This window comes from Miscanthus floridulus, chromosome 2 (assembly GCF_019320115.1).
Source record: "Miscanthus floridulus cultivar M001 chromosome 2, ASM1932011v1, whole genome shotgun sequence".
Lineage (NCBI taxonomy): Eukaryota > Viridiplantae > Streptophyta > Magnoliopsida > Poales > Poaceae > Miscanthus > Miscanthus floridulus.
In genome coordinates this window covers 127,552,270-127,624,358 of record NC_089581.1, presented here as the reverse complement: position 1 = coordinate 127,624,358, position 72,089 = coordinate 127,552,270, and the positions used below count along the sequence as shown (strand labels likewise).

Genomic DNA, 72,089 nt, shown 5'->3' with positions numbered 1-72,089 from the left:
TGAAGAGTCTTTGAGCAAGGATATTCCACCGTATTCATACATATGGCACATGGGCAGCACATAAAACCGTTGCGTTTGTTTGCCTCGGCCGCACGTAACAAAGAATGCACGCCGTCAATGAACTCTTGGGAGTGGCGATCAGCATTGTACATCCAATGCCAGCTTATCTGCATTACATGACATAAATACCATATTAAAACCTAGATCATAATTAATTATTTATACAACATGCGTGCCACCACAAAAGGTACAAATTTATGAAAGCATCGCTACAATGTAGACAATCCCAGCTACTACTAAAAGAACTAAAGCTAAAATACATTTCAGGAGCACAAGGATTTCACGACCAATCTCAACTAAAACAGACAGATCCCTCGATTGTGCAACATCTTTGGGCTTCTTTGGCTGGATCACTGCCTCATTAGCCGCCGTATCTGCCTGTTGTGCAAGATATTTTTGCACGAGTTCAACATACTCTTCCTCCCAGTAGAAGCCTGAACATCGTCCACTGCCATCCCACTGAAATTAAAACAAAAAATTAGAACTTTAATCACAACCATCATGAAAATAGGAATAAACTAACCATAATCATTAAATACGATAAAATAACTCACATTGCGATCCGGACACTTGTAGAAGATACGATCCTTGTTGGGACCCTCCTTCTTCACTCGGTACTCCATCACAATCTTTGTCTCATCACGACACTTGCCGCATGGAATGAGAGGGAGGCCCGGCCTAAGTCGCTTTGGAAACCCATGAGAGGCTGAGGACCCAAAAGCAGTTGCCATCTACTCTCTAAACTCATTTTTTAATACACTATAAATTTCTCATTTTATAAACAAATAAAATTAAGAAACTATAAAATTATCTATATCTCTAAACAATGATATTTTTAATGGTTATTGTGTTCTCGTCTTTTACTGCGGCAGGCAAGTAATTCACATGATATTTCCACAAATTAACAGAAGAATGGGAGTGTACACACATAACAATCGATTATCGTTTATATTTATATATATACTATGTTTGGGTACGGTGATTGATAGACTACTGCGATGATATTGGGACGTGTGAATAAATAACCATCCGTACTAGTTGACCTTGCTTACGTGATCATCTCGGCGAGCATTTCTCCACCGGACAGCACCGTACTTGGCCACGGAAGAGCTCCAATTCTACGAGGAAGGGAACACGGTCTTCCACGACCGTTGCCGCTCTCCCTCGTAGAATCAAAGCTCCTCCTTGACGTCCGTTACCGCTCGGCAGAGAACATGCTCGCCGAAATGAACACGGTCCGCTAGTTCAACTAGTACGGATTTTCTATAATTTTCTAAGTTTTTCATTTCATAAAAAGTTAAAATAAAAAGTACGGTGATTGACAGACTACTGCGACGATATCGGGACATGTGAATAAATAACCATCCGTACTAGTTGAACTTGCTTACGTGATCATCTCGGTGAGCATTTCTCCACCGGACGGCACCGTACTTGGTCAAGGAAGAGCTCCGATTCTACGAGGAAGGGAACACGATCTTCCACGACCATTGTCGCTCTTCCTCGTAGAATCAAAGCTCCTCCTTGATGTCCGTTACCGCTCGACAGAGAACATGCTCGCCGAGCTGAACATGGTCCGCAAGTTCAACCAGTACGGATTTTCTATAATTTTCTAACTATTTTCTAAGTTTTTCATTTCATAAAAAGTTAAAATAAAAAGTATGGTGATTGACAGACTACTGCGATAATATTGGGACATATGAATAAATAACAATCCATACTAGTTGAACTTGCTTACGTGATCATCTCGGCGAGCATTTCTCCACCGGACGGCACCGTACTTGCCATGGAAGAGCTCCGATTCTATGAGGAAGGGAACACGGTCTTCCACGACCGTTGCCGCTCTCCCTCGTAGAATCAAAGCTCCTCCTTGACGTCCGTTACCGCTCGGCAGAGAACATGGTCACCGAGATGAACACGGTCCGCAAGTTCAACTAGCTACTTTAACCTTCTTTCATGTAAATATGCAAGCTTGAAGTGATTTTGAGCTCAAATTGCTTACAAATGAAAAAAACCACAATAAAGAACCATATATATAGTGAACAAAATGAGATAAGACAATGGTGAAAAATGAGAGTATGAGATTGGTAACCTTTACAACTGAAGAATCGATGGAGAAATCAAAGAAATCGACGGAGGAATCGAAGAATGGATGGAGGAACAATGGAGGGAGGGAGGAAACAAGAACACTACTGCAGTGAGCTTCAAAATGTGCTGAGCTCGGGCTCAGGGAGGAAGGAGATGGCCGGGATATAAAGGAGGGACCTTTAGTCCCGGTTGGTGGCTCCAACCGGGACTAAAGGTAACTTTCCAACCCCGGGCGCAGCCACGGCCCGGGAGTAGACCTTTACTCCCAGTTGGAGCCACCAACCAGGAGTAAAAGTATACCTTTAGTCCCGGTTGGTGGCTCCAACCGGGACTAATGGTCCCTGCCACCTCTGTCTGGCGTAGCAGCCGTTGGGCAGGGACCTTTAGTCCCGGTTGGAGCCACCAATCGGGACTAAAGGTATCTCTAGTCCCGGGCGCAAAAAAAATCCTTGACTAGAGCCCATTTTGGCCGAGGATCAAATGTCTATTCTCTACTAGCTGTGACCTGTTAGTATCTTCATGATTAGTATATGGATTCAGAAGAAGGCATGATGAGCGGTGGGAGATTGGATACGTGGTCAACAAACTTTAACTGAAATTAGCAAGTCCCAGTGTTGGAGTTCGCCATGAAGGGAGGCTATGTATCCAGAAGTAACGTACCAGGATTTTGCAGGTGGATCACGATGGAAACTTGAAAAGGTGCTGATTTTTTGGATGTGCAACAGCAACAAGCGGAGGTGTCTTGGACTCTCAATAGGGACGTGCAGGATGCGATTTTTATTATTATATCCTTTTTCTAGGTCTAGGAGCAATGTTGGTTTAGGAGGAGTCTTACATCTTCACGGATGATGGAGGGCTTATATACAACGATGTCTAGATCAAACGGTTATTATAGCGGGAGAGCTCTCTCAAAAAACTCACTCTTTTATAGTGTGATGATGATGATGATGATGATATGTGATAATGCTGAACATAATTGCTAAACGGTATGTGTGTGTTTGATATTTGGCATTGTTATTATGAACACATACGAAGGATTACGGTTGGGATGTTGCTTTCGTTTTAATTGAATGCATGCCATAATGTTTGTTATTTTGCCATGATGTATTCTAAGTTTGGTATAGCCATTATGAGTTTCTTGGGAGTTCTTACTAATGACGCCCCTTTTTCAGATATGTGAACTACTTTTCAGGTCTCATGTCAGTAATGTCGCTAGCAGAGGTATATTTGACCATGATTCTCAATTTGATTTTGTAATTAGTCCATGTCTTGTGATGGTGATGTAAGGTTAATGGCACTAATGCATTCATGTGCAAGTAGTGAACTGCTTTTGCATGCATTCTTGCTTTAGTGCTTGATGCTCTTTTCAGATGTTTGTCTTTCGTTTATTTGCTTGTGCTAATATATGAAGATTGAAAATCTCATTGACACAGTTTGGAAGCAAAAATGTTTGTGCTATTATCAGGTCCTACTGAAAGTGTATTTTCATAACCATGGATAGCTATAGAAACATGTTTTTTTTTCAAATAGTTGCACTATTATATGAATGCCTAGCCCCACTATCGTGCTCATTGTCTAACTATGCCGAGTGGGCACTCGATAAACAATTTATCGACAAAGACCTCTTTGCCGAGTGCATTTTATCGAGCACTCGGCAAAGCTTCTGTCGAGTGCTAATCTGACACTCGACAAAGAAAAGTCACCGTGACGGTGAGCGCCACTGTGACGGTGAGCGCCACCGAGATGGCGGCTTTACCGAGTGTCAAGGTCAAGCACTCGGCAAAGGTCACCGCTTTGCCGAGTGCCGTTGACTCAGACACTCGGCAAAGGTGGCCGCTTTGCCGAGTGCCACCGGCAACACACTCGGCAAACAGGCGACCTTTGCCGAGTGCCTTTCCTGTGGCACTCGGCAAATCTGTGATGTTTGCCGAGTGCAATGGCCTTTGCACTCGGCAAAGCATGTTCCCAGGTAGTCACTTTGCCGAGTGTCATGGCCATTGAACTCGGCAAAGTGACTGAAAACAACCTTTTATTTGTTTTTTACATCCCATCCAAATAAATAGAAGATATATATAACAAACATCACCAACATCACATATATATCATCAACAGCACATATATATCACCAACACCACATATATATGACAAACGTCACATATATATCACAAACGTCACATGTCTCACAATATATCACAAATAAGTTAGGAGAAAAAGTTTGGAATACCAGGTATTGTATGAGGACTGCAGAAAAAGTTTGGAGGTCAAAAGTGAAAAAAATATGATTTGCCGAGTGTCAAAAAATGACACTCGGCAAATCAGCGCTTTGCCAAGTGTTAGGAGAAGACACTCGGCAAAGGGTTAACGGCGGCTATCAGCCGTTAACGGCGGCAGCCCTTTGCCGAGTGTTCTAGTTTGCCAAGTGCCCGACACTCGGCAAACCTTGTCTTTACCGAGTGCTCGGCACTCGGCAAACTACCTATTTGCCGAGTGCCAGTTGTTTGCCGAGTACTTTCTCTCTGGCACTCGGCAAAGTCTAGGACACTCGGCAAAGAAGCCATCTTCGGTAGTGACTATAGATAATATGTATTTATGATTCATGTGCATTCCTTCTAAAATATCCTATCCTATCCATATATATAGCTACAAAAAAGGCTCTGTTAAGATAACTGCGCTGTGTGTCAATGCCTAGCCGTGCTATCCTACTCAAGGCCTAGCTCTAGATAATTCTTGGATCTCAAATGTTCAGTGGATCAAACAAATGAATATGCCTATTCGACGATAATAGTCTATTACTCTGCTCGTGGTATCTTGCAGAACCTAAGACATTGGACGTGTTCACCCTGTTCGGCTGGTTGGGGCTAGGCTGGAAGTGGCTAGAGTGGGCCAATCATTTTAGCCCAGACCAGCTGGTATATATACTAGCTAGGCCGCCGTTGGTCTCCCTCTCCCTCTCCCATTCACTCACGCCACCCTAGGGTTCCTCCTTACCAGCCACCTCCTGCAAACACCGGCATCGCCCCCTCCCCTCCGATCTCACGCAGCGGCCGCCCAAAACCTCACGCCATCCCATTGGAGCTCCCCCATCCACCATAGCCAAGCTCAGCCCCTCCTATCGGACCTCCCACAGTCGCCACAGCCAAGGTCGGCCCCTCCCATCGAACCTCCCGCATCTTCCACCTCACCCATTGCACCTCCTGCATTCACCGCCTCCAACTCCGACAGTCAGCCTCAGTCGTTTCCCCAACCACACTCACCCTTTAGATCCACCCATCTCTGAATCCGTCCTCGACGTCGTGCTCCTCCAACTAGCTCCGCCTGTTTATCGGTCACCGCCAGGGTTGTGGCCGCCAAGGTCATCGTCGTCTCCACCGCCACAACCGGTAAGACTTCTAGATCTGTGTGCATTTCCTTTGTGAAATGGTCTGCTCGAGGATGGAGTATGGGGTTACGATGGAGATTCACATTTAGGTCTAGGGATTTTACAAAGTTATAGTTCTGGTACATTTATTTATCTTTTCATTGGATTGTAGAACACTAATTCAAATTGTGTTTTGAGAACTATTAAACTCGGCTATGTATGCATGCAGTCCAGTAGGAAATCATCAGGGTGACCTTATGACTTACATTAACTATAGTAATAAGCACCATTACTATTAACTAATCTAGATAGTAATATATACATTCTAATGAGGCTGTACGGTAGCAACATGATTAGTGTCATGCTTGGCCTATCTATGGTTTACAAAGCATTTTCAGTTAGATAGTTAATATGGTGCCTTTGATCAGACAAGTTAGAATACATATAATCATGTTTTCTAAATATTAGGTCTCGTCATTTGAGGTTAATCCTTGTACGGAAGAATATGTGTGTAAAAATATTGTTTTTATTCAGTGCTATGAAGCCGTGCACTTGTGTTGCCTCTGTATCACATGTTCATACATTTCATAACTTACTTTGTCGTATTCCTTCGTTGTAGCAACCTTTGTGCAGTACCATCTGCGCACCGCTCCCTACGCTGGCACTATCATCCTCGCCATCCTACTCGCCTACTGCACGACCGTGGTACATCCTACGTCCATGGTCATCCAATCGTCCATTCAAGGTGAGTTCAACTCCGACCCATTCTCGTTGGAATTAGTTTTTGTGTGAGCACGTACGTTTCTGCTTGCTACTCAATCCATGGTCCTACTATACACAACCGATGCGTACATTGCTACCATTCAACAGATGCATGCTCCATGTGCAAACTGGAAAACAACGCATGCCAAACTGCTGCTCGACATCTATCAAAATGAGAAGAACCAATACAACTGGTGTAAACAGGGTCCAAGTAAGGAAGGGTGGAGGAATGTGTACCAGGGTTGTAGGAATGCGGGGCTATCATACGACGAGAAGTAGATCCATAACAAATTCACTAACATGAAAAAGAATTTCCTCAACTAGCAAACCCTATAGAACAAAACAGGCCTCGGGCAAGACCCAACCACAGGCATAGTTGTGGCCGAGGACTTGGCACCCAACCACACTGAAGGAGGCAGCCACAAAGCGGTAATGCCTCTTCCCTTTCCTTTGTCATTATGCACTAATCCCAACATGTGGTCTTATTTGTCCTTTTCCCCTAATCTCAACATATGGTTACCATTATGCAAGAACCGAGTGTAGATGCAGGAAACTTTGGAGACCTCCCCCCCCCCCCCACGCCCACTTCGATGAACTATGGGCCCTTTTCAGGGATCATCACCGAGAGAGGGGAACATTCAATGCTGCGAGTGGTGTTCAAGATGTAACATGCACTCCCCCTAGGACACCCTTCGTACTATTTGGCCATTCCAGTGCTGGAGCCTCCTCCAAAGGGCCATGACAGACAATGAAGTCAATAGCCCAAAGAAAGCAAAGAGGTTGAAGGAAGTTGGAGAGTCCTTGGCTGACATATCTGACAACATCAGGGCTAGGAGTGCAAAGCCCACTGAGGCAGAGGAGATGGCTGAGGTCATGCAAATGCTATGTGATGACGGTGTCTCCCAAAAGTCAGAGCTGTTCCTTATGGCATGTGACCTTTTCTAGAAGAGGGGGTGTTGTGAATAGTACAAGAACATCGATGACAGAGAAGATCGTCACACTTACATCACCTGGACCTGGAAGAATGGCAGAAATGCTGGCAGCAAATAGCGTCCCCGATAAGCAGTCGCGTGTTTGAGTGAAGCCTACCTAGTTTGCTTTCATACACCATTTGTTTTAGTTGTCACTATGTAACGAGCCTTCTGTTGGGCACATTTTTGTTTTCATTTGACCTCGTGTATGTCGGACATGGTTTGAGTACCTGTGCTGAATGTTTGATGTGGTTTCAATCTAATCTATCTATGCATTAGTGTGGCTTTATAATGTATAACTATTGTAACTAACTTGTTCCATTTGTTGGTTTGTAGGTTGTTGTAACGGCTGGGCATCATCGTGAGAACTGGTCAGCGGTGTTGTAAGATTAGTACTTCTATTCGTAAACTGGAAACTTCAGGATGATGACTATTTGTTTGCAGGACTATGCAATTAATATGAAGTTGTTTTGTATCAGGGGACCAATTGCAAGGAGATTGAAGAGACATGTCGCGCAGTGACAGCGCTAGTGAACATTCAAGTGATTCCAGTGCTAGTTACTGGGAGGATGTGAGATATGCTACGATTGTTGACAGATACGTAGTCACTATAGTAGCTGATGTCCCGATACCACCTCCTTGCTTCAGTTGGCAAGAGTTGAACAACAGTCAGTGGGTACGCAAGGTTCTTTCTTACCCAAAAAGGAGCGGTCTAAATTTTCGTATGGAACCTACTACTTTTTTTGAACTGCACGAAATGCTAATTAGCAACCATAGCCTATGAGACTATGGGGACTTTGATACATAGGAGGCTTTAGGGATGTTTCTTTGGGCACTAGCAAAACAAGTCGGACAGCGGGAAATGGGAGAACGGTTTAAAAGGGGTCTTGGGATGGTTAGCGAGAGGTTTGGTCAAGTGTTGTAATGTGTCGCTAACTTTGCAGATGTGATTTGTACACCTAGGCACATAGACATGTCAAAAGTGCATGATAGGCCACACAAGTACACACCTTTCTTTGACGGCGCAATAGGCGCTATCGATGGGACACACATTAGGGTTCGTGTTGATAGGGTGTTCTATCATGATTACATAAATAGGCATAGTTGGCCTAGCCAAAATGTGGTCGCAGTTTGTGACTTTGATGGGTGGGTTACATTTCTTGGTGTTGGCATGGCGAGGGCAGTGCATGATATGAGGGTCCTTAGGGAAGCTTGGATGAAACCTAGGTTCCCACACCCACCGCCAGGTTAGTTGCATTTACTGTTATAAAATTGAACTCGATGTTATCATGGTAATACATATGTTTGATGTGCTGATAAGTTGAAGGGGTTGTCATGTGCAGGTAGGTACTATCTGGTGGACTCAGGGTATGTAGGTGAACATGGTTATTTGGGGCCACACAAAAGGCATAGGTACCATTTGAAAGAGTTTGACGATAGGCCGGCTCAAGGTCCTAACGAGGTGTTCAATTTTCACCATGCTAGTTTGCGTAATGTGGTGGAAAGATTATTTGGGGTGGTCAAAGCTAGGTGGCACATGTTGAAAGGAGTGCCACACTATCCTAGGGAGAAGCAGGATAACATTATTAAGGCAGGTCTTGCCCTTCATAACTACTTGAAAAAAGATGAAGTAACTAAGCCACTCCATCCACTAAGCCCACTATCAATGCAGTGGCTTGCTGCAAGTGCAAATGATTCCATGGACAATGTGAGGATGTGGATTACCCATGGACTGACACATTTGGGGTACAGGTAAGCCAATGGTGCCAGTGGCAAGTTGATGATTACGCGTGCAAATGGACATGAATTTGACAATTGTCACTTTGTAGGTGATGGCTGGAGGTGGACGTTGGGGTGGAAGGGGACTGATGGCTATCATGACGAGTAGACGACGGCGAGCGGAGTAGTGCATGCGTAAGTGATTATTGTGTTTGTACCATGCTGTTGCTGGTGATTATGTGTCTAAGGAGGGTATAAATTTTGTGTAGTAGCACTGAGGTCATTGGAACAACTACATGTGTTGTATAATGCTCTAGTAATCCATGTGTACTAGAGTACTGTGTTGCACAAATGTACTAGAGTACATTGTCTATCTTGCTGATGAACAGTACCAAGCCTGGTAGTTGTTAATGGACAACTTTGTATTTGTATGAAATGTATGCCTTGTAAATGGTGGGTTCAGTTTACTATTTATTGGCACCAAATGTGTAGTGATACCTAGGTTGTTAGCGCCAGATTTTGAATGAGACTATTGAATTCAAATTAGCCATGATCCAACCAGCCTAATAGGGATCAGCCCACTCCAGCCCCAACCAGCCGAACAGGGTGGTTATGTGTGAATCCTACATCAAGGATGTCAAGGTATTATTTCTCTTGCATAGCCATTTTGCTTTGCTTGTCCTCTTCATATGCCTGTTGAAATTGGGAAAGTTTTTTTTGGTCAAAACTAAGATGTTAGTACTCCCTCCGTTCTAAATTATAAGTTGCTTTGACTTTTTTGGTACATCTATTTTACTATGCATCTAGATAAATAATATATCTAGATACATAGCAAAATGGATAATCCAAAAAAGTCAAAACAACTTATAATTTGGAATGGAGGGAGTATTATTTAGACTCTTGATTGTTAATTTAGTTTCCCACTTTCAGTTCTCCACTAAAATCTACTACAATTCAATTGATAGCTCAAAGCCTCAAATAGGTCATATTGATTCCTTTATTTCATGGGGTATGGTAAGAAAGGATTGTGGTTGATTGTGCTACTGAATATTAATCACCTTATATTTAGTTGCTTCTTGTCATAGTTCATTTCCCCCAGACCCCAATGAATGTTATTGCATGTTGTATATAATTCCACAAGATGGATGAAAAAACATGTGAATTCCTTGACACATGGGCACACTAGTAGAGAAACGACTTTTGATCCACTTCGAAATTTGACTTTAGTCTCGGTATTTTTCGCTCCCGGGACTAGAGAGACATTTAGTCCCGGTTTGTAGCTCCAACCGGGACTAAAGGTCCCTACCCAACGGCTACTGCGACTAGCTTTTGCTGTAGGGGACCTTTAGTCCCAGTTGGAGCTACCAACCAGGACTAAAGGTTAACTTTTACTCCCTATTGGTCTCTCCAACCGAGAGTAAAAGTCTACTCCCGGCTAGAGGCTCCGTCCAGGACTAGAAAGGGACCTTTAGTCCTAGTTGGTGTCTCCAACCGGGACTAAAGGTCCCCTCCTATATACCACTTCTTCCTCCCCGAGCCCGAGCCACTTCGACCTCAGTGTTCTTGCTTCATCGTTGACCTCTCTTCTACCTCATCACCGGTAGTCACAAGATTTCGTCGATTGCTCCATCGATTCTTCGGTTCTAAAGGTTACCAACTTTATACTCTCATGTTTCATCAGTAGCATATCTCATTTTGTGGACTAGATATATGTGGTTTTTTATGATGGATTTTTTTTATTTGTAAGCCATTTAAGCTCAAAATCACTTTAAAGTTTGCATATTTGGATGAAGGAAGGTTAAAGTAGTTATTCAAAACTAGTATTCAGCTTTCATTTCTAGCATGCATAGCACACTTCATGGTTTAGAGATATAGAGAATTTTAGAGTTTTTTTAATTTTATTTGTTTATAAAATGGGAAATTTATATTATATTAAAAATGAGTATAGAGAGTAGATGGCAACTGCTTCTGGGTCCTCGGCCTCTCATCGGGTTCCAAAGCGATTGAGACCGGACCTCCCTCTCATTGCATGCGGCAAGTGTGAGGAAAAGATTGTGATGGAGTACCGGGTGAGGAAGGAGTGTCCCAACAAGGGCCGTATCTTCTACAACTGTCCGGATCGCAATGTGAGTTATTTTGTCGCATTTGATGATTATGGTTAATTTATACTTATTTTCATGATGATTATGATTAAAGTTCTAATTTTTTTTGTTTTAATTTCAGTGGGATGGCATTGGATGTTCAGGCTGGTACTGGGAGGAAGAGTATATTGAACACGTGCAAAACTCTCTTGCATAGGCGGCTACGGCGGCTGATGAGGCAGTGATCCTGTGGAAGAAGCCCATAGATGTTGAATAAACGCATGGTCTGTCTGTTTTAGTTGGGATTGGTCACAAAATCCTTATGCTACTGAAGTGCATTTTAGCTTTAGTTTTTTTAGTGGTAGTTGGGATTGTCTACATTGTAGCGAGACTTTCATAAATTAATACCTTGTGTGGTGGCATGCATGTCATATAATTAACTAATTATGTTCTAGGTTTTAATATGGTATGTATGTCATGTAATATAGATGAGCCGTCATTGGATGTACAATGCTGATCGCCGCTCCCAAGAGTTCATTGAGGGCGTGCATTCTTTCTTCTGTGTGGCTGAGGCAAACAAACGCGATGGTTTCATGTGCTGCCCATGTGCCATATGTAAGAATTTGAAGGAATATGCTAGCTCAAGGAGTCTTCATTCACACTTGTTGAAGTCGGGTTTCATGCCAAACTATATTTGTTGGACGAAGCACGGAGAAACCAGGGTTGTAATGGAAGAAGGTGAAGAAGAACAATGGGATGATGATGACATAATTGCTGAATATGGTGCCTTCAATGATACTGCAATGGGGGAAGCTAAAGAAGAGGTAGGGGCAGAAGATGAGCCCACTGATAATCTTGGTCAGGCCATTCGTGATGCACAAAGAGAATACAAAAGTGAAAAGGAGAAGATCAAGTTCGAGCGCATGATAGAGGATCACAAGAAATTGCTATACCCAACTTGTGATGCGAGGCAGAAAAAGTTGGGTACCACACTAGAATTGCTGCAATGGAAGGCAAAGAATGGTGTATCTGACAAGGGATTTGGGGAGTTACTAAAAATCCAAAAGAAGATGCTTCTGAAGGATAACGAATTGCCCGCCACTATGTATGAAGCAAAATAGGTAGTCTGCCCCTTGGGATTAGAAATCTAGAAGATACATGCATGTCTTAATGACTGCATCCTCTACCGTGGTGAGGAGTACGAGAAGTTAGATGCATGCCTGGTATGTCATGCATCGCGGTATAAGATCAGGCGAGATGACCCTAGTGATGTTGAGGGTGAACATCCCACGAAAAAATCCCTGCCAAGATTATGTGGTATGCTCCTATAATACCATGCTTGAAATGTCTATTCAGAAACAAAGACCATGCAAAGTTGTTGCGATGGCACAAAGAAGACCGTAAAGTAGACAATATGTTGAGACACCCTGCCGATGGGTCCTAGTGGAGAGCAATCGATAGAGAATTCCTAGAGTTTACAAATGATGCAAGAAACTTAAGGTTTGCTTTAAGTATGGATGGTATGAATCCTTTCGGGGACTAGAGCAGTAGTCATAGCACTTGGCCTGTTACTCTATGTATCTACAACCTTCCTCCCTGGTTATGCCTAAAGCATAAGTTTATTATGATGCCAGTGCTCATCCAAGGCCCAAGGCAACCTGGCAACGACATTGATGTGTACCTGAGGCCACTAGTTGAAGAACTTCTACTTTTGTGGAATAGACTAGGTGTATGTGTGTGGGATGAGCACAAACAGGAGCACTTTGACCTATGAGCATTGTTGTTCATAACAATCAATGATTGGCCTGCTCTAAGTAATCTTTTAGGACAATCAAACAAGGGATATAATGCATGCACGCACTGTTTCGATGACATTAAAGGTATATTCTTGAAAAAATGTCAAAAGGTCGTGTACCTTGGCCATCATCGATTTCTTCCTATGAATCACCCCTAAGAAAGAAAGGCAAGCATTTTAAAGGTAAGGCAGACCACCAGACCAAGCCGGGAAACCAAACTAGTGAGGATGCACTCAATATGGTCAAGGATGTGAAAGTAGTATTTGGAAAGGCACATGACAGTGAACCTGTTTCGAACGACACCAACGATCACGCACCCATGTGGAAGAAGTCCATATTTTGGGAGCTACCCTATTGGCAAGTCCTAGAGGTCCATAGCGCGATCGACGTGTTGCACCTGATGAAGAATCTTTGTGTGAACCTGCTAGGCTTCATGGGTGTGTATGGGAAGCCAAAGGACACACTTGAAGCACAACAGGACCTGCGGTGTTTGAAAGAATGAGACAACCTGCATCCAGAGAAGACATATGATGGATGCCATTACTTAAGTCCTACCAGCTACACTCTTAGCAAAGAAGAGAAGGAAAGCATGTTTGAATGCCTAGCAAGCATCAAGGTACCATCTGGATTCTTCTCAAATATAAAGGGTATAATAAATGTGCCAGAGAAGAAATTCCTAAACTTAAACTCCCATGACTGCCACGTGCTCATGACGCAATTGCTTCCAGTTGCATTAAGAGGAATTCTACCTCCAAATGTACATATAGCCACCATAAAGCTATGTGCATTCCTCAATGCAATTTCTCATAAGGCAATCGATCCAATTGATCTAGCTAAACTACAAAATGATGTGGTTCAATGTCTTGTCAGCTTTGAGTTGGTGTTCCCCCTTCCTTCTTTAATATCATGACACACCTCCTAGTTCACCTGGTCAAGGAGATTAGCATTCTCAGTCCTATGTTCCTGCACAACATGTTCTCCTTTGAGAGGTTCATGGGAGTCCTAAAGAAATAGGTTCACAACCGTGCTCGGCCAGAAGGAAGCATCGCCAAGGGCTATGGAACAGAGGTGGTCATTGAGTTTTGTGTTGACTTTATTCCTGACCTTGACCCGATTGGTGTTCCTGAATTGCGACACGAGGGGAGACTAAGTGGAAAGGGGACACTAGGGAAGAAACCATATATTGGTATGCAGGACAATTATTTTAATAAAGCACACTACACAGTTCTGCAAAACTCCTCCTTGGTGGATCCGTATATCAAGACACATAAAGAGTTGCTCTGATCTGAGTTTTCAGGGAAGTCTGAAGCTTGGATTATGCGTCAGCATATGGAAACTTTCAGCGACTGGTTGCAAAAAGAATGACAAGGTGATCAGAGTATTGATGAGCAACTGTATTTGTTGGCTAGGTAGCCATCGTGGCATATCCTCACATACAAAGGGTACGAGATAAATGGGAATACATTTTACACAGTAGCCCAAGATAAAAGGAGCACCAACCAAAACAGTGGTGTCCGCATAGATGTCACCGACCCTAATGGAAATAAGCAAACATATTATGGCCGCATAGAGGAGATATGGGAACTAAACTATGCACCTACTTTTAAGGTACCTTTGTTCAAGTGCCAATGGGTAAAGGCAACTGGAGGCGGGGTAGCAGTCGACAACCAGTATGGAATGACAACCGTGGACCTCAACAATATTGGGTACAAAGATGAACCGTTCGTCCTTGCCAAGGATGTGAATCAGGTGTTCTATGTCAAGGACATTCTACAAAACTGAAGAGAGGGAAAAACAACAACGACCTAATCAATGAGCCAAAGCGCCACATAGTTCTTTCAGGGAAAAGAAACATCATCGGAATTGAAGACAAGTCAGACATATCAGAAGATTATGAAAAGGATGACCGAATTCCACCCTTCACAGTGAACAAAGACCCAAGCATCCAGCTAAATGATGAGGACACTCTATGGTTACGACGCGATCATAACCAAGGGATATACGTTAAGAAGAAGATCATTGTTGTATTAGACCTATTATGTAATAATTGTGACTTCAGATTTTTCTGTCGTGTATTCATATTTTCTACGATTTAAATGAATTTTCTTCTTGACGGTGGATTTCCTATGGAGAATGTGTGATGAAAAAACAAATGATCAACGTCAATAAGATGTGAAAACTAATTTCCTGTCAAAAAGCAGTAGTTTTAATGATTTTAATTAAGTAGTACATTTTTGCATGGTGAAAATTATGATTATTATTTACACTATGTTAAATATTTATACGGTAAAACAAAAGAGTTTAGGTTACAGATTTTCTTATGTACAATAATGCAAAACTAGGTCCAGGAATTCTTTTTGTAATTTTTTTGCTAATATTTTATTTACTAGGCAATTAACAATTCTCTGCATATTTATATAAAAGAAATATATAAAAAAGGAAAAACTTCTAGAAACTGGCAGGAAGCCAAACTACAGCCCACCTTTACTCCTAGGTGGATCAACCACCCAAGACTAAAGATGGGCTGTGTTTTCGCGGCCTGCCAAAATTCCCTTTACTCTCGGGCTGTGGCTGCACCCAGGACTAAAGGTCAGACTTTTAGTCCTAGTTCTAACCATCACCCGGAACTAAAGGACCTTTAGTCCCGGTCTGTGGCTTCACCTAACCATCACCTGGAACTAAAGGACCTTTAGTCCTAGGCTGTGGATTCACCCGGGACTAAAGGTCCCCCTATATACCGCCTCCTCTCTTTCCCTCTCCATCATCTCTTGTTCTTCGCCAAGAGCCACCGCGCCGCCACTGCTCCTCATCACCTCCAACACCACCTCCACACACGCGCACCTCTCTCACTGTCTCCACCGGTGGCCCGGCTCATGCCTCTCCCGTCCGAGCGCGACATGCAGATCCAAATCCACCACCGTCGTCCTCGCCCTCACCCAGATTTGATCTGGAACCACCTTCGTCGTCATCGTGTCATATTCACCACCATCATCTATCCTCGTCCTCATTATCGCTAGCTCCACGTGCCTACCTCTAGCACTACCTCGTCACGCGCGCGCTTCGTCCCTAGCCCGCACGGGCGTGCCTCCTCTCTCTCGCTAGCCGCTTGTCCCTTGTCCTTGCCGAAGTGCCTCGTCCTCGTCATCACCACCTTATCATTCGCTCATTGTCCCCGGCTCCACGCGCACGCGTGCATCGCCGCGTGCTCATCATCTCCCTCGCTGGAGTGCGTCTTCCGCGTCTCATCATCTCTAATCGATGATCCAGCACTGCCTCGTCTCCGTGCCATCCCCACTGGATTTGTGAGACATATGTATAGCTACCTTTCCCTTTATATTATTTGTTCTTGATCTAAATTTTGGTCTGCTCATGTATATAGCCTGTTGTGTAGTCACTTTGGAGTTTGGACTGTTTGCGCCTGGAGATCTATTCAACAATAGGGTCATCTGTATGCATTGGACAGCTCTTAGGCAGCAACATATTCTCATAATACATATACAGTTGAATTTGCTTGTCGAGGAAAGAATTTACCAATTGATCTAGTTGATGTGCACATGCTTAGCGGTTCTTTCAATTTGTGCAATACAAATTTGGGCTGCCCTTTACTTTTCTTTTTTTCTCGAATACACAAGCAATGCGTATCATTGTATTAGGTAGAAAGAGTTTGAGCAATACAAGCTATTCCATGGCCGCGTTACTTTTCAACTTCTGAAATAGTTATAGAGAATAGGTTGACCAGATCATGTAGTGAGGTGCAATGTGATCCCATTCTTCCTCCTCCTGTGTGTAGATGTTCATGCTGATTTATTCATTAAGGTTTTCATTTGGATTGGATTTACAACCATCCACCAGTTTGACATTATACTTTCTGTACATATATCCTCCCCCAATCTTGCTTTTTTAACACAAAAGGATTTCATTTGGATTGGATTTACAACCATCCAATAGTTGTTCCCCCGAACCTCATGCACCATGTTAAACAATGGGAGATCATTAACTGAAATGACATCCTGGTAATCAAGCAAATATGTTTATCCACATAGAAGAAATGTCATTATTACATAGAGTTCATAGCTTATTTCCAATTACCAGTACAAAGTTCAGAAGTAAATATGGATTTTATAGTTCCACATTATTCGCATCAAACTAAACCAACCAACAGGAGTCCCGATGTTGAAAACAGATCCTTGCTGCTGGTGATACTCTTTCAAATTCTTTGAGCATTCTTGATGCATCTAAAGCAGAATTCCTATGTCCTTTGAAGTTTTCCACTGAGGCCATTTGTAGATTTCTTGCATAGAGGAGAACATGTTTGATAAAGTGCATGTCATTTGGAGAGCATGAGATACTTTTCAGATGTAGACGTTCTAGATTTTTCACCAAACTACAATTCGGCAATGTCCTAAGAAAGTTTTCAGTAAATGCATCCACTTCCTTATTGATTTCATGTTGAGAATTGTCCAGTATGAAAAAAGTTTTAAAGGGACAACATATCAGTATATTTTTATGAACTTTACATACAATATCATTGAGTGGTGATAAGATAGTATGAACACTCAACAAGATATCACCGTACTTTAATTTCAAGAACCTGAAGGAAGGGAGCTTGATGAAGCAGAGAAATAGTTGATAGCATGGTTGAAGCTTCGTAAAAATGTGTATGAAGTTTCAAAATCCTTAGATTCTCAAATATGCATGAAAGAACTAGCATCACGGTAGTTCCATCAACCTAAAGAGGATAGACAATTTATTTTTGCATTGGTATGTAACACATATTGCACCCCGCCAGCCTCGCCTCGAGCTCGTCACGCCCCACCGGCCTTGCCACCGTCGTTCACGCGTGCCGTATGTCAGCATCCTCTCCTTCCTCGTCCTCACCGGAGTTGGTGAGTATATAGTGTATATATGTGTGATATAATGATGATCATGTTGTACATGTATGTGAGTGATGATCAGTAAATTTTGTGTGTAAGTGAGTGAGTCAGAGTGAGTGAGTGTGTGTGTGATGTGCATATTTTTTTTGGCATAGAAAAAATAAAAAAAAAATTGATAGAGCACATGACTTAGAGTGAGTTATGCTTTGGAGACTTGAATTTTGAGTGTAGTTATTTAATTAATTTTAAGCACATGACTCGATCCATTTTATAGATATATGGTTTTTATTTTTTATAGATATATCTAGTGGTGCAAAAGCTAGATGGCTGCCCCGAGAGACAACATGGATGAAGAAATGATGGATATTATCAGCACTGGCACTCAATTTGCCGATGGTGACCAGCAGGATGTAGATGACGGGAGTCAATACCTGGTTCTTGAAAATAACCAAGAAAATATTGTGCAAGAAAATACTGGCGAGGTATATATATTTATATATATATATTTGAATATTATATATATATATATTTGAATATCTATCATCTATTATGTGTACACATGATATTTATTTATTCTTTTTTTATACATAGCCCTCTGGATCGACGACCACAACGGCGAAAAGCAAAAATATTTAAGGCCTGAAAAAGCCATTGGAGGGGCGCTATATAATATCGGAATTCAATATCGAGACAGGCGAACCACTTGGTCCACATGCAAGGAAATTCATGCAACACTGTGGGTACCTTGTAAGGGACAGACTTTCGATCAGTGCCAATGAATGGAAGCAAAAGATCAACGAGCCTCATGTTAGTTTTGTCTCTGATCTTGATAAGAATTTAATTTGGGATGATATCCTTCAACATTTCACATTGCAAGCGGATGATTATGATGATATCAACGATGATGAATTGAAGGAGCTAGTTCGAAAGTGGGCTATAAAGAAGATGGGCACACAATTCTAGACTTGGAAGAAATCCCTATACATGAAATACGTCAAGAAGAACGTAACACTCAATTTCAATACTAGGGGCCCGCTCACGAAGTTGAGGTCCTACTGGAATGATTTTATACAGTACAAGAATCAGAAGAGGGTGAGGAACGGGTGAGAAGGAACCAAGAGAATGCTCGACAGAAGGTATACCACCATGGCATGGGATCAGGTGGCTACGCGACTGCCATTCCCAAGTGGAAAAAATGGAAGCGGGCATTCTTGCCAAGGGTATCACACCAGAATCACTCAATTGGCCCAAACACGTGAAGAATTGGTTTTTCGCTCATGAGGGAAGACTGGACCTAGAGACTAGGAATCTAGTTCATGGCCTAAAACTCGAAAGAGCAATACAAAGATTTTCTTATGCTCTACAAGCTAAAGCTATTAGTGCGTTTAGGCCCAATAGAGAGAAGGATGAACTAACGTATAACATCGGGACTACTGAACACAGTGGCCGAACGAGAGGTTTAGGACAGAACATTTCTTGGGAGCATGGTTTCCCTAATGACAGAGATACCTACAGAAGCCGGTAGAGAAGGAAGGATGAGGAAGCAGCGCGGATCAATAGGTTGGAGGAATATGTTCGTGAGTCACAGGAGGCGTTGCTTCAAGCACAGGAGTGCGAAAAAGACATGCAAGCTAGAATATAGGACAAAATCATAAAGCAAGTGCAAATAGCAATGGGTGCCCAAAGGCAGGCATCAGATCTAGGAATCAACATTAATATTAGCCCCCTCTGATCAGTTGAAAAGCAGTTGCGCTTTCACGGAGTTACCAAATCAAGATGACGCAATGCTACGTTTCCCCGTGGATGACATCACTACACTGTTTACATCATGTGAGCTACATATTCCAAAAGGGAATGCCACAATCATGGTGGCTCTCGGTGTTTTTTTCTCCTCTAGATCCTACCAAGACACCAAGAATCCATAGAGCAATAATACCACCTAGATATGTTAGCGTCTCAGTGGATAGAGTTAACAAAGGTTTTAGTGATCTGGCTCTTAACATTCTAGGGGGTGGTGGGGAGAAGACTCTAGGAGAAGCAGAGAAGACATTCATACTATGGTGCAAGCGCTACATCATTATTCCTGAGGTCTCTAGTCCACCGCCGCTTCCTCAACTGCTAGACAATAGGTGCAGACAAAAGTGAACGAAATAAATTTTTCACTAATTTTATATTGACATGCATGATTAATAATAACAATTTCTTATACCTAATTATTCTTTTTTGTACTCACACAGTAGGGCCTCCGTCAACCTAAGTCCAATTATTCAATCTCCAGATCATCATAGTGCTACGAGCAATCAGGTGGTAACGCCGCCACCGCCGCCACCTCCAAAGAGGTCTCCAACGTCTGCCCCGTCTCCCTTGATGACCAAGAAGCAGCTAGCTCCTAAGAGGTCCACCCCGCAAACGAAGCCATTGGCCCACTAGCCGGTATAGAAGAAAGCCTCCTCTAATCTAGTTATTCCCCAAAAACTGTCTTACGAGAAAAGTGAAAAGGAATTAAATGCTACAGTATAAAAAGATGTGAACAGTTTCTTTGAAAAAGTAAGAAAGCAACGAGAAGCGAGGGAGAAACTATACTTCTACCTACCTCCAGATCTTCTAAGAAAGAAGGTGGACCAGAAAAAGCAGGAATCTCAAAAGACCCTGCCAAAATCGTACTACGACCGCTCTCTCACCAAGTCATTTGAGGCGGCGCAGAAAAAAACTAGAGCAGGGAAAGGTGTTGCACAACTTGGACAACAATCGCAATAATCAGTCCCCCCTCTTGTCATTCATAATGAATATGGTTCAAACTTAGACTTATTGGACATCGATTTTGAGGACCTGGTTCGGTTTTATGAGGATACTGGTTTGGACCTTGCCCAAGTGCTTGCTGAAGGACCATCTGCTCTGAAAGTGGATCCTTGGAAGAAATTTGAATATAGAAAGAGTCTATACAACCCTGAGGCCTTAGGTGAATTGGGAACGCAAATGTACTTACTAAACAAGTGGTACATGGCAGCGTGTGAACGGGGAGAGACCTTTGTTTCTGTCAGAGTTAGAAACCAACATTACTTCTGTGGCGATGACGTTATATATGTCGAGTTTTTAGAATTACACCAACTATGCCACCTGGACTCTCTCGACAAAAGTCTCATTAGCTGCTATTGTCTGTAAGTGTGATTATTTTCTACTATTAAAGTGTATATATATAAAGCTACATGTATATATATATAAATTATATATCCTCACACTATATTTTTATATATGCAGATATGAGATGACAGAACTCAGAAAGAGAAAGGATAATGATGTTGGTTTCGTTGATCCAAATGTCGTATTCAAACACCCTAATCCCTCGCCTCAATGGAAAGCTAAACTCGAGAAAAATCTCATGAGGTTCTTAGTAAACCAACAAAACAAGGACATACTCTTCCCCTACAACTTTAAGTGAGTGTTAAATAATTAATGTCGATCATATGGACATTTGTTTAGTTATTTGCTTACTAGCTAAGCTATCTCCCATATATATATATATATATATATATATATGTTGACTCTAGTTAATGTCGATCATATTTGTGTATAAAAATATATGTAGCAATCACTGGATATTGATGGTCATCAATATGGCCAATAGTCGGTTGAGCATCTTAGACTCGTTAAGAAAAGAGCAAATAGAGTATCAAGACATGATAGATATTATCCAAGAGTAATTTGATCTCTCTAGCAACTATATATACCCCGATCTCTTAACTGCAACAATTATTAAAGGCCAAATTAATTTTTTATTTTATTGGGCGCAGTGTTTGGAAAAGTTTCATTGAGGAACACCACATGAAACATTGCAAAGCGCCACTGGATGTAATCGCACACAAAGGAAGTACTAGCTACATTTATATATATATAATTCAATTAACACCATGCATGCTTTTAATTCGCCAGATCTTTTTTCTCGTAAAAGTGGGTTCTAAGGCAAGAATAGGGGACCAACTACTATGGATACTATGTTTGTGAGTTCATCATGACGTACGCAAAAAGAACTCCTGAAGAGATCCTCAAAGTACGTTATATAAATATATTCATATATTCACAATTTCTTTTATTGCTCATATATATAAGTAATCACATGACCAACACACATATATATATTAATACTTTTCCTTTAACTTTTATTGAAGACTCTATGGTTGAAGGAAAAAGTCATACGACGTGACCAACTGAAAGCAATTCAAGAGACCATAGCAGGATTTCTTAATAACCAGGTCTTAAACCCCGCTGACGAGTTCTACAATGACATGAACAAAACATGGAAGCCAAACCAGATGGAGTGAATTTATTATCCCAAGAATATGATAGAATATACCATGCAAGCTTTATTTGTAATATATATATATATATATATACATATTATATGTACATAAAATAACATACAGTATATGTATATGCATGTAATATATACGTTAGTTTCATACTTTAGTTTGTACAAAATGTTCGAACATTATAAACATGTAGAATACGTATATTATTAGCAACATAGAATGCGTATTCAAAAACCTATTCGAAAACCAAAACGAATCATCAATTGAAAATAGAAACAAAAAAAAAAGAAAACCTTTAGTCCTGGACGAGAAACCGGAACTAAAGGAGGGGCCCTTTAGTCCCGGATTCGTGCTCCCGATTGAGAAACCGGGACTGAAGAGGTTTCCCAACCGGGAGTACAGCCTGTTTCTGTACTAGTGGCAGTTATTTGGTAGACTGGAGTTCGCCCTCCAAATACTATATATGGGCCTTTCTTCAAATGGATTTCACTAATCAGATACCTAGGTCCTCTCTGGATTCATGGGGCTAAAGTTCAGCCCACCTCTTTTAGTCAACTTTTAGCCCTCATTGATCCAAACACGAGGGCTAAACTTTAGCCCACCCCTTTTCTATTAGCCCCTTCAAAGTGGGTTTAAGAGGGCTAAAAGTGGTCCTATGGGGCAAAAGACACTGTGCATTGGTATTAATTAGGGGCAAATGGGTCATGGTAGGGTGCATAGCTAATCTTTAGCCCCTGGATCCAAACAGCCCAATGGGCTAAACTTTAGCCCCTTCAATTTAAGGGCTAATCTTTAGCCCTCGACTAAACTTTAGTCCCATAGATCCAAGCAGGGCCTTAAACCATACTTTAGGCTCCAATTCCTTGGTGTTGTCTTTTGTATGCAGGTTGAATTGAAATAGCTACGACAGTTGGTGGAAGACATCCTATCTTTTTGAAGATCTTAATCTAAGGTTGATGTTAAAGATCCTAGACACAAATGTAATGATAGTTCTGTGATGTATGCATGATTGTGGTGGCCATACAAATTTAAACCATACTATATGCGGATGCTTCATTACTTGACATGCATCTCTTATGTTGTGCACATTCTTAGTCAATTTGTTTCTGCTCCCACTCAGCTCCAGTATAGTCATCTTCTTCATGTCTTGTGTTACCTGCGTGGGACCATTACTCGTCGTTTGTTCTTTCCACGCTCTAGCTCTTTTCATCTCCAATCTTACTCTGATGCTACTTGAGCTAGCGACTCTTCCGGTCGTTGCTCTCTTTCTACCTATTGTGTTTTTCTTGATGGTTCTCTTATTGCTTCGAAGACTAAGAAGCAAAATGGCTCTTGTGATAGAGAGGTTACTTGGCTGCGATGGTTACTTGAGAATTTTAGTGTTTCAGTTTATGTACCAACCCCTCTCTTCTCTGACAGTATTAGTGCTACCAGCATAGCTCGTGATCCGGTGAAGCATGAGCTCACCAAGCATATTGGTGTTGATTCATTACTCTTTGTTACGTGCCTTCGGAGCTTCAGTTGGTTGACTTCTTCACAAAAGGCATACACGAGAGCTCAACATTGTTTGTTTATCTCCAAACCCAGTTTTCATGATCCACCGTGGGTTTGAGGAGGGGTGTTAGATGTATATGTTGTCTAGCATATTTCCTTATTGTGTAAGGGCATTTATGCATTATGTCATGTATACACTGTGGGCTTCGGCCCTGTGTTAGATGTATATGTTGTCTAGCATATTTCCTTATTGTGTAAGGGCATTTATGCATTATGTCATGTATATAGTGTGGGCTTGGGCCCTTACTCTACTTATAGTGTAAATATGTTGTCTATATAAGTGAGCAGCTTAAGAGGTCCTCGTGCTTATCAGTCGACGTCGGCACTTCACATTTCATATTATTATTATTGTTATCATCAACCGACGTCGGCACGCATCGATGGGTTATCAGTCGAAGTCGATTGATGGCGATGTGACGGCCCCGATGATGCTACACGGGCGCGTGGCCATTGTCACCGGTGGAGCCGGCGGCATCGGCTCCGCCGTGTCGAAGCACCTGGCGTCCCTGGGTGCGCGCGTAGCCGTGGCGTACATCGGCGACCCAGCGCCTGCTCTGGAGCTGGTGAGCACCATCAACAACAACTCATCATCGGCCGGGCACGCCGGCGCCGGCGAGGAGGGGGAGAGCCAGCAGCCGCGCGCTGTCGCGGTGGAGGCGGACGTGTCGGATGCAGCGCAGGTGAAGGCGCTCTTCGACGCGGCAGAGGCAGCGTTCGGCGGGGAGCTCCACATCCTGGTCACGGCGGCGGGGTTGCTGGACTTCTCGTACCCGACGCTGGCGGAGACCAGTGAGGCGTCGTACGACGCCATGTTCGGCACCAACGCGCGTGGCACGTTCCTGTGCTGCCGCGAGGCCGCGCGGCGCCTGGCCCGCGGCGGCCGCGGCCGCATCATCACCTTCTCCTCGTCGGGGGTCGGGTCGCTGCGCCCGGGCTACGCGGCGTACGCGGCGAGCAAGGCGGCGGTGGAGGTGATGACCAAGATCCTGGCGCGCGAGCTGCGCGGCACCGGGATCACCGCCAACGTGGTGGCGCCGGGGTCCACGGGCACGCCCATGTTCTACACCGGCAAGACGGAGGAGGAGGCGGAGCGGTACATCGCGGAGGCGCCGCTGGGAAGGCTCGGCATGCCCGAGGATATCGCGCCGCTGGTTGGCTTCCTCGCCAGCGACGCTGGCCACTGGTTGAATGCCCAGGTTCTGCGCTGCAACGGTGGCACCATCTAGCATTCCATGATGCATGCGACTGCATAGTTAATTTATTTTTCAATAACGAACTTGTTTGATGGTTGGTTTCTGAACTAATAAGCCTAGCTGATACTGGTTTGTTGGAAGAGAGAAAATACTGTTGGCTGACAGATAAGCCCTGGTCGAAACCAACAGACGAATAGGCTGAATAAATTTGATCTCCTCTTATGAAAAGATTTCTATGACCTCGATCTGCAATGACTTCTGATCCATCATCCGGCAGGCAGAGCCGGCGCCTTCAAGGCATTATTAATGGAATCGTTGGTTACAGTGATCCAAAAAACAAAGATCGACAGTCCAACAATTAACTGAAAATGAAATGAAATGCATGGTTACAGAGACCAATTAATAATCTCTATGTTTAATGGACTTCTCCATGAAATTGTTTTTTTTTAATTTCTTCTCCATGAAATTGTTAACAAAGCTTCTGGTAAATGATCAGCTCCAGCAAGATACTGTATCTATCAATAGGTTCATCAGTCGAATAAAGAACAATAAAAGATTGTTTTGCTCCATCTGTACTGCTTAATATTAATTGAGTAGTACTACGCTACCGAATAAACAAACAAAGCAAAATTAAGAAGAAAATATCCTGAAGCTGCTCCTGAACACTGGGCGGGATGGATAAATAATTTTCCAATCATTCAGCGTACGTACAAATGACAACTTGCTGGTAACGGAGGCATCTACTACGCCACAACTGGTATGCTTATATTAAGGGCAGCGGTCGAGTGTTGGATGGCGCATGGACAGTCTGATTATTGATAACACAAGTTTTTATCCATACAACACTCGATTGTCATGACTATTGAATATAGATCAAATCTCCTACAACTAAAAAGAACAAAACAAAACGTGGACACTTTTTGGTCTGACATTTGTTTTTGGTTTGCCTCTCCACCCCTTGCGACCGTGACTTCCCTCCAGCCACCGCGACCTCCCCCTGCGATCCCTCTCCGCGCCGCCCCTCCCTCTCCCTCTCCCTCTCCCTCTCTCTCCTTCCCTCTCGCGATCGATCTGATCCCTCGCGTCGTCATCCGCCTCCATCGCGCACCGTCCGCCTCTTCCCCTCGCGCCGCCCGCCACCTCCACCACACGCCCTCCGCTTCACCCCCGTGCCGCCCCTCCCTCTCCCTCTCTCTCTCCTTCCCTCTCACACTCGGATCTTGCTCAGCACTCACGAAGGCGCGCTGCGATGGGTATCACAGCGGGCCTCCATGGCAGAGCACAGCAGCAGGGGGACACCGTCGCCACACCCTGGGAGGAACTCGGGACCCCACGCCCGTCGTTGCTGCTCGGTAAGAGAAACGGGGTCGTCACGTTCCTCCTCTGATTTTCCTCCGACCTTTAATAGCCCTCATGCAGCTCCCCACGCCACCCAGCTCCGCAACTCCCCGAGCGATAGATCGCCGCCGCACCCGCCATCGCTCCCCGCGTCGTCGCCCTCAACGTCGCCCTCGCCGTTGCGCACGCTGGCACGACGTCTCCGCTGTCGCCGCACTCATCGTCTCGCTGTGCCTCGCCGAGCAGGGTTTGGGGTCACCGGGGGTGTGGCACCGGCGGTGGCTACCCAGAGATCGACGACGCCGTGGATTGCCCCTCTCCGCCCTTCCTCTTGCCTGGCCGGATCTCCTTTTGTTCCTCCTCTCATCGACAAGAACCCACTGCCGGCGGCAAGGAAGCCACCCAGGCTGCCTGCCCGCCCGAGCCCACAAGGTAGGTAATATACCTTCTCTTTTTGCATCCAATGCATGAGGTTTCTTGTTGGTTATTTGTTTCTCTCGCGATTGTTCTTGCTGTATACTTAGTTTCTGAATTTTTTTATGCCTCTTCATCTTCTTGATTAAAGAGGCAATGCTATCGGAATGTTACAATACCATCCATCAAAGGATATCTGACTGCGTGTTCGCAGTACCCAAGCATGTTGTAAACTAACTTGCTGTGATGGCATTTAATCAAGCAAGAAAATATGTAACAATGCAAAAGAGGGGTTGCTGCTCAGTAATTGAGTTATGCTTGGATAAATGGATACAATGTTCACTCCAGGGAACACCATCTAAATATTTGTGAATGTCAATAATATCAGTAATATACAGAGAAGACTTGTTGAAATAACTGCATTTGTCTGTACAAATCTTGCCTATTGGTTCATGCCCCCATGGAGCAAAATAATTATTTAGTAATTACAACATTATTGGATAATGGCCGGCCTGCAAGCATTCCATTTTAGTTGTGTGAAACAACACGTGAATGGTTTGTTCACTTTAGGATTGCCGCCAGCCGAGCATACAATGCTAGATTTTGTTGGCATACCAATTTTTTCTGAACTGTAGCCTTAGCAGCAAGTATGGTTTACTCTCAAGCAAAATTAAATTCATCCACACAAAACTGATAATACAATTCAGTGGCATCTAAGCATGTTCTCATCCTATGGCGAAGATGGAGAACCTTCTAAGAACATGTTCGACAGTTACGGATACTATTACCACAAATTCAGTAAAGCTATACTAAATTCCCTGGAGATGCCTGGTTGTAATTCAACACTCTTGACAACTAGCCGGCTAGCCAACTGAATTCTCTAGCGATGTCTGGCAGTATACAATTGAATCATGCGGCTAATAACTTTTGTACAAAGCATATTAGCTGCCTTATGTCTTACCTCATACTGGAGCAACACAAAGAAAAAGGTCATCCACATGTAAATATGAACTTATGTCAGGGGTACGACCCCGGATACCCACGGCAGACCACATGGGCTGCGCCCTCAAGGGCGGCCCAGCCCACAAGACGAAGCCTTGCAGGGCACGATTTTGGTCGGCGCCTTCCGCAAGACATCTGGAAGATATCCTGAAGATACTACGAGATTTGTTAGGATATGTATGATCCCAAGATTCCTATAATCAGTTATTACTTTCCGGTTATCTCTCAGATCTAACCGACTTGTAACCCTGCTCCCCGGACTATATAAGGCGAGCAGGGACCCCCTCCAAACACACGCAATATCATACGATAGCTAATACAAACCAAAAGACCACAGGAGTAGGGTATTACGTCATACTGACGGCCTAAACCTGTCTAACTCGTGTGTCTCTATTGCCTTCTTGTTCTTGATCTCACGCTCCTCTGCCGATCAATCTACCTTCATGGGATACCCCTCAGAGGACTGCCGACGATATTCTGTCGACAATTGGCGCGCCAGGTAGGGGTGGGCATGATGTTTCCTTATCGAACAAGATGGCTTTTTCCGCAGGCTCTTCGTCCCTCCAGCAGCCCGGCCAGATCTTCACAGTCGGATCGATCTCATGGACCATCAACGCTGACGGAGTCGAAGAGCTCCTTGAGCCAGTGTAGATCGATTCTGCTCTGATCATCCCCGCACCTACGACTGCAGATCCGATCTCAGAACCGCTTCTGAGGCCTCCTTCATCAACAACTCGCCTCCCACTTCCTTGCTACCAGAGGAGGCATATCAACAATGATGATCTGATCGAATCCATCGATCGGGTCAGTCTGAAGCTTGCCGATTGTATCTCCATCGCCAAATCAGCTCTGGACGCTTTGGTTCAGCGCCGACCACCCTCTGATCCAAATCTATCGGAGGCTGCCCAGAAAACTCCAGGAGTTGCAGCTCTGCCCTTCGGGCTCACCAACGTCGCTACCACTTGCCAAGACACCTGAGGGGCAAATTCATCGACCAGGTGGAATGCGCCCATCTACTCGCCGACCAAATCACCGTCCAGCCTCCGCCAGCCGTCAACATGCTACACTTAGGCCGATGCCCCGGAGTGCCCCTCCAGACCATCCCGGAGGAAAATCTGGGCTCTGAGTCTTAGGGCTCTATGGAGACCCTCGCCGAAACCTTCTCCGAGCAACTCCTTCTCCCACCCTTCTGAGGTGGTGCGATCTTCAACGTCAGCGTCCATAGCCCTCCTTGGAATGGCGAAACCGAGGAGGAGCGCATTGCTCAGGAGAACCAGAACGTCAACCGCGTGCAGCACCGAGAAAACAAGGCAGCCATTGCGAGGGGCGAGGTTGCTCGGAATAATCGGCTCGATTCACAGGGAAGACCGCTCCTACTCCACCGCAACCTCGATGAAGAATTTCTCCGTGTTGATGGCCATGACGTCTTCAAGACTCCAAGCGCTAATCTAGCAGTGGCTGCCAATGAGCCCGCTCGCCTCTCGTAGACGCCCGAGCTCGCCAAGGTCGCCGCCATGCTTAAAGCGGCACACTGTCAGGTTAATGAGATTCGCGAGGATCAGAGACCTTCGTGCTCTACGAGCACGATTCACCGATCAGCTGCGCTGAGATCTAATCGCTGCCCTAGCTAAAGCTATTTCACCGACCAGTCGCTACCTCTCTAGGGGGGAGCCAGGGGCCACCATGCCAAACACCATCGCCAACATGACCAGGAGGTCGAATAGGATGCTCGAGTGCACCTCAGCAACCTCTGAGATGCGGGATGGCGTATCAAGCAACGTTGCTTCGGTCGCCATGAAGACAAAGTACGTTGCTGCCTGGAGTACGAGCAGGAGTATGGCAACCCGGACTCAACCCTCGAGCCTATCGCTGATGGCAACGCTGCAGACGACGGTGTCGACAACCCTGAGGGGCCTCCAGCTTTCACAAGGACGCTCCAAATACTTTAGTGGCCCTGTGGTTTTAAGACCACTAGGGTTGAGCCCTATGAAGGAAGGATGAACCTGACACAGTGGCTGCAGGCTTACAGCACTGCTGTCCACATCACCGGAGGAGACACCAGTGTCATGGCAAATTATCTCCCCGTCAAGCTCATGCCACCCGCCATGAGCTGGTTTACCAGCCTTGCGCCGGACTCCATCGGATCCTGGGAAGAGCTGAAGAAAGTCTTCACTGACAACTATATGGCCACATGTACTAGACCTGGCACTAAGCATGATCTCAACCGCATCAACCAGAAGTCGTCCGAGCTCCTCCGTAGCTACATTCGACGTTTCTCCAAGATGAGGAATTCTATTCCCAACATCATGGAAGCTGAGGTCATCACCACCTTCATCCATGGACTCCACCATCGCGAGCTTCGCTCCCAAATTCAACCGCAAGCCACTGACCGGCATCAGCGAGATGATCACTATGGCCAACCAGTACGCCGACGTCGAGGAAGCCGAGGTGCGCTTCAACGAGGATGCGGGCACTCATCGCCCATCTCGTCGCTATGACAACCGCCCCCAACGACCGACGCCACAGTGACCGCCACACTAACAACTACAGCTACCATCACGACAGCGGCCGTGATCGGACAGAAGGACCTAGGCCTGGTCAAAATCACCGTCGTCGGCCAGACCACATCATCGCCACCGTCAGTCAACCTCGCGCCAAGCGCAACTACGATGAACAGTACCAAAAGATCCTCGATGGCCCATGCCCTCTTCACAAGAACGCCAAACATAAGATGAAGAACTGCCTCGGTTTGGCTAAGGAGTTCTAGGACAAGAAGCTAGACGACGACGCCAACGATGGGGCTAGAGGTCGCCGACCAACCGGGGGCAACAACAATGCCTTCTAGGACCACGACAAGGTGGTCGCCACCATCTTTGGGGACCTCGCCTCCACTAAGAGCAGAACCACCGCCAACCCCAGCTATTGCCGCACTACGGAAGCTCACCGCACGGTGGGTGCTCTCCGTCACTATGGAAGACACCACCGCCAACCCCAGCTATCGCCCATGGTCCGAGGTCCCCATTGCCTTCAGTAGGGCCGACCAGTGGGCGGATATTCCCTAGACAGGGCATTTTCCCCTCGTCCTCGACGCAACCGTACAGAAGGTGCTCTTTAGAAAAGTGCTCGTCTATGGTGGGAGCACTCTAAATCTCCTCTTCGCCGGAGCCTTAAAAGAACTGGGCCTCGATTTGTTAGATCTAACACCCTCTGACTCCTCCTTTTGGGGTGTGGTACCTGGCAGGGCCTCCAACCTACTTAGAGAGATTACCCTACCAGTACAGTTCAGCACGGCCAGCAACTACCGCGTCGAACACATCAACTTCTACGTCGCCGACTTCGACACCACCTACCACGCCATACTTGGTTGGCTAGCTCTGGCCAAATTCATGGCCATGCCGCACTATGCCTATCTGGTGTTGAAGATGCCTTCGCCTACTGGAGTCTTGGCCCTACGGGCCAACCTCTCCATCGCCTACGCTTGCAAGACAGAGAGTCTCACCCTTGCCGAAGCTATCGACCTCTCCATCTAGATGGCTAGCGTGGTCACCGAAACCAAGACGATGCCTACCAAAGACATGGAGATCCCATAGCTGGAGCCTCCTCGCGCCTTCGCTAAGTCAAAGGAAGTCAAGGAGGTCAGCCTCGGCCTCGATGACCCCTCCAAGACCGTGAAGATTGGGGCTCACCTTGACCCCAAATAGAAAAGCGCGCTCGTCTCCTTCCTATGTGCCAACGCCGATGTGTTTTCTTGGAAACCTGTAGACAAGCCAGGGGTACCACGGGAGAAGATCGAGCACTCCTTGAATGTATCACCGACCGCCAAACCAATCAATCAGAAACTCCACCGATTCGCGCCAGACAAGAAGGAGGCTATTAGGGTAGAAATAAAATGGCTCTTAGCTGCCAGATTCAAAAAATAAGTGTATCATCCAGATTGGTTAGCAAACCCTGTTCTCATTCAAAAAAAGAATAAAGGATGGAGAATATGTATTGATTATACTGATCTTAACAAACACTGCCCTAAAGACCCCTTTGGCCTGCCTTGGATAGATGAGGTTGTAGACTCCACCGCTGGCTACGAACTACTCTCCTTCCTTGACTGTTACTCTGGCTATCACCAGATTTCCCTGAAGGAAGAAGATCAGATCAAGACATCGTTCATCACGTGTTTCGGCGCTTACTGCTACACAACTATGTCCTTTGGACTCAAGAACACCGGAGCAACCTATCAAAGGGCCATCTAGATGTGCCTCGACCAACAGATCGGCCGCAACGTCGAAGCCTACATCGATGATGTGGTCCTCAAGACCAAGGCCGCTAACAATCTTATCACCGACCTTGAGGAAACTTTCACCAACTTAAACAAGTACCGATGGAAGTTGAACCCTTCAAAGTGCATCTTTGGAGTTCCATCAGGTATACTGCTAGGCTACATTGTTAGTGCTCGAGGCATCGAACCTAACCCTGACAAGGTCTCCACCATCACTAACATGAAACAGCCGACATGTGTCAAGGATATATAGAAGCTTATAGGCTGCATGGCTACCTTAAGCTGCTTCATACCACGCCTCAGCAAAAAAGGGCTACCTTTCTTCAAGCTCCTCAAGGCCTCCGAGCGCTTCTCCTAGTCAGAGGAGGCAGACACAGCTTTCAAGCAGCTCAAGTTGTTCCTAACAAAGCCTTCGATCATGACGGCGCCACGACCAGATGAAACTCTACTGATCTACATCGCCGCCACTTCTCGTGTCATCAGCACAGCTATTGTCATCGAACATGAGGAAGCCAGGCAAGCCTACAAGGTGCAACGTCTGGTATACTTCATAAGCGAGGTACTTAATGAGCCCAAAACTTGTTATCCTCAGGTACAAAAGCTATTATACGCAATTTTGATTACATCGCACAAGCTCCGACACTACTTCGACCACTACAAGATCACCGTGGTCACTGAGTTCCCTTTGGGGGACATTCTCCACAACAAGGAGGCCAACGGCCACATCATCAAGTGGGTTGTTGAGCTCAGCACTTACTCCATCGAATTCAGAAGCAGGCCTACCATCAAGTCACAAGCGTTCGCTGATTTCATCGCTGAGTGGACCGAGATCCAAGAGCCTATCACTGCCACTTGCCCCGAGCACTGGGTGGTGTACTTCAACGGTGCCCTTAACATCAACAATGCTAGTGTAGGCATTCTGTTCATTACGTCGACCAAGGATAAGCTTTGATACATTCTTCGGATACACTTTCTGGCCTCCAACAACGCCGCCGAATATGAAGCATGTCTCCACGGACTCCGTATAGCCGTCAAGCTCGGCGTCAAATGCCTCATGGTGTATGGGGATTCCACACTGGTCATCAACCAGCTCAGCAAAGACTGGTCTTGCTCCAGCGAGAAGATGGATGCATATTGCGCCGAAATCAGAAAGCTTAAAGAAAAATTCTACAGCATCGAGTACCACCACATGGTACGCGACCAAAATCAGCTCGCCGACCACTTATCCAAGTTGGGCTCTTCTCGTGCCGTGATCCCGCTGGGGGTCTTCGTTCAAGATCTCCTGGTGCCATCCATTAAAGAAGATAAGGAAGTTTAGGAAGTTCCACCTGTCGAGTAGCTGGTACTTATAGTACCTTCGCCGGCCACCGATTGGAGGGGGCAATTCATCAAGTACCTGACCAGCGTCGAGGTACCCACCGACAAGACTGAAACCGAATGCCTAATTCGTCGAAGCAAGCATTACGTGCTGGTGGATGACAACTTGATGAGGAAAAGTGCTAAGGAAGGGATACTGCAGAAATGCATTACCCAAGAGGAGGGAGTAAAGCTACTTCTCGAAATTCACTCTGGTTCCTACGGCAACCACGTGGCCTCGAGAACACTGGTCGACAAGGCTTTTTGAGCTAGTTTCTATTGGCCCACAGCCATCTCTGATGCAAAAGACCTCGTCCAATGTTGTGAAGGATGCCAATTTTTTACCAAGCAAATACACGTGCCGGCGCAAGAGCTGCAAACCATCCTAGCTTCCTGGCCCTTCGCATGCTGGGGACTAGATATGATCGAACCTTTCAAGCCAATGCCAGGTGGTTTCCAGTATGTATAAGTCACCATCGACAAGTTCTCCAAGTGGATTGAATATAAACCGCTCGTCTCGGCTACTACAAAGAAAGCAGTCGAGCTCTTCGAAGATGTCATCCACAGATTTGGTCTCCCAAACAGCATCATCATCGACCTCAAAACTACATTTACTGGCCATCACTTCTGGGACTTCTGCGAAGACCATTGCATCTCCATCAAATATGTCTCTGTTGCCCATCCTAGAGCCAACGGCCAGGTCGAACGAGCGAACGGCATGATCCTTAATGCCCTCAAAAGGCGACTATATCAGAAAGAAGAAAAGCACCCGGGCAGATGGCTCAAGGAGCTACCAGCTGTAGTCTAGGGACTATGTACTCAAGCTAGTCGCAGCACCGGCGTGACTCCATACTTCTTAGTCTACGGCTCAGAAGCCATACTACCAGCGAACATTGCCTTCCGAGCACCTAGGGTGGAAAACTATGATGAAGAGCAGGCCGCAGCTGTTCGGACAGAGGACATCGATAGGGCCGAGGAAGAATGCCTAATCACCTGCGTCTACACAGCTAAATATCTAGAAGGCTTGCGGAGGTACTACAACCAAAACGTTAAAGGTCGTTCATTTGCTGTCGGCGATCTCGTTCTCTATAGAAAATAAAAAACTGAAGGGATGCACAAGCTCTCTTCCCCTTGGGAAGGGCCTTACGTCGTCAAAGAGGTTACCCGACCAGGGTGTTATCGCCTAAGTGACTTAGAAGGAATTGATGTCCCCAACTCATGGCACATCGAACACCTTATACGTTTCTATTCATGAAATGCTCCGGATATGTACTCTCCACTTTTACGTTGAATAAAGTTTTAGTCTCCATAACTTGTCTCCATTTTGTCTCTATTATGGTTTAACATCCACTCGCAGTCGCCGAGCTCTATGCTACTTCATAACGAACTCCAATATGAAATCGCCATAATTGCACCGACCACGTTTCTCCAAATCTCCAATGTTATCGCCGAACCATTTTCTCCAAAATCGCCGAACGATTTCTCCAAAACGCCGATGCATTATCGCCAAAAATCGCCGAATAAGTTTTCACCAAAATCGCTGAACACGTTTTCTCCAAATCGCCGAACACGTTTTCTCCAAAGCGCCGAATACGTTTCCTCCAACTCACCAACGTATTTTGCCACACGTTCTCTCCAAAAATGCCGAACACTTTACTCCAAATCTACAAAGAGATTTTGTTGATCGGCGAGCAGCATACTCTCTCTTCTGTTCTCTTCGGAGAAGACCCAGTCTCCGATCTCTCCCTACACATGCCACGGGCTCCGCACTCTATGTTATGGGTGGTCGGCTATGGTCCCTTGGTCACGCCTATTCCTCCTACACATCCACGGGCTCCGCGCTCGACGTTATGGACTACGGGCTAGCCAAGGCCGAGAGCTCAGCAAAGAAATAATTGCTCAGATGCCGCTTATACTACCTATATCTCCAAGTTATTTCGATAACCGTCGAGCAGAACATGTCTCGCCCTATTCTATTTGGAGAAGACCAAGTCTCTAATCTCTCCCTACACATGCTACGGGCTCCGCGCTCTACGTTATGGGTGGTCGGTTGTGGTTCCTTGGTCACGCCTGTCCCTCCTATACGTGCACGGGCTCCGCGCTCGACGTTATGGACTATAGGCTAGCTGAGGCCATAGGGGTTAGTGGCGAACTAACTGCTCGGACTCCACTTACACTCCCTATAAATACGTCATGTTCAAAACTATGAAGATCTTTTCGCTGAAATACAATTTAACTGAATACACATGCACCTTTTAACATTTATCATATACATAAGTGTTTTTTGCATTTTCGCGCGTTCTAACTACACCGTCCAGATGTTATAGATGATAATCTCTGAGCAGGTCACCGCGCACCATTTTCGTCGTCCGTCTCACCAAACAAGTCTATATCGCCGGCCAGCTTCTTCGTTGCATCCTCCACCTCATCCTCCAGCTACTGGGTCTCCGCATTGCTCAGTCCTTCGGTGAACCCACCCCCTATCGACTGAAACTCAATAGTTGGGTAATGGGACCGAACCACCATGAGGACATGAGTAGCGACGGACATAATGGCGTCACGGTTGAAGCTCTTAAAGTTCTCCCACGCTGCCTTGCACCTTTGGATGATGGTGTCCGAACATTGCCGCCTACCATCGGGCTGAGTAGCCATTTCTATGTCGATGCAGTCAAGCACTAGCTTAATTGCAACAACTACAGTGTCGAAGTTCTCCCTTTGGGTCTTGGCCTCCTGCACCAGCACATCAAACTGCGCCTTGGTTTTATGACGGTAGCCTGCAAGTGTTACAATGTTCCATCATATATGGAAGCTACTTCAACAGTAATTCCGACCAGGAGGTATTCACCTTTTAGCTCCTCGGCCAGTTTGTCTACTCACTCTGACTCCTTCGCCTTATCCTAGCAAAGTGGTTTGACGGCCTAGCGCAGTTGGCCGAGCTCCGCGTCTTGCTCTACAAGCGCAATAATTAACACAAAAAATATGGCTGTTCAGCAATGCAAAAGTACATTCGCCGATATACCATACCTACTTTCTGCTCGGATACGCTTTTAAGTTGTTCAGATTTCTTCTCCAATTGCTCAGAGGCACTCTTCAATTGGCCGGAGACAACGGCCAATTGCTCAGACCAGCTCCGCACCTACCCGGACATAGCCGTCAGTTTTTCGGTCAGGACCCCCTTCTGGTATTCCAGGTCCTGCGCGTTGGACTCTGCAAGGTCTCGTTCACATCAGGCCCTCTGGATATTTCTCTCCGAGGGGTTCATCACCTCTTTGAGTTTTTCATTCTCCTCAGTAAGGGGCTCCATTCGCTTTATCATCTAGCAGCGCTGCTCGACAATCTGAGTTATCTCCTGCGCATGCACAATGACAACATCGAAATCCAATTCCTAACATCAAAGAGGAGCACTCCAAACATAGTACTAACCTTGATCTACTTCATCACCCCGGTAAGGGAGGTCTCTAGTCTCCTGAACTCCCTGGTGGTGTCCTCCTCTTCGACAATTACTATATCGTCATCGCGCTTTTGGAGGATTCAGACAGCTTGAGCTCGAGGTTCTTCATGCTTGATCTCCTCCACCTTGTCATCTTCTACTACAGCTGGAGGCACTACCTAGGGGCTCGGTGGTCAGATGGTGGGTCCGACCATGCCCTCTGATGCCTTAGGGGATGATGTCTGGTCCTTCGGTGTTGTAAGATTTTCCACTCCATATCCCAGCGCGATGCCGGTTACTACAGCTTCTACTCCCAAGGACCCGGTAGTGCCCGTCGTTGCCGAGGGGGCTGTCGCCAACTCATTCGCCGTTGATGATAACTATTCATCGCCACCAATTTCGCTAACGGCAGCGATCGGCTCCCCCACGCGCACCCGAGCACCTAGGGACTCCGGGATGGGGTCCAACGACATCTCCCTCATCCTAGGGCCAGCCTTTGGCTACTGCTCAGTCTGGACGGGTAGGATTGGATCCATCGTTCGCCTTGCACTACATCAAAATAGTTCGTCAGTCACCACAAAAAGTTAAGAAACTATAGCAAAGTAACTTCAATACAAGGATACTTACGGCTTGGTCTGCCGATTCAATTTCTTGAACTGGCGGTGACTACCCGAGCCCCCAGGCATAGTCGTTGGGTCAACTCCCGTGCTCTGCGGGGGAGGTCTCGGCTCCTCCATGGTTGACCTCTATTCTGCCTGCCTCTCTAGGGCCCTCTCCATCTGCTGCTTCGGGTTTGCCTCCGCCTATTGCTCGGGGACTTCTGTCGCCTGCCTCGTAGGGACTCCTGTTGTTTGCTGTGCGGGAACTTCCCTCGCCCGCTGCTCGAGGACTCCCCTCGTCTGTGGTTTAGGGACTTCTTCGCCTTCCCCTGATTGAATCCCCATGCGTGTGCTTAGCGGAGGCTCCTTCATGCTCAGTGAAGGAGCTGGCAGAACTTCATCGTTGTCAGACTAATCGAACACCGTGGTCCTTCACGTTCGAGTGGTCTGATCATCACCAAGCGAGATGCCACCTGGTTTGCAGGGAGCAGCAGCTATCATCTTCCTCTTCTTCTAAGCTAGCTTGTCTGCCGTTGCCCTCTTTCCTCGGGTTTTCTCTAACACCGGGGGAGGACTCTCTGTCTGACCAACATCCATACCACCGAACTCCGAAGAAACACCGACAGAACTTTCTTTAGGTTGAGTTGGTGGTTGTGCATCCACCGTTGGCGGCCAATCGCCTCTCGGCACGCCCGAGAAGTACGCAGCCCTATCCTACGAGTGGATCTTCGCATGAGTGAATTAGTATACTGCTCGGCAGTGATAAAAGAAAAAAGCTTCTAAAAAACACACAGCTATGATATTTACCTGAGGAGGTAGATTTTTGTAGTTGAAGGGCTTTGTATACCCTGACTAGCTGAATGAGGCAAGTAGAGCGAACAGCTCTGTAGTCCGCTCTTCAACAACATTCCTTGATAGTATCTCTGGCCTCTCCTGGGTACCGTTAGTCTCCCCTTGAACTCGAAGCCTGGGTGCGCTCTCTCCTTATAGGGCTGAATGCGGCGCACTATGAAACTCGCTACTACCAATCCGCCATTGGTCCTTACGCCCTTTATTAAGCCGAGGAGTTCCTTCACTTGCTCCATATCATCACTGCTCGGCGTCTCCGACCAACTCCTCTAGTTCTCCGGGATGTGGTCGACGTCACAGCGGATTGCTGGGTGGCTTTGTCTCATGTAGAACCACCTGGCATTCCGCCCCTTTAGTGACGTGTTTAGCAGCATAGTAAGGTACTCGCCCGCCATCCCATCGCACAACTGGAGGTACACCCTACCGACCACCTTAGAACCAGGGCCGCCTCTCTTCTTTAGCCAGAATAGGTGACGAAAGAGGTTGAAGTGGGGTAGGATTCCAAGATATGACTCACAGAAATGGATGAAGATTGAGATGTGAAGAATGGTGTTGGGATGGAGGTTGCACAGACTAACCGCCCAGAGCTCCAATAGATCCCTCAGGAATGGATGAACAGGGAATCCCAACCCATGCCAGAAATAATCCTCAAATACCACTGCTTCATCAGTATGAGGCGTCGGAAAGGACTCACTGAGGGCTGGCCGCCATCCGGTGATGGCACGGTCAGAAAGAACGCCAGCTTCCACCAGTCTATTCAGCTCCACCTCTCCCATTTGCGATGGCACCCACTCTTCATCACGTCAGGCGCCGGTGCTCGCCTTCTTGGGGCTTGTTTTCTTCAATTTGGCCGCTCCCTTCTTCGATGCCATCTCTCAGATCCAATTAGGGTTTGGCGGTGGCTGCAAGTGTGAATGTGAAGTTGCAAATGGGAGGACTGTGGAGGAAGATGAAATGGCAAAGTGGCAAAGGTGGAAACTTAGGATGCGGCGGCGCAGTTATATAGCACTTTCCCCACCTCTTTGTAGTTAAGGGTTTTTGGGAAACCGTTCCCACGATTTGCGCCTCTCAGAATCCTCCACAACAACAAGGTGGGCCATAACCTAGGCTTTTGCGCAACAGCAGCCCATGTCGCCCATTTATCGCCGCCATCAGTTGCTACTCGCCGAATAATCACTGACTTCTTCACCATTTATTGAGGCTCAGTAACTGTCATTGTACAGCCATTACTCCAGTTTTTTCTCCATGGTTTGATTTCTCTGATATCTTCGCTTGTAGCTTAGGGGCTGGCTGCCTGCTCGGTTGGTTTTTAACTATTTCTCTACTTCTGACCCTGGCACCACGTGACTGCGTCACCTACTGTTAGGCTCGGGGACTAAGTGGGCACACTTCACCTTGCGGTGAATGTGCTTTATTTCTTTTTAAGGCCACGCCCGAAGACTGGCTGCCTGCTCGACTGGTCTTCTACTATTATTCTACTTTCTGACCCTGGCACCACATGACTACGTCATCTACTGTCAGGCTTGGGGACTAAGTGGACACACTTCACCTCGCGGTGAATGTGCAGGATTTTTTCTCAAAGACTACATGCCTCTTGAAGAAGATTGACTCCTTCTCCCATGGTCTGACTCTAAGTGGGCACACTTGGTCCACTATGAGGAAATTTTCTATTCTAAACTTAAGCTCCTTACACCCTTATGGCAAGCCGTGCTTGGATCTTACTGCTCGGCTGTGGTCCTCGCTGCTCGCAATTGCTTGCTACTGCTCGGCAACTCATCATGGTGGTCGGACCATGAGTTTGACTGCTCGGCTTTGTTCGCACCCGCTCGGACAAGCACAAGACGGCATTGTTCAATGGGTACAAGGCGCTCGGGGACTAGCTGTGGGGGGTACGACCCCGAATACCCATGGTAGACCACATGGGCTGCACCCTCAGAGCGGCCCTACCCACAAGACGAAGCCTTGCAGGGCACGATCCTGGTCGGCACCTTCCGCAAGACATCTGGAAGATATCATGAAGATACTACGAGATCTGTTAGGATATGTATGATCCCAAGATTCCTGTAATCAGTTATTACTTTCCGGTTATCTCTCAGATCTAACCGACTTGTAACCCTGCTCCCTAGACTATATAAGGCGGGCAGGGACCCCCTCCAAACACACGCAATATCATACGATAGCTAATACAAATCAACAGACCACAGGAGTATGGTATTACATCATACTGACTGCCTAAACCTGTCTAACTCGTGTGTCTCTGTTGCCATCTTGTTCTTGATCTCACGCTCCTCTGCCGATCAATCTACCTTCGTGGGATACCCCTCGGAGGACTGCCAACGATATTCTGTCGACAACTTAGGAGCCAAGAGGTTAATATAACATAACATGCATAAGGAATAGATAAAAATACTCATATGAAACATTGGTGCAACCCACAATATTTCTGCTCAAAAGCGCTTATATTGCAGTAGAAGGAACAGATAAAAAGTAAGATGCTTGACACAACGGCATAAGTAAGAGATTCAGACAAAAGAAATTCAGAACTGTCATTTTCTGTTAGTAGATGAAGGTGCATTACCTTGTTGAGTTGCAGTGATCAAAGGATAATGAAAATTTATATCTTTGTCAACCAAACTATATAGCTCAGAAATCAGGACTGTATTATATTTTTTTCTATTCCGGTAATTTTTCTGTGACCATGATATTGTTGTTAGCATGCTGTGAGCCTGAATATTCTTTTGGAACCTAAATAATGTAGCTTCTATATATTTTTCTAAAAATTGATTATCGTTGTGCAAGCTATGACTTCTCTGAAAATGTCACAGTGCAAGCTATGACTTCACTGTGCAAACTGAATGTCAGTATGATCTTGTTTGCTTCCCTGCATCTTAGACTTATTATTTTTTGCCATTAGTCTTTACTAATTCAGCCTTATGTATCCTTCTTTTCAGATAATGTCAGGTGCTGTAACATACACTCTCCTTCTTTTTTGTCTTGCTTTTCCCAATTAACCATCCAGTCCAAGGCCAAGTACCCTGTCGTGTTGGGCATTTGGGCTAAGAACATTGTGATACAACATTGTTCCGCAGAAAGGACGGTAGTGCCAAACAAGAGTCCCTAAAGATTTTAGAAGAGGCAGTAAACCTTTGCTAGAAGATCAGCTGCTAACCTATTTTCATTTCTAACTTACCACCTGTATCTCCGGAAACAAAAACCAGAAATGACAATCCTTTCAATTGTCTGTACTAAAAACAGTATAGAGGTCTGCAAGTATCTCTCTCCAGTCCAAAAAAGATTTGTGTCATGTGCACCAACAAAGATAATTTCTTCTTTAATTGTACACAGGCTGCAGAAATTTAATTGGATTCTTTAAGTTTTTTGCAACAAAGTCCCCCACAGATTTGAACTCATCCAAAGATAAAATTGCCATTGTTGGTTACAGGCACATTTGCCTACAGATAAACACCTGTGCTTAGGAAAAGGCACATTTGCTGACATAATTCAGATGCCTAAATCTCATTCAAAAAACCATCTAAATCTCTATTTCTCCTATAGCTGTGTGATCCACACCTAAGAGCCTCATGGTGTGATCTTACATCCAAATTATATGTCATCTCATGATATATTTGTTGCTGTGGTCTTTTTTCTACAAGGGAGGAATCAGCTACATTCCAATCTGCCAGGCAACGAGTTCCCAGTCAATACAGGAGTCACCAGCAACCCCTCCTCTCATGCAGGTATTATGGGAAACAGAAAGATGAATGATGTCCTTAATGATCATTCAATGCATTTGATATAAAAATAGCTAGAGAATAGCATATTGTAATAATAGGACACTGGAGTTGGGTAATTAGTAGTTGCTTGAATAAATAGATTTCCTGAGTTGTCAACCGCAATATCTAAATGATTCACTGTTTTTTTGTACTTTAGAAAATGCCCAACTAAATCACTCTGCTTGAACTAGATATGCACATGAAAGCTATTATGCCATGTCAAGTGTACATTCACCGGTAAATATCAATCAGAACACCACAGGTCAACACCATGCATTGAATTAGCATTAAACAGGTTCATAAGGTGTATGTGTAGGCGGCACTAATATGCTATTTTAAAGAATTTGAAGTCATTGTGTTGCATAGACTGGATATTAGAAATCTAAAGAATTGATAAGGCAAAATTATAACAGGCGAAGGTTGTTTAACGTTGCATGGAGGTAAAATAAATTTTCAAAAGTTGCCATCTTAGACACCTTTCTCTGCATATATAGTTAAGCAGCAACAACACCGTCCTTAGTTTAAATACTGTTGTTAAGCTTTGCTACTTTGGAGATGTTATAAAAACTGTACAGACAGGAACATGAATCCAAAGTGTGTATTACTGCATACTAAGCATTTTTGTTAGCAGTATAAACTGTCTATACTAACAATAAAACTATTTTTAGTTAGCAGTTTTTGGACAGATTTAGCATCTTAATAGGATGCCACCTCTAAAGACCTTTTTTGCATCGTGGAAATATATTAGTGTTCCTACAGTTCCTAAACTTGTGGAAACAATTGACAAACCTTTTTTTGCATCGTGTAAGTTCTCCAAGGCCACCGAGTTTCAGGACATGGTAATCACATTATTTTGTTCTTAGGAAGTTTTGGATACTCCTTTGCATGAACATATGCATTTTAATTATTTGATCTTACATGTTGGACCAGACTTTCTGATTTGATGGTTGTGACGAAATGTATTGTTATTTCAATCAATTTTTGTATACTTTTTTTTTTGCAAATTATCGGTTTTCATTCTATAAAAGAGTTCTCTCATTGATACATATTTTTTTAAGATAGTCAACAATACTTTAGCTTTAAATATTAACAAACAACTTTTATGCAGAACACTTCCAACACAACATGGAGAACTGCAAGTGACTACATGACTCGTGCTCGCTGAGTAAATACCCTTAGGGTGTGGTTAAGAAAGTGACTACATGACTGGTTCTTACGATATAAACTTATTGTTTCAGTCGCATCAAAACTTGAGTTATATTTTAATTGTCTATCTTTCATGAAGAGTTATGTAATATTGATATTTCACACATCACGCTCGCAATATCTTTTTGGGTAACAATACGATACAAGTTCATGCATATGTTATCGTGGTATTACTTTTTCCTGTTGCAACGCACAGGCATTTACCCTAGAAAATTTCCCCTGAAATGGCATTATTTACTCTATTTGTGCATTTATTTCCATGTGTATTAACATTTGCTTCTATTTTCATTGTAATCCATTTATCTGAACAATGTTTGAGGTGAGGGCATGGTTACAGTTTTTAGTAGCTTTGCGATATTATCCGAAGCTATGAGATGATTGATGGCTTGCAATGATCCTTTTATTAATTTATTTTTCTATCTATGTGTTAATTGTTTATTCAGTCTATTTTATAGGCACGCCGGTAGATAATGGATGACAAAATTCAAGCATCCATAATTTATCTCTTTGACTTTAAGCATGAGTTTTGTTTTATTTTTTAATTGAGATGTTGTCCTTTTATTTTTACCATAGCGTTAGCATGGGCATGCATGAAAAACGAAGATGTCTTTACACTGCAGAAATCTTTCAAGAAGAACATGCATAGATTATTCTTGTATTGAATATTATATATACAATCACCTAAATATTCTAATTAAACTACAAAAATTTGAATGAGGATACGAGGTAAGACATGCAAACAGATATTTCAAAACTACCTGTAGAGTCCAAAAAACTTAATAAATAAATTCTTCTGGAGGCTATGCAAATTCTCTCTAATCTTTTATTTGGTGTAGTTAGTGTTATCATAGTACCTGCATGTATTCATGGAAAATAAATTGTATTATTAGGGCGGTACAAGGCTTCCTCCAAAGATCAGACAACTCCTTCAACCCTAGAAATTATATCAATTGATTGCTGAAGAGAACGATGTAAGGTAGAGATGTCAATATCCTTGAGGCAAATCACATAAAGGATGAAAGTCTCTCTATGAGATTGCTCACAAGAGACTCAAACTTATATCTGATCATGGTAATGTTAAATTGCTTTGCATCAAAAGCATCGCAATGATAAACGGGGATGTAGGTTTTAGTATGCATAGTGGAGGAAAACTCAATCTTGACCTTCTCAGTAGCTTTCCTAAGCCTTTGCAGTGCTAACTTGTCCTTACTCAGATAGTCAAGAGGTGCACCATAAAATTATGCACCACTAACAAAAGTGTCACCATTGGTTGCCTTGACCTGAAAAATGTGTCGAAATTAAGAATTACAACACCTAATTCAATATCTTAGAACAGACACTCAAATGAATACCTTATTCTATAATATATACCTGTGTGGAATAGTCCTAAAGCCACACATACTTATACGATTAGTATAACATACTTTATTTTAAGATTTTGTGAGAGATTTTTAAGGCACACAATATTATCCATGTGACAGACACTTATATTTACATATATACTCGAATATGTGTGTACAGGATTATATGGAGATGCAGCGAAACTTATTCATGGATTTATTGGCGCATGAAATAAATAGATATCAGAGAATTCTTTCTACCAATATAAAATATTATCTTAGCCGTATCACAGCTATATTGTACAGTTTGTGAGCCTGTGACGTCGCGCTCTCCGTGACTGTGTTAATTTCACGAACTTTGCTTTTTGAATTAAGTATCACTTTAACGTCGGTATTTAATTTTACAGTATTGTTATCTTATCATTTAATCTATGTGTTTTTATTACAAAAAAAATTAGTTGTCCCGTAGCAACGCACAGATACACTACCTAGTGAATAAAAAAATACAAATAATGCACAAATACTCACTAAACAAAAAAAATAGCCAGATTATTTCTATGAAAACCGCCAGAAAATTTTAAAAGAGAACCAGATAAAGCATACATAAAAGTAAAAAATTAATAATCAAATAGTTGTTTGAGTAATTCTGACTATTTTTTTTACAAATAATCAATTTACATCAATTCAACGTAGAACTTAGGTAAAACAAAAACCGTAAAATATAGCCCAATACGTAATCTACCATACGAGTACAAGAAAAATCTGCATGCAGTTCACGAGGTGATGGGACATGTCAGCAGGTCCCTATTCTCTGGATGGATGTGACGTGACACGACACCACACAGCACGCCGTAGCATCCACATGCACCTTGACCTGCGTTTCCCGCGCCATGCATGGTCTCCGTCGGCATGCACTGAACACCTACGCATGGTCTGTCCGTTCAAGCGCAGCATCAGACGGATGCCAGATCGAGCGCTGGGCGCGCTAGAAAAACCCGACGCCCTGTTCGCACATAAGCAGTACTTTTTATCTAATAAATAATATTTTTTTCTATAACAAATTAGTCAACAGTACTTTTAACCATGACTTATCATGCCACGAGTGAGCTACAGATTTATCGTATATTAAAGGCCCTCCTTAATGCATTTGCAAATCGATATTGGCCCTGTTCGCTGGTCTGTAACTTGGCTGAAACTGACTGAAAAACACTGTTCTGGACACTGTTCTGGCTGAATTGTTGGGAGAGAAAAACACTGTTCCGGCTGAAAAAACAAGCCGAACAAGCCGAATATGGGGTAAGCCGAACAGGACCATTATGATGAATATGACTCAAAATGAATGAATTAAAGATACAAATCGATGCTAGTGAGTACGTGCATGAAGATCGTACATGAAAGAACTGGAGCTGTGGTAAACACCATTATTAGGTTTACATATAGAAGTAAACACCATTATTAGGTTTACATATAGAAACAACGGGCTCCCAGTCCCTCCCAGTGCAAAGGTACAAGAGGAGGCAGGCTTTGTAATGTAAACACACCAAACTTTTTCTTACATACATACTTAGGAAAGAAGATTAACAATGGGCTGAGAATATATACGAGCACGATGCGGACACGGACCACACGGTATGGTGTTGGGCCAGGAACGCAGAATGAAGATACAACCCGTGATGCTGAGCTGCACTGCCGATTGAGTGCTGCCGCAAATATGGCACATGGCCTGTTCCAAACACACGACAACGACATGAAACAAATAAATGGTCCCATCCCATGCATGTCTGGCTGCCCGAATGAAGCAAATCCACACCCTAGAGTCCAAGATTCATGCATTGCACCGCTAGATTGCCTTTAGAGAAGGCTAATAATACGACTAACCGCTCGTTGTAAAGGTTCTTTATAGCTTTCTCTCAGTCCATCCATATAATAGTTACATTTTTATTATTAATATATAATCCACTCATATCTCTTTCTCGATTTTTGTGTATAAGTCGGGTGCAAGCCTATAACCTCTTATTATACTCCCTTTGTTCCTGAAAGAAAGAATTCCTAGCCCAAATATATGTCCCTAAAAGAATCAATTTCTAGGGTGGAACATCCATCGACGCATGTTAATCTATCTCGTGGTCGCTGCCGCATTTAACAGAGCCCATCTATGGCGTGTTTGGAAGCATGGCCCAATGGCCCGGCTACGCTCCTGGGCTGCAACGCTCGTGTTTGGGCCCGCTGGCCCACTCTTAAGCCTAGCTGTCGTGGTACAAAATGGGCGCGTCCGTCTGGCTATGGGGAAACGAAGCTAGGGTTCATTTACTGGGGGCGCAGCTGCGAGCCGCGCGAGGCAGGCGATTTGGCGTGGCAGCGGGTGGCTCACGTGGGCTCGCACGGGAAGGGGGAAACCTCCGCGCGCCCTCCCAACTGGCGAAATCTGTCGCCTTTATAAGCGATCGTTGCCGCTGCGTTTCCTGCCTTCGTCTCTGTGCTCTTGGCCCTCCCTCTACCCACATGAGAGACCGGTGGCAGTGGAGAGCTGGTGTCCATCGCGGCGGCATCATTCCTCGACGGGCTTCGTCTTCGTTCCACCGCCTTAGATCTGCTTCGACGCGGCGCCGCTCCGTCGACTGCGGGGACCCCGTGGAGGCGGCCGTCTTCTTCCATCTTCTTATGTTGCTGTGGTGGTGCAGTTGGTGTTCACCCAGTCGGATCTGCTTCCTCTTCGTCTAGATCTGCTTTGTCTTCGTCACCGGTTCTTCTTCTTCTCCCAGCTGTGCCGCTCCTTTGCTCCGACGACCACCCCGAGGTGAAATCGACCCCAATTCCCCCTCTCTCTTGATGGCGATAATGCTAGGGTTTGTTATCGTAGTTGTAGTTCACTGTTTGTTCATATATTCTGAGTAGAAGCTGCTGTTTCATGATGGATTAGGGTTTCATTTGTTATTGGATTGATGCTAGTTGTTACAGTAGCTTGTTCTATTTGATGATGCCCTATCTGTTTAGTGTCCGTTTTGCACCTGATGCATTTCATGGTTGTGATGGTTGCCATGGATTGCCATGTATTTTGTTCTTACGGTCGATGATGTTGTCCTAGGCACTTGGGAGGCATGTTTTCACATGTAGCTGTGCTAAATATGCTTCTTTAATCATTGTACAATCATGTTGAAGCCAGGCAGGGTATGATGATCTGAGTTCCTATTTCATTGTTATATGCATGTAGATGGATCCCTCTGATAGTCGTGAGATGATGTGTAAACAAGCAGCTGCCATGGTTGTTGTCATGGTTTTCTTTGTGACCACTAGGCTTAAAAGGAAAAAGTCTGAACCTGAATCTGAACCTAACCCTTTACTGTATGCACATAGAAATTAAGTTGAGCAGCATAGGCAATAAACCCTAAATGCTATCTATAACTCCACTAATGGAGAGTGCCTTTCCATGCTTAGGATGACTAGAGCTCCCTTTTTTGCTTTATGCAATCTTCTTAGAGATAGGAGCCTTGTATCTGAAAGGGAAGGATGCACAGTAGAGGAGCAGGTTGCAATGTTCCTTTATGTGGTTGGGCACAACCAAAGGTTTAGAGTTGCCCACCAGTCATTTAGGAGGTCCATAGAAACTGTCCATAAGGTCTTGTATGCCATTGGTGAACTTAGGAATGAAATGATCAAGCCTCCTAGCACTGCCATTCACCCAAAGGTATTTGAAAGCCATAGGTGGAATCCATTCTTCATGGTAATTGTGAAGCACATGTTCCTACATTAGGTAGATGTACATATTCACATGTACTGCTATCTCACTTACATGGTTCATAGGAATGCATTGGTGCCATTGATGGCACACATGTGTTGGTAAGGGTGCCTAGACACATGCAAGCTGCTTTCAAGGGTAGGAAACATAACCCCATACAAAATGTCATGGCTGCTATGGACTTTTACCTAAAGTTCACTTATGTCCTTGCTGGCTAGGAGGACTCTGCCCATGATGCACTTATCCTGGCTGATGCCATTGAGAGGGGTGATGGGTTCACTGTCCCACTAGGTAACTACACTACCTAGTCAATGCACTTATATCCTTACAATTGCCACACAGACTCACAGTAGATGTCCACCAATTGTAGGTAAATTCTACCTAGTAGATGTTGGTTATGCATGCCACAGTTGCTTCTGTGGTAGAACCGCCCGAAATAGCACACTTACGGAGGCGCTCGTCTTCAACTAGACACTAAGCACCCCGAAAGCAAGCTACAACGGTGGTATCCGTCGAGCACACCCCAAGAGAGAACCCAAAAGATCCACATTTTTTTCCAAGGATCCAATAATGAGAACGAGTTACAATACCAGTCCATTTCATACACCAGAGTTTCTTAAAAAGTACATTATTACAATACCAAATACCAGAGTGCGGAATGATAAACAGCGGAATTTAAAAGTAACATCTAGCGATAAGGGGTGAGGATCCGTCTGAGCCCACCAGAAGACTCCTCCACATAAAGGTACTCCTCAAGCATCACCTGCAACAGGGGTAAATAAACCCTGAGTACACAATGTACTCGCAAGACTTATCCGACTAGTGGGAATAATTTCTCGACTCCAAGGAATATGATAGGCTTTATGGGTTTCTGGTTTTCTTTAGCAGAAAGCAACACTAATAGTGAGTCCTTATTCATGTTTTATTATTACCGTATTAAGTTATCATCTAACCAGTCTATATAAGCATATGTTCTATTTTCAAGCAAGAGTTGAGCAATCAGTTCCATTTCTTCTCTTTTCAACTTTCAGTTCTTACTACGGTGCTAAACCACAGACAAGCCATACCGGATCGCCTGATGATTCACGAATCAATGTGCCCAGCTAGGTGCCCCAAAAACACACACCCCGCTTGTACCCTAGGCACAAGCAGGACTAACCCATTACTCTCCTGTCCTAGGTGTCTAGGTCCCCGTCCAAACTTGGACTCCAAGCCCCCACTCCTGAGTCCTGGACTCAGAGTGGTGCAAGGACCTCCACCATCTCAGCCTCCAATCAGTCGGTCCGGAAAGAGCTGGATCCACGATAAGAGAGCAACAAGTCTTCCCTACGCCCATACCCAAGTATGTGCTCGGGACAATAAATCTATGACTTGCCTAGAGTCATATGCAATGACCGGTCCTTAATCAACACAGATAGGAAAAAAGTGTAACCGAGCTATACCCTGTTGGCCACAGGACACAACCCCTTACACCCACCAATACCCAAACCATATCCCTACCCAGTCACCATTTACCTTTACCATTTTATCACGAGTGATCATGTTTATCACCTACTTGTGAGTAATGGCAGGTTACTCGTGCTATCGATATCCTGAGTATAGCAGCTACTCGCCCTGTACTAGTAGGACTCATGGGTGGATATATTTATGCATGTAGTTTCCATAAAATGCATGTAACGTAAATGCACATCACATATATATATATATATATATATATATATATATTCAGTGATCATAAAAATAAGGGTTATGCACTGGGGCTTGCCTTGGGCAGGCGACGGGTTAGTAAGGTCAGCACCAACAGGCTCCGGAGCTCCCTCCTGTATGAGGGTCTTCTACTCGTACTCCTCAATCATCTCGTCGTACTCCTGTTTGTCGACAGGTATGAATTCTACCAGCTCGCGATCTACATGAAATGATGATGCAATGTTTAATAATATGACAACAACAACTCTTAAAATAAAAGTACATCGATTTAACTACTAAGCTAGTGCTACCGACCACGGTGCTAAGCTATCTATTGTTACCGATAAGTTTGAAATATGGCATTCATTATTACTATAGCAACTACAGGTGTTCTTACCCCTAATGCTAATTTACGCTATATATGATAAAGCAAGGGTAATAGCTACTCTATCTAGCAACTCATTCTAAGGCTACAAAATTTACAGCAGGTACATAAAGACCTAGGGAACCTACTGTAAAATTTTTATGTTGATAACTCTCACCAATTGTCCATAAATATTCCTACCAATATTAATCTACGTACTATTAGCTCTCTAGTTTTGAATTTATGCCCAATACTTGCCACAACTAACTGCAATCTAACTGTACTAACAAGTCGATGATATTTTTTTGCGAACCTAACAAAATTAGTCTCACTATTTTTGGACCACTACACAATTTACTATAAATTCTCAAAGTTCAGCTTGAAAACTAAATTGAATAAGTGTTTCTACTTCACTAGAATTTGAAGAAAACAATTTCTAACCCGCAGCCCATCACATGCGGCTCGGCCCACAACGGCGCGATGCGCGCGCGGCCCAGCCGGACGACGGCCCGCGGCGGGAATGACCCGCGCGCGACACAATATGCAAAAGAGCCCTCGGTTTCCCAACAAATGATAGCGCAATCCATTCCACTATTCCCTCCTCTCACTGACTCTAGCACTTAACCCCTTCGTTTACTTCAAATTTACGTCGTGACGCCCCTGGCCGGACTTAACAGAGTCACGGCCTCTGGCCAAACGCCGGCACACACTAGCATCCCCACGAGCTTCCACGTGCTACATGAAACGGATTGAGGTAACATGCGCCCAGAATGGCGCACCCCACAGGCGTGGCCACATGCCGCGGCAGTGACTGGCTGCGGTAGCCCACGCCGGTGAAATCACCTATCCGCTCGCCTCAATTACTACTTGGTGACCACCAGTAGGCTACGTTGAACAAAGTAGCAGTCCTAATTGGTTTGCTACTACCCTCAAACTCGTCGGCCATGAATACAGCATCTACCGACGTCCGCCGAGGACGACCATGCGCACCGGCAGATTCCTGCCCTAATTGAGTCAACTAGGTACTCAAGGAGTAAAAGGACCTCACCAGCGGTGTGACGGATGGACTGGGCGAAGGCACAGGGCTCGGCAAGACAATTGGCCATGGACACGGGGTGACGCTGGTTCCCGGCGAGCACAGCGACGGCGTCTCCGGTGACCCGCTGCTCTGCCGATGAAACCACTGCACGATTGCGATAACCAAGTCAACTATTACTCAAAGCACAGCCTAATTGAAATGACAAAACACCCCACAACGCTCTGGCTGTGCGCCCACTTAGGCGGCCAAGGCGGACCGCCACGAGGGAAATGCCCCGTCCTACCTCGCTGAAGACCGAACGAAAGCCAGGACGGCTTCACTCACACGCTAACTACTTGGGCTCGCAGTGGGCATGGTTAATTGGAAAGCAGTGGAGTGGTTGAGGCCAATTCAGTGGTGACTCCTAAGGACTTATGGCGGCCGGCATTGACAAAATTCCAAATTTGTGTCATTCCCTTGTACCACCGCCATAGTGGCCAGTTTGTCATGACGTCGTCCTTCCACACGACCACCATACGTGCACGGTACACAGAAATGGGCAGCGCATTGATTTGGTTGCTTGGCGTGGCTCGGCCGGCCGACGACCTTGCAGGCGAGGTGACCAGCGGCTTTGGCGTGGTCTTGAGCGCAATCATGAGAATGCGACAAGCCAGATGAGCCCATGCACGCGCACAACCGGCATCAACGGGAGCAGTACCCGGATGGCAGTGCCGGATAGCATGCCAGGCGAGCGACGCGACACGAGCAGCAGCTACGATGGACGCGCTGAATGGGGAGCAGAGCCGCCCGGACCTAGGCGCAGTGCTCATGCGTGCGTGCGTGCGAGTGCTAGGCAGAATACATTCGCCTGCAGTAGTAGCACGGGACCCGGCGCGCTACCGGCCAGAGCAGAGTAGGGAGCGGTCGGCATCCTAGACGCAGTGCATCAGCCGCGGCGACTGAACTATGCGCCAGCGCATGGCAGCAGGCAGCCGAGGCAGTAGCGCTAGGACCACGCGCGAGATGCTAGCATAGGGCGGTAGTGAGGACGCGACCGACACTGCAGTGCGTGTTGGGCGAGCCAGCAGTGGCGCCAACCCAAGCAGTGGCGGTGACCACGGCCGGCGTGGCTCGGTTAGAAATAGGTGACGCGCACAGTTTTTAAAGCGGTCACCAAAACCCTACCCGAAGATCCAAATGCCAAACTACTTCTTCCATACTCCATTGGGTACGTAGAGCTATCGACCTAAGCCGCGACACCACTCCACTTCTTAAGTCGATCTCTCTACAAAAATTACCAAAAGTGGCTTCGTCGTCCTATTTTTAAACTTATGCGAAATGACGTAACTCCAAACGGTTTCGCGTTGAATTCCAATTCTGACCTATTGGATGTACTAGCTAGCTATCCTCATCCTCGACCACACATATTTCATCATCGCCTATGAAGTATGTGCTACAACTTTATTAGAGTTTGTATAAACATGCTACATCATTTTTATTCGATAAAAATTCGCTTAGAATACTAAACGATATAAAGCGACATGAAACGAAAGATTTGTTTCTTGTTTCGGATAAACGTTGCAAGTACCGTACATTGATTTATACTTTATAGTACACACATTTGCACATAAGTATGATGCTCAAGCAATGTTTTAGCAAAAACTGTACAATGTAACACCGAGGGTGTTACAGCTTCCTCCCCCCTTTAGGACAACAAGGGTCACTCATCACTAAGACACTCATCACTAAGGGTCACTATAGAGAGGGCTTTTGGGGCTTTGAAGAACATATTTCGTATCCTAGACAATAAGCCCTTCCACCCATACAAGACACAAGTGAAGCTTGTATTGGCCTATTGTATTCTGCACAATTGGATTCTAGGTTTTGGGATTGACCAAGTAGTGCCACCTGAGGATGGTTTCACTGGCACCCAACCTAACCCACTTGACACCCTACCTTTTAGTGAGAGCCAGTCTCAAGAGTCCAATGCCATGGTTGTTAAGAGGGATGCCATCTGCAATGTTATGTGGAAAGGGAGGGGTACCTCTAGGATCTGATCATTCATTAACTATGTTCTTGAATTCAATTTGAATACCCTGCTATGGAACTCATGATTGTGTAATGGATGTGTAATAATGCGTGGGACATGGCTGAGCCTAAGATAAATTTGCCTTAATTGTTTCATGTTTCCTCATTGTTCATGCTATGCTTAATTACTTCATGTTTCCTCATTGCTCATGCTATGCTCTATGACCATGAGACACATCCATACTGTCCTTGCATCGTGCAAGGAATATGGTGCTAGGACTGCATGAGTGTGTCCCATGGTCACACATTAAGTCCTAGCTATTTCCTATTAACCATTCTTATCTTATTGTACATATGTTTACTTGGGAACCAATATAGGATGGCTTCACTCCCTGTGCATATGCTTGGTGGTCGGGGGGGTTGTGGCAGCTGCTGATGTAATGAATGGGTTGGTGGGGGGTGGTCTAGCTGGTGTTGTTGCAGTTGGTGCTGGTGCTGCTGTTGCAGTAGCTGCTGGTGCCGCTACAGCAGCTTAGCTGGTGCTAGTGCTCTGGCTGGTGCTAGTGCTACTGTTGTAGGTGCAGCTATTGGTGCTGTTGCTGGGGGTGCTAGGGCCATGAGGTGGAATAATAACACCTCTGGTTTTGTTCTTAGAAGGATGGCTCGGCTTGTTAGTGACGGTAGTAGGCCTAATAAGGTCTTCAAAGACAAAGATATGGTGCTAGGACTGCATGGGTGTGTCCCATGGTCACACATTATGTCCTAGTTGTTTCCTGTTAACCATTCTTATCTTATTATACATCTGTTTACTTGGGAACCAATATAGGATGGCTTCACTCCCTGTGCATATGCTTGGTGGTCGGGGGGGGGGGGTTGTGGTAGCTGCTGATGTAATGAATGGGTTGGTGGGGGTGGTCTAGTTGGTGTTGTTGTAGTTGGTGCTAGTGCTGCTGTTGCAGTAGCTACTGGTGACGCCGCAACAGCTTAGCTAGTGCTAGTGCTCTGGCTGGTGCTAGTGCTGCTGTTGCAGGTGCAGCTATTGGTGTTGTTGCTGGGGGTGCTAGGGCCATGAGGTGGAACAATAACACCTCTGGTTTTGCTCTTAGAAGGATGGCTCAGCTTGTTAGTGATGGTAGTATTCCTAATAAGGTCTTCAAAAACAAAGATATGGTGATAGGACTGCATGGGTGTGTCCCATGGTCACACATTATGTCCTAGTTGTTTCCTGTTAACCATTCTTATCTTATTGTACATCTGTTTACTTGGGAACCAATATAGGATGGCTTCACTCCCTACAAATGTGCTTGGTGGTTGGGTGTGGCAGAACCGCCCAAAATAATGCACTTACGGAGGCGCTTGTCTTCCACTAGACACTAAGCACCCCGAGAGCGAGCTACATCGGGCGGATTCCGTCAAGCACACCCCAAGGGAGAGCCCAAATCATCCACATTTTTTTCCTCAAGATCCAATAATGAGAACGAGTTTACATTACTTAGTCCATTTCATACATCTAGAGTTCGTAGAAATACATTATTACAGGACCAAATTAAGAGTGCGGAAATAAAACAATGGAATGTAAAGAAACATCTATCGATAATATACAAGGATCCGTCTGTGCCCACCAGAAGAAACCTTCACACAACAGCTACTCCTCAAGATGCACCTGCAACAGGGGTAAATAAACCTTGAGTACACAATGTACTCGCAAGACTTATCCGACTAGTGAGAATAGTTTCCTGACTCCAAGGGATATGATAAGCTTTATGGTTTGCTGGTTTTCTTTTTGTGGAAAGCAATACTAATAGTGAATCCTTATGTATGTTTATTATTAGTAGTCAGGATTAGTTTATTATCTAGCCATTCTATGTAAGCACCTGTTCTACCTTCAAGCAAGAGTTGAACCAGCAGTTCCATTTCATCACCTTTCATCTTTCAGTTCTTACGACAGTGCTAGACTGTAGACAAGCCATATCGGATCACCGGCGATTCGTGAATCAATGTGCCTAGCTGGGTACCCCAAAACACATGCCTCGCTTGTACCCCAGGCACAAATAGGACTAACCCACCATTCTCCTGTCATGGGGTCCAGGTCCCCATCCAAACATGGACTCCAAGCCCCCGCTCCTGAGTCCCGGACTCAGTGCGGTGCTTAGACCTCCACCATCCCTGCCTCCAATCAGTTGGTCTAGAAAGAGCCATAACCCACGACAAGAGAGCAACAAGCCTTTCCTACGCCCATACACAAGTATGTGCTCAGGATAATAAGTCTATGACTTGCCTAGAACCCAATGCAACGATCAGTCCTTAACCGACACAGACAGAGAAATAGTGTAACCAAGCTACGCCCTGTTGGCCGCAGGACACAACCTCTTACACCCACCAATACCTAAACCATATCCCTACCCGGTCTCCATTTTCCTTTCACCATTTTAGCATGAGTGATAATAATAATCACCTATTGTGAGTAACGGCAGTTTACCCACGCTACCAAAATCCTGAGCATAGCAACTACTCGCCCTATGCTAGTAGGACTCATAGGTAGGTATATCTATGCATGTTGTTTCCATAAAATGCCTGTAATGTAAATGCACATCATATATATATTCAGTGATCATTCAAAATAAGGGTTATGCATCGGGGCTTGCCTTGGGCAAACGGGGTGTCAACAAAGTCAGCAGCTGATGGCTCCAGGGCTCCCTCCTATACGAGAATCTTCTCCTCATATTCCTCGATGATCTCCTCATACTCCTGCTTGTCCACAGGCACGAACTCTACCAACTCATTATCTACATGCATGAAATGATGATGTAACACTTAATAATACGGCAACAACAACTCTTAAAATAAGAATACATCTATTAAGCTACTAAGCAAGCTCTACCAACTAAAACGCTAAGTTACCTATTATTACCACTAAATAGATATGAAACATTGCATGTATTATCTTAGCTACTAAAGGCATACCTACTCTTATTATCGATTTAATTTATATACTACAACAAGGAATACTTAGCTACCATATTTCTCAATATATTCCAAGGCTACAAAAACTACAGTGAGTGCCAAATAATGTTATGAGTCTACTTTAAAATTTTCAGAGCTAGCACTTCTATCATTTCATCATGAAAATTCATTCTCTAAATAATCATAATGGCAACAAGCATTTTAAAAAAAATAACCATAAGGATACCATAGAACTATATGAACTAAATACATTAAAAGATAGATCATGAATTTAGGAATCTAACAAAATTTACTTCACAATTTTAGGACCCTTACATAATTTTATATTAATTATCAAAGATCAGTTCATAATTTAAATTAGAAAAGCATTAACTAATTCCTTAGAAAAGAAAAGGGTGAACCCGCCTAGCGTGGCCCATCGCGGCTCGGCCCACGCACGCTCGCACGCGCGATCCACTAGCGTGGCCCAACCGTGCGGCAATGGCCCGCGACGGGGAGGCCCGCACGCGCCGATTACTTATGCGAAACCCCCCTTGACCTACCGGTGAATCACCCTAAGATCCATGATGCTATTCCTATAGTCAGATCTTTTACAAATACGCCCCTCCCCCTTTTCTTCTTTACCATGGGTGGGTCCTTCAGCCACACCCGCGTGCACCGATGCGGCGGCGACGGCATAGGGCGGTTACGCCAGCCAACCTAGCCGCTTCGTGGCCCCAATAGTGAGTTGATGCTCACCTAGATGCAAACGCGAAATGGTGGATGGTAAAGCGATGAACGGAGACATGGTCCAGAGCTCCCTCCATGGCGGCGGACACCCTACGGCAGTGGCAACCCGGTTCCTGTGAGCCAAGGCACAAATGAAGCGAACGAACCAAAGGATGGGCATCAACAACTCACCCCGAAGCTACCTGTGGCGGTGGCTTGACTAGGGACGGGCCGGGTGCGTCTGGCCATGCGCACATGACAAGCTCCGTGATAGCCTGTGGTGGCGTGACCGTGCCAGTGGCACCGTGAAGGCAGTAGCAGCGCAAGTGGGGTGCGCAGGGGATGGAGGGGATCAAGGCAAAGACAGAGTGCCTCAGAATTAGATGGAGGTGGATGGTGCGAGGCGAATTGGATAGGCGTCGTCGTTTGGTCTTAGGGTGGCCGACGGTGGGGGAAGCTTCAAATTGGGACTCGGCTCGGTACGGCTGTAGTAATGGGTGGGCTTAGCACGTAGCTAGGATTCCCTTCAAGCTTCTAGCGTGCGTAATTACTTGGATTGGACCAGCACTGTGAGCTGGCTCAGGTGCGGTTTAGTGATGCCGGCGCGATGCCATTAAAGGCGGAGGTGGATGGGGAGCGAAGCGTGGCACTTGCCACTTAATAGAAGTGGACGAGGGCACACAGAGGAGGCTACACGTGCATGTACAGGGTTGACATGGCTTGTGCAGTTGTAGCGCCTTAATTGGCAAACCGACGGTGACACGGCCATGTGTCGGTGCTGCAGGCACACGCAGCAGCGGCAGTGGCGATGCGATGCAAGCGGCGTGGGTGCACGTGGTGTGACGACGCTACGCAGAGCGAATGTGTGTGTGCTGGTGATGACAGCTTTGGCCCTAGGATGCCACTACACCTAAGCGGAACGGCGACAGCATCTGGCAGAGCAGAGCCAACAATGGAGCGACGCGGGTGGCCCTAAGGGCACTAGCAGCGACGTCAGCGGCAGCGCACACTACGGCAGTGAGGAGGAGCAGCTGCACGCTCGAGCAGCTGGCCACCGTGACTAGCCGAGCGTGGCTAGACAAGCGCGCGCACTACCGGCACGCCGACGACGGCACAGGAGCATGGTGACCACGTCAACATGAGGAACCCGACCCAAAACGTGCCATGAACGCTTTTTAAAGCGTCCCAAAAATCCAATTTGATGATTCAATAGCCAAACCACCTATGTTATACTTAAGAGGGCATGTTAGGCTACTAAAACAAGCCCTAATATCCCATCACTCCTTAACCCAATTGCTCTACAAAAATTGCCAAACTTAGCCTTGTCAAACCATTTTTCAGACTTACGAAAACGATTAAGTCTTGATCGGATTCGTGTCACATTCAATTTCCAAGCTATTAGGTATGTTAGCTACTGAATTCATTATTCGACCATAGGTATTTCACCATCATCTACAACGTTCATACTTCTAACTTTACTAAAGTTCTGTATATACATTCTATAGTGTTTTCGTTCAATAAAAATTCGCTAACATCCGTACTTAATAATTTCATACGCCATGAAAGACCTTTCGTTATGCATTTCTGTTGGTCGTTTTAAGTTACGTAAATTGATTTACACACTATATTACATACATTAACATATAACTATGATGCTTATGTAGTGTTTTAGTAAATGATTTATAGTGTAACACCGAGGGTGTTACATCGGGGGGAGGGGGTTGTGGCAGCTGCTGATGTAATGAATGGGTTGGTGGGGGTGGTCTAGCTGGTGTTGTTGTAGCTGGTGCTGGTGCTAGTGATGCTGCTGCTACAGCTGGCGCTGGTGCTGCTATTGTAGGTGCAGCTGATCATGCTGCTGCCGAGGGTGCTAGGGCCATGAGGTGGAACAATAACACCTCTGGTTTTGTTCTTAGAAGGATGGCTCAACTTGTTAGTGATGGTAGTAGGCCTAATAAGGTCTTGAAGGACAAAGATGTTAACTATGTGGCCAAAGCACTTAAGGAGTTCAATGGGGCAGCAGTGAGCCCAACTCAGGTGTACAACCATCCGAGGAAATGGAGGCAGAAGTGGGCTAGGATCTGTAAGCTGAAAGATCTTAGTGGTGCCTTGTGGGATAGTGATGTCAATGCTATCATGCTTGAGGGGGAGCACTACCTAGGCCACTACAAGGTCGATCTATGTTTTCTTTCCTCTTTTCTTCATGCACCTATAACTTTGTATTAGTTGCCTAAAAATGTACCCCCCTGCTGTAGGATCATCCTAAAGATGCATAATTTCTAAATGCCCTATTAGGTTCTCCATATAGATGGAGTCCATCTTTGGCCATGGCATGGCCACTGGTAGGTTTGCACAAGGTTCTAGTGAAGCCTTAGGGGTGAACCATGCAGATAGTGTTGCTGCTAAGGCCAAGGATGTTTCCTTTCCCCATGTCCCTACTGTCAAGACCCAAACAGAGGCTAAAGAAGGCAGCAAGGTCACAAAGCTACTGTCCTCAGTTGTGGGTGGAAAGATGAAGAGAGGCAACTTTAGTGAGGATGAGATGCTTATGTTGACAAACACGTCTGATGTTGTCAACAATGTTACCAATGCTCTTAGGGAGACTGGACCAACCCATGTAGATGCTAACCTCTACCTTGCTGTGATGGAGATGCCTAGCTTTACTGAGGAGGCACTGATAGTTGCCAACACCTACCTGCTGGACAACAAGGCCCAAGGCAGGGGCTTTGTTGGCATGAGTGATAGCCATAGGGACATTTGGCTTAGGAACGACCTAGCCAAGAACTACTACATGTAGTTCCACTTCCTACTGGACTACATGGCCAATGAGGGGGTTGACTGTTGAGATGTATAGTTCCTCCACCTCCCTCACTCACTCACTCTTCTTTTGACTGCAGTTGAGCACACTTTGTTGTAGGTATTTTGTGCAGCTTACTTGGCTGACTCACACCTATCCTTTGGGTTGTTTACTAGGAGGGTGGCTAACTATATGTGCCAGAGGGCACCTTGGTAGCATTTGAGCCCTGAACTGTTGGGCAGAACCTGTTTTTGTAAGGCACTATTTGTAGCCTCTGTTGGCTACTTTATTTGAGACCAGTTGTTGTTTATTCTCTTACTTATGAACTATTTGCTTTGTTTCTTTGGATTCGTGGGCACTGTGGGAAACTTAAAAGGCCTATGATGCAAACTGTCAACAAAAAATGAGGTGGCTGCTATTGGTTTCCATTGCTTCTTCTTGCTGGTTTTCATGGCTGTCATCAAATCTATCTGTACCATCCATCTTCTAGCAACTCCACATGGCTGATGGCCGAGGATGGATGGCCAGATAGGTTCCATGCCAGCCATGACCTTGGGTTTTCCTGACTGTTTGAATCTTCTATTGCCTGCATTTTGTACCTTGCTGTTCTATTGCCTTTTATTTGTATGGCAGCCACCAATGAATTAAACAATGAATTACACCATCAGATTCATAAGCTGAGGCCAATTCTTTATAAAATGCCTATGATGTCATCATTGTTTCTTTCAACTAGATGATGCTGGTCATCAGATTTGTTTCATCACAAACCGTAGATCTTCAAGTTCCACACCCATGGCAAGTTTCATTCATTCATTTTGACTGAGGCTAAACCACTCTTTCATTTCACAGAAATGGGCACTTGCTATGTGGTTTTTAAGGGGAAGAATCTTGGGGTTTACCTCACTTGGCATGAGTGCAGTAAACAAGATCTTGGGTTCAAAAATGCTATATACAAGAAGTATAATAGCTATTAGCAGGTTGTTGTAGATTTTCATGCATCGATGAGAGATTTCAATACACCTCTGGGAGAAGCAGCTCCCCTCCCCCCTAATCTAACCCAAGATGCTTGTTCTCAAGGCATTCCACCGGCTGATGGTAAGGTTGGTTATTGAAAGAATGTGTTCATCATCTCACTTATTATTTTGGTGTTTGGACTATGGATGGAGGTGAGCAAGACTGGGCAGCACATTTGCCCCACTTAGGTGCTGCTATTTGATCTTTTGTTGAAGCTGTGGCAAAGTAACTGATGGATTAGGCCGATGATTACAACCTTTTAAGGTTAATTAGCTAGCTCCATGTGTTGTTCTTTTTTATAATCTATTCCTGAAATCTGTTAATTTCCTTTGCAAATTTCAGATGGTGGTTCCTGTTCTCTGTTTCTACTTTCGTTTTTTTATTCTAATTACTTGGAGCTAGCAGTGGTTCTAACTAAAGTTGTAATGGGGTCTGAGGCCTATTAGTGACATACTTATTTTATCTTAACTGTTGTTATTGTAATGGAACTTCAATTACATATGCAAATGAAGCTCTGCTCATTGTTGTGATCTATTTGCATTCTTCTTCCTTGCTTTGGGCCGGTCTGACACTGGCACATGCCAAACGCAATCTCAGTTTGGCAGTTGGTGGTAGTTGGTCTTTAGTCGGGCTCTCAACTGTAAATCAAACACCATCTCTATTTGGGCCTGTTCGCATTGGTACAGGAAACCAAACAAAGGGGTTACTCCCCTTGGGTCGGGCCTTGGCTGGCCTGGGACAGGCCTCAGGGCCAAGCCAGCCAATTACATGCTTCTATAGATGTGCAACGGGCCGGCCCGGCCTGGTATGGCACGGCAACGAGCCGGCACGACCCGATGGCGGTCGAGCCGACAAGGGCTTCGTGCCTAGCCGACGGCCTAGGCACGGCCTGCTGGACCGTTTTTCGTGCCGGGCCAGCCCAAGAAGCACGGCAAATCCAGCGTGCCGGGCTGGCCCAAGGCCCACTACACCGACAGAGAGAGAGATGGGGAGGCCAGGCTACCGTCGTTGCTTCAGAAGGACGTGGACGATGTGACCTCTCCATCCCCGACCTCTCCGCACCTGGACTTGGCTGGATCCACGGAGGATGAGCGATGAGGAGGCCGGATCAGTGGAGAACGAGGCTGGATCCGCGCAGAGGAGGCATGGGGAGGAGCAGCAGCGCGTGGCGGTGAGGAGGAGGTGGCCACCGTCAGCGGCAGTGGGGGCGGTGAGGAGGCGGTAGCCACCATCGGCGGTTGGCCGCTGGGGGCCGCTGAGGCGAGTCGGGAGAGTGCGGTGGCCGGCAGGGAGGCGAGTCGTGCGGGAGAGAGTGAGGCGGGGAGGCGACGTGGCGAGCGAGTCGCGACGCCGACTCACGACCGCGACTGCGAGCGGTAGGGAGTGCGGCGGCGGGTTGGAGTGGAGGGGGGAGGTGGCGGCAGGAGGAGAGGAGCCCACGGCGACGCACCCCACCGGCAAGTCGCGAAGAAGAGAGGGAGCGAGCGAGAGCATGGAGGAGGCGAGGCGAGCAACTAGGCGAGAGAGAGTAGAGTGCGGCGGCGGGAGAGGGAGAGGGTAGGCGATGGGGTTAAGAGAGGAGGGCTGGCCTGCCGAGCTATTGTTGGGCCTTTAGCCATTTTCCTCACCGGACCTTTGGCCATTTTATGGGCCGTGCCATGCTGGCCCACGTGACTGGGGTAAGACCCAGGCATGGCCTGCTCCTCCGGGCCGTGCTTGGGTCGAGCCAAAAAAAAAACAGGCCTTAGACCGGACTGACGGGCTCAGGCTACATGGCCACGTATACATGCTTTCAAACATGTCCTATGTCACTCAACCACGGCTTTTTGCCTTCTAAATTCCCGAGCCTGCAGCCCTGCAATGATGGCACTCAGGTGCTTTTTATCCATCCTCTCCACACAGTGATGGTCATGGGAGCAAGGAGATGGGACTGGGTGCTCCAAATAATGCTATTAACGGCTTTGGTTAACGAGGGCTAGTATAGTCTTTTTCTCTTCTTCGATAACCTGTCCAATGTCGCTAGGAATTGATTCCCTCGTAGACAAAGGGAGTACTTGCTCTAAACATCATTGTACTGCTCGGTCCTTCAAAAACAAGCTACTAATTGTGGTCTGCGTATAACCTCGCCATCTAGCCTTGCCTCCGCCCTGGACATGGACTCCATCTCGAGCACCGCAACCACCTCCCGCATGGAGGGCCGGTTCTTGTGGTCGGCGGCGACGGCGAGGCACCGCAGCGTGAGCTGCGCGCCCCGCGACCGGTACTGCCCCTCGAGCCGGGAGATCCATCAGCCGCGCCACCTTCCTGCGTCCCGCCACATCGCACGCATGGGCAGCCTGCCTTCTCCATAAATTTCTACAACACTAGGAAGCCGCTGGCTCGATTCATATCATAGAAGCCAAAGGTTCGTGCAACTTCAATGGTAGTATGGCCATCTGTAATGTGGAATCTTTGAAAAGAGCAGAACCAAAAAAATCTTCAAGAATAAGCACCTCACTGTTGCAAGTCGTTGAAACAACAAAAATAATGCTTAGTTCAATACATACAGAAGAAAGCTTGGTTTGCAGGGTAGATTGGCCTTTTTTTTTCTTCTTTCCTTTGGGGTTCTCTTTCTGGTTGTCCCTAGGGAGTGTTGTGAGGGGGAACCCCTGTGTTCTGTGGCCAAGCCTCAATCCTGTACATAAACTGTCTTTTTCTGCTTAATTCAAATACAAAGCTCCAGCCATTTCATTAAAAAGGTTATTTTTAACATACAATTTATCACTGTAATTACCTATACTAAACAATTGACATTCTTACCTCTGATTGATATTGTCTCTAATCAGTGGCTGGTTCACTTCCATCAACTTTGGGCAGTTGTCAATGTACACCCTTCTTATGTTTGCAATTGCTTCCTGACCAATTTTTTCGAGGTCTTGACAACCGATAATCAGCAATTCCTGGAGTGATACAAGATTATTGCCCCACATGCGGACTGGAATGGATACAATGTCTTTGCAATAACTCATGTCCAATAATTTGAGGGAGGTGAGGTTCTCCAGGAAGCCAGGAAATGAGGCAGATAAATCCCCACAATCATCTTAGGAGAGCCTTTGGAGGGACGATGGTAACACCATCCCATTTTTCCAGTGGAGACTTGGACAGGCCCAAATGGACAAATCCTTCAGAAGAGGAAAACTCCCAAATTTTTCAGCAGGCAGGGTTGACAGGGATCCACATTGGCTATGTTAATATATTCAATGGCATGGAGAGAGATGAATTTGTCATCAAGAGCTTCGAGCTTGTTGCAGGACTCAATGGTTAGTTGGGTGAGTAACGGGAAAACACGTCATGATCTGATCTTTGGACAGCATAGCACCTCAAGTACTGCATGGGAATGCAAATCTCCAAATCTTTCGGTTGGGACGAATTCCGCATTTCTGCAATCGCCTATTACTATCTTCTTGATTGCACATATATAAGCTGGTTCTAGAAATATTGTTTCAGGCTTGATAAGTTTTGGCAATTCTCAATGGTTGTATCACTTAGGGATGAGAAAGTGCAGCAATAAGCATTCCTAGTGAATGTCTGGAATGCACAATTACAGATCTTGAGCTCCTGCAGTGATGGAAAAACCCAATTTCGTAGCTCCATGGCAGTCAAAGGACAACCTGTTAAGGCCCGTTCGCGTGTCCTTAGACCCGGCTTGATCCACTTCTTTTTCATATGGAACAGTATTTTTCTCTCACAAATTTCTCCAGAATTCCTCCAAGCGAATGGAGCCCTTAATGCCATGGTCGCTTCGAGCGGGCCCGTGACGACGGCCGAGAGGTGGGCAATAGAGACGGCCATGGTTAGCTAGTGACTTTTTTTTCACCTCTCATTTGGATATAGCTGTAGCATCTGTTCGTATACAGACACACACCTACACCGTACACATGAACACCACACTCACACCACTAATACACGAGTAGACCTATAATTATACACAGATATGAAGACGCGTCCTAGAGAGATTACCAGAAACCAGCAGGCTCTGTAGGCGACGGGAACGTCGCAGTCCCTTTGTGGCACCACGCATTGAAAGGCTTCACTGAAAGTTATTATAGGAATAAATCCCGATGAGAACATCAACGCTAAACACGAGGTTCGAACGCTGCTTGCCAACCGAGCCAGAGCTCGTTCTCGGTTAGCTAGTGACTGGCTCGCTTGCTCTGGCTTGCTGTGTATGGGGTCTGGACTCTGCCTTCCAAATGGCTAGTGAGTGGAGCTTCCCCCGGTAAATGTGTCACTGGCATTCCTAGTAGCTTGTTCGAAATCCAAATATATGCTTAGAGCATAGGGATGAAAACGGTACGGATATTTTTCGACCATATTTGAAACCAAATCCGTTTAGAGGGGTTGAGATCTGTCCGTATCCGAGTCCGAATATCCAACATCCGATACCGTATCCGTATCCGAATACTCAAATTGCATATTTATGGTGTCGATATCCAATCGTATCCTATCCGACATAGTTGACACTATTCGTATTCGAATCCGAATCCGGACAGAAATATGAAAACAAATGTAATATCGGTGATATCCGTCCGTATCCGATCTGTTTTCATCCCTACTAAAGCACTCTGAGTAATGGGGATTGCCTAGTCATATGGTTCCTGAATTCTCGTGGTTCATTCAGTCACATTTTGTATGCCTCATTTATATTTGAGTAAAGTCCACTAGCGGTCCTTAAATTTGTTCGGCTTTGTCATCTCGGTCTCTAAACTCGCAAATCGACCGTTTATGTCCATAAACTTGTTTATCTGTGTCATTTCGGTCCCTAAACTCGTAAATCACTTGTTTAGGTCTTCAAACTTGTTCGGCTATATCATTTCGGTCCCTAAACATGCAAATCACCCGTTAGGTCTTCAAACTTGTTCAGTTGTGTCATCCCGGTCCCTAAATGCTTTAAACTTATAAATTTAATATATATTCATAGAATTATCCAAAAATTATAAATCCAATTTTGTTAGACTCCTGGTAACATGTACTTTAAATTAGAATAAAAGAGATTACCCAGTACTTTCTATTTTTAACTCTACAGTTAAATAACTAAATAGGCACATACATTCTTATATATTATTCTATGTTGTAAATAAATCCCCATAAATTTATAGGAGTGTTAATTTCTTTTATTCTAATTTAAAGTACATGTTACCACGAGTCGAACAAAATTGGATTTACATTTTTTGGACAGTTCTATAATTATATATCGAATTTACAAGTTTAAAGCATTTAGGGACCAGATGACACAACTGAACAAGTTTGAGGACCTAGACGGGTGATTCGTAAGTTTAGAAACCGAGATGACACAACCGAACAAGTTTGAGGACCTAAACGAGTAATTTGCGAGTTTAGGGACCGAGATGACATAGATGAATAAGTTTAAGGAGCTAAACGGCTGATTTACGAGTTTAGGGATCGGAGTGAGAAAGTCGAACAAGTTCGAGGACTGCCGGTGGACTTTACTCTTTATATTTTTTATATCTAAAGGTGGAAACATGTCCATTTTAGTTATCTATGCTTATTGTTTCAGTATATAATCATTTTTAAAAAATTTTATCTAGACAGCAAATACTTAGAAAAATCGTTGAACTAATTTAGAATACACTGTTAACAAAACTTCACTATTTGTTGAAGGGACAAGTTTATCTTTAGGCACCCAACTGTTGCTTGAGTTTCATTTTTGTTTACACAACTCAAAAACCAGAAATCTTTCAAACTATCAAAAACAAATCATTTTTGCCATCTAGCTGTTTTTAGGTTTTAAATATACAAAAAATATCTGATTTATTCCCATAAAATTCTTCTGATTTATTAAAATTAGACAAATATAAAACTAATTGTTATTTAAAGTATAATTTATCTGTCCATACATAATTCAGGGGTGTCTGGGGGCTAGCTTGGTTTGCGAACAAAATTTGCCATGTGCCAAAGATTTTTTATTTGAAAGGGCCATGCTCAAGATTTGACAAGCCAAAGTTAGGTAAAAAAATTCATAGATTTGGCAAGCTAAATGTGAGAGGTTTGCAAGTTTTGGTAGCAAGCCAAAATAATAGCCAAAATCATGGCTTACCCTATCTTTAGTTTGGCATCTTTTGGAAGCAAACCAATCCGGCCCTGGATTTTATTCGTTCCTATTTCTAGTGTTTTATTGCTCTTAGTCGTGTACATTATTTATTTAATTATCGTTGTGACTATACATCATGCCAAGACTGACCAACATGAACCATCAGACAATGAGTATATAGAAGAAAGTATCTTGTTACTGTATACATGTGGAGAGAATGGATAGTTTGCTGGCACACAAAAACAATCGAACGACGTAGTAGTATCTACCAGGGACAGGGAAGCAGAATTTGTTTCCTCGAAGCTGGAAGTTGATCCACTTTTGCATGTGAACTAAACTAGTACCGTTAACTGAAATACTAATCACATATAATTCATCACAATCCAGAACTCTGACGTTTAGTCAGTCTATTGCAATTTGCTTTCGCGGTGGGTGATTGTCTTTCGCAAGATACAGCCTTCAGCCCATTTCGCATGCTGAAGAAGCTTGGCCCAGGCGCCTCGAGCAAGTCACAAGGTCTAGTTCAAGTTCTTCAGCCCATTTCGCATGCCGGGGAAGCTTGGCCCAGGCGCATGATCCAAACGACATTATACAGCACCATTTCTGGTATGGGAACAAGTGCACCTACATGGTTATAGCTGTTTTAGGCCGCTATATTCACGGTATTAGCCGTGGGAGAACCCTTCCACAAAATAAGCACTAATATGCTTAAGGGAATTTGGTGTTTCTATCCTACTCCTTTTTTAACTTTGTGATTTTATCCTCCTTATTTTCAAACGAAGCTCCCGTCTACCCCTGCTTTGTAACACCGTCTAAAATGGTTGGATTAAATGATAAAAAAATAAAAAAGAAAAGGCATCTACACGAAAAGACCATGGTACTCCTTACTCCCTTTCTCCTTGGTCACGGTCTCTCGAATCGTTCCACCAAAGGGAGTCACGACTCGCCGCTCGCACTCGCGTTAGGGTTTCACTACCCAGCTGCGACGCGGCAAGCAGCGGTGGCACGGCAAGCGGCGGCGCCTCTCCTCCTCCCTCCGGCCCGCTTCTCCCTCGGCTCGTCTCCTCCTCCCTCTAGACCACTTCCCCCCGGCTCGTCTCGTCCCCCCTCGGCAGTGCGGCTATCGGCTAGGGGCACCGCGCGGCCTCCTGCGGGATCCGCCCAGCCCACTACCCCTGGCTCCCGGCCTCGGTGGTGCGGCTGGGGGTCTCGCCCAGCCCCGCCCGGCAGGCTGGAGCCCACAGCAGCAGCATCTCGACCGACAGCTTCAGTCAGCCACCATGGAAGAGCAGACCACCATGGAAAAGCCTAGGTATATTAACTAATTTTAGAGATGTGTGCTTCAATGCAGTAGAAAAATAGCCACGGTTAGTAGATGTGTTAACTCATTTCTTCTCTGCTATGATTTGTAGGATAAATCACAGTAAATTGGAACTTGTTGTTAGAGTGCGCTTGTTTTTCAGCTTGTCAGACAGTGCTCCAAAAACATAGTGGCAAGGTAGAACTTTGCCAACCAAGGTTGTTGACACAAATAGCTTTGGGCTGCTGCAGCTAGTTGATTTCATTGCTGAGCATTGCTTGTGGGGTTCTAAACAGTACATTACCTTATGGCGTGATTTGGAGAATGATTCTATGAAAATTAAATCTGATGAAAATTTGTTAGAGTGGTTTCTAATCAATGTAGAGAATGGACTAGAATGTATCAATGCTCAGATAAATGATTTAGAGGGACCACTATAATTTTGTTCAATAAAGAGAAGGTTTCACCATATTGTGAGGGCTGGTGTACTCCTAATTGAGGAAGGCACCAGTGAGAGAGCCACAAATGAGAGACCCACAAATGCTACAGCCACAAATGAAACAACCAAAAATGAAACAGCCACAACCCCATCCAAAAAAGACAATATCCACACACAAAAGAGAGCTGCCACCAAAGAAAGTGCTTCTGAGGCTGTTGATGCAGAGGTACTAAGTGATAGCAGCTATGACACTGATTTGGCTGCATCATATGACTCTGATGAAGCTTGGTCTGACTCTGACACTGAGTTTGATCCTGATGGTGAAATTGTTGATGAGGAAGATGAGTATGATCCTCCTATGTTTTCTTATGATACCGATGATCCATTTATTGATGTAAATGTGGTGTTCCTAGATATGGATCAGTGCAAGTTGAAAGGGGACCATGACGCCTAAAAGGGGGGGGGGGTTGAATTAGGCAACTTAAAACTCTAACTCAAACTAAGGCCTCTAATTTCACCTAGTCAAAACCTATGCAAAAGATAAACTATCTAAATGTGCAACCGAGTTTTGCTAGGTGTGTTGCTATCTCTACCGTAAAAGAAGTTATGCAACCGAGGTTCCAAACCTATCAACTAGCCTATTACTAAGCTAGGAAAGTGAAGCACACACACCAAGATTGCAATGTAAATGCGGAAGCTAAAGAGTAAGGTAGAGATATGCAAACTTCATCGATGACTCCGGTATTTTTACCGATGTATCAAGAAGCGCACAAGCTTCCCCCTAGTCCTCGTTGAAGCCCCTCGCAAGGAATCCCTCGCAAGGGCTAAGCTCCCGGTCGGGTAACTCCATGGATAGCCTTGGGCCTTCCCCACACGCAAGTGGGTCTCCGACGTGCCTTCCAACAAGCTTCTCCCGAATGCTCCCCGCCATCTTAACTATCAAGCTTCTGGGCGAAATGCCGCGGGCCTTGTTCCCTCCGGTACATGGTGGCGGCCACACCACAAACGCGGTTGGTGTGATCTCACAAGATTACAATCCCCTCTGATGTACAACAATGGTGCGCACAAGTACCGAGTAGTAAAAGGTATGCAAACCTCACTAAACACTAGGCCTAAACCTAGAGCAGGCGCATAAGCGGTGGTCTAATCAACCTAAGCACTTCTCAAAGCACCTACGTTAATCACCTAATGAATCACTAAGCACTATACAAGTGGAGATCACTAAAATTATGTATCAACACCCTTGGTATGTTTCCTCAACATTCCACCTCTCAAATGGCCGGTTGGGGGTCTATTTATAAGCCCCACCGAGAAAGTAGCCGTTGGGGGCGAAACCCAGCTTTCTGCTACTGACCGGACGCTGTTGTCGTCCTAAATAGACGCATCCGGTCGTCCCTACCATCAGAGTGCGCGCGTTGATCGGACTCTGAGCCGAGTCCGGTCTCACTCGATCGGACGCGTCCGGTCACGCTGGCGCCACTCTGGAACCTCTCTAGACTTGATCGGACACTGTACTTTGTGTGTCCGGTCGTCCAGTGCTGCTGCGTCATGTCATGCTTAAAACATTGTCATGATGAAGAACAGTGTCATCGGTGCGTCCGGTCACTGCTTCGCTCAGCGTCCGATCATAGCTGCTGACGCCTGCTGTTGCCAAGCAACTAATCAGATGTGTCCGGTCCCTATAAGGGCCATGTTTGGTCACCTCTGTCAAACTCGTTTCTTTGTGATCTTGTGTCTGGCTTGGTTTCCATCTTCATACTTGGACTATGCTTGATATCTTGGGTCTTCTCTTGTGCTTCTAGGGTCTTGCTTATGGTGTCAATCGTGGGATCATCATGTCGCCTTTGTGCAAGTCACGTATTGCACCCTATTGAACTACAAAATAATTACTTGCAAATTCATTAGTCCAATTTGGTTGTGTTGGTCATCAAACACCAAAATTCAAAGTAAATGGGCCTAGGGTCCATTTTCCTTACAATCTCTCCTTTTTGGTGATTGATGACAGCACGACCAAAACAAGCAAATAATAAAAATTTTAGAATTTAAAAACTATTTACTTGCTAGGATGTAGTGCAAAGGGCAAGGTTATATGATGCTAAAAGATACAACATGTAAACATCTTTGAAAACTTATCTTGCCCTTGCAAATGTCCCCAAGTGGAATTATGGATTTAAGCCTCCCCTAACTCTATAGTCCACTATCCTCCCTTTCTCGGACCATTACCACTTGTAAATTATTATTGTAAGGAAAATGGACCCTAGGCCCACTTACTTTGGACTTTGGTGTTTGATGACCAACACAACCAAATTGGACTAATGAATTTGCAAGTGTTTGTTTTGTAGTTCAATAGGGTGCAAGACGTGACTTGGACGAAGGCGGCGTGATGATCCGAGGATCAACACCACAAACAAGACCTTAAGAGCACAAAAGAAGACCCAAGATATCAAGCAAAGTCCAAGCATGAAGATAGAAACCAAGTCGTACGCAAGATCACGAAGAAACGAGCTCACAGAAGTGACCGGACGCTGGAGAAAAGTGACCGGACGCTCCGATCAGTGGCTCGGCATCAGCAAGCAGCGACCGGATACTGAACAAGTGAATTGACCGGATGCACCAAAGGCACTGTTCATCAGTCCGACAACAAACTCAGCAAGTGATCGGACGCTAGCGGTAAAACTGACTGGACATAGGACAACAGCGTCCAATCGAGTACAGAGAGGTTCCAGAGCGGCGAACTTGCGACCGGACGCTGGCAGCGTCCGATCAGTTGTTTGTGGCTCCAACGGTCGGGACGACCATACGCGTCCGATCAGGATGACTCCAGCGTCCAGTCAGTAGCAGAAAAGCAGGATTTCATCTCCAACGGCTACTTTCTCAGTGGGGCTTATAAATACAACCCCCAACCGGCCATTTGAGGTGTGCGGAGCTGAGAAAACATACCAAGGGTGTTGATACACCATTTTAGTGATCTCCACTTGCATAGTGCTTAGTGTTTTATTAGGTGATTAGCGAGGTGCTTTGCGAAGTTCTTAGGTTGATTAGACCACCGCTTATGCGCTTGCTCCATGTTTAGGCCTAGTGTTTAGTGAGGATTGCATACCTCTTACCACTCGGTGCTTGCGCGCACTATTGTTGTACATCGGAGGGGCTTGTAGTCTTGCAAAATCACACCAACCGCGTTTGTGGTGTGGGCGCCACCGTGTACCGGAGGGAACAAGGCCCATGATGTTTTGGCCGGAAGCTTGATAGTGAAGACGGCAGGGAGCATCCGAGAGAGGCTTGTTGGAAGGCATGTTGGAGACCCACTTACGCGTGGGGAAGGCCCGAGGCTATCCATGAAGTTACCCGACTGGGAGCTTGGCCCTTGCGAGGGATTCCTTGCGAGGGGCTCCAACGAGGACTAGGGGGAAGCTTGCGTGCTTCTCGATACCTCGGTAAAAATACCAGAGTCATCTACGGGAGTTTGCATATCTCTACCTTGCTCTTTAGCTTCCGCATTTACATTGATTGCATTACTCCTTTTACGGTAGAGATAGGAACACATTAGCAAAACCATAGTTGCACATTTAGATAGTTTGTCTTTTGCATAGGTTTTGCTAAGGCTAGA

At 45.3% G+C, this 72,089-nt stretch overlaps 2 protein-coding genes across 2 annotated transcripts; both read left to right on the top strand.

The window, feature by feature from the left end:
- The first annotated feature begins 23,928 nt into the window (after nt 1-23,928).
- Nucleotides 23,929-24,793, top strand: LOC136539626 (NADPH-dependent aldehyde reductase-like protein, chloroplastic). The gene has a single exon (XM_066531587.1). The coding sequence runs from the start codon at nt 23,948-23,950 to the stop codon at nt 24,791-24,793; it is 846 nt and encodes a 281-aa protein (XP_066387684.1). The 5' UTR covers nt 23,929-23,947.
- A 5,058-nt stretch (nt 24,794-29,851) lies between these two features.
- On the top strand, nt 29,852-59,638 carry LOC136537041 (uncharacterized). The gene is made up of 7 exons (XM_066529137.1): nt 29,852-29,962; nt 47,549-47,679; nt 47,815-48,022; nt 48,139-48,174; nt 48,292-48,364; nt 58,610-59,013; nt 59,150-59,638. The coding sequence occupies exons 1-7, from the start codon at nt 29,852-29,854 to the stop codon at nt 59,636-59,638; spliced, it is 1,452 nt and encodes a 483-aa protein (XP_066385234.1).
- Nucleotides 59,639-72,089: the final 12,451 nt, after the last annotated feature.

Excerpts from the sequence above, each read along its gene's own strand:
- LOC136539626 (XM_066531587.1), top strand. The coding sequence starts at position 23,948 with ATGGGTTATCAGTCGAAGTCGATTGATGGCGATGTGACGGCCCCGATG.
- LOC136537041 (XM_066529137.1), top strand. The coding sequence starts at position 29,852 with ATGGACTCCACCATCGCGAGCTTCGCTCCCAAATTCAACCGCAAGCCA. Across the intron at positions 47,680-47,814 it reads TCTGAACCTAACCCTTTACT|AGATAGGAGCCTTGTATCTG; the intron begins GTATGCACATAG and ends CAATCTTCTTAG. Across the intron at positions 59,014-59,149 it reads ACTACCTAGGCCACTACAAG|ATGGAGTCCATCTTTGGCCA; the intron begins GTCGATCTATGT and ends TTCTCCATATAG.